Genomic DNA, 72,089 nt, shown 5'->3' on the forward strand with positions numbered 1-72,089 from the left:
TTTTCACATGAAATTGTTTGCTATTGCAGTATGAACTAATTATTCAAGAAATGCTGTATATTATGCTAATATATATGTATATATATATATATATATATACACACATACATATAAACACACACACACATACCATGTAACAAACATAATATACAATTCAGTATTATAATTAGATATTGACTGTAAGTCATGGGTTTTGATCTTTCCCCTCTCAGACAAATAGTGACAGTGGCAACCTAAATTGGTTATTGCAGCTCCATAACTAGTTAGAATGAACTAAAATGCAATGTGCATTTATTATCTACCTAATTTGTTATTTGCTGGTGCAATTCATTTCCAAGCCAATTCACACTCATAATCAGATGGCAATTAGCGAGGCATGAATCAGTGGGGGCAGACTCTCTCTCTGCATTCTCATCCAAACCCTGCTTCTTTTATGACACCTGCACGCTCAGCATCACAACACAGTCTAGAGAAGACATTTTTTTATTCCAAATAAAATCGTATTTAGTTCATTTCAAACAGCATTTCTAATTCCATCAGCACTCTTTGCAAAATGTAATAAAACTTGCTTTTGTTCAATTCAAAAATAGTTTTTTTTTTTTTTTTTTTTTTTTGCAAGGCTTTTTACAGCTCTGTGGTTTTGGAGAGATAATTACATATATCAACACATGGGCCAAACTCCTCAAACAACTTTGGTTTTGGTATAGGGACAAAAGAACTCACTATGAACATTTAAGAATCTTTAATTCACACTAGTAATAAAATTTCATTACATTTCATAAAATAAATGTTCCAGTTTATATATACAGAGAAAACAGACTGTACATACCCTCCAAGGAACCGTTCCCGAAAGGGGAAAAGAAGAAACAAACCCAAAACAAACATCACAAAAACATACAAGCAATACAGTGCTCAGCTAAGCAGGCACAACTGTACATCAAAACTTGTAACTGCTCAGTGTTGGGGTGGGGAGGGGCAAAAAGTAGTACATTTACAATAGAGTCCTTAGGGACTGATAAAGGGGTATTTAAAAAGTATTGCAGGCAAGCAGACAGACGCTCCTCTTTCCAAGTGCAGCAGAACATCCATCGCATCGTGTGTAAGTGCGGTGGGCCGATGGTCCTGGTTGCTGCCACCGGGCCTGGCTATTGAACCTGCGTCTCAAAGCTGCCGTTTAGCTGGCCTTCCTCATAGTCCATCTGACAAAGAATCATGTTGTTCTTTAGGAAAAACTTGTCCCCCACACAAAACCTGTGAGCAAAAAAAAAAAAAAAAAAAAAGGCTAATCATTAATAAAAAGGAGAACAGGGAGAGACAAAGGAGATTAGTAGCTGACAACATGAGAGTTATTTGTGTTGAAGGGATGATAATGATGGCATTGCACTGGGAGAAGAATGTGGTTGATTGAGATCAGCTGTTAAAGGCGAATGCTCTCTTGGATTTGATTGCACCCGTTTGGCACCATCGCTTGTTTGCTTGTGTCCGACACCAATGCCATTGTTTTTTGTGTAATTCAAAGGCCCCTCTGATGGTCACTGTGAAGGTATGCCTTCAAATAGATGTAGATGAAAAACCTATCATTTCAAAGCGTTAGGACATGAGGACTGGCATCCAATGAAAGCACAGCCCCCCCCCCCCCCGCCCCTCACCACCCCAGGCCTGGCAAACAAGAAAAAGCGCCACACCGGTTTCCAAGGAAACCCTGCCACACGGCAAGCTTTCCATACCCCACTTCGGGTTCCAACGTAAACAAAATGTTTCTCTCTAGATTTTGAGTCATTTGAAGAATAAATGCACAACCAAGTAGGCCCACTGATATCCTTTCATATGGTCGCCCTTGTGTACTGATGTGACACATACACACACAGCTCCATGAAAAGAATATGAGTGAAGATAAGAGCAGCAGTGATGGCAGGGCTGCTTATCAGGCTGGGCTACAGTAACATGCTGGGCAGGTTGAGGGCTGGCAGAGGGAACACGGCTGTGGCATCAGTAAGCCAGTAAAATCTGGCCCGTGTGCAGCCTTAGCAGAGCCGGCATTCCCATACCCCAGCCAGGTGCTCACCATGGTTAGTCTCATCCCTGTTGTGGAAGGTTAATGCACGTCTTGTGCTGTATGGAGGAAGAGGGTTACAAAAACCCCATGTTCAGCAGTGGTCTCTGCGCTGCCCAGTGGTAGTTTGGGGATTTTTGTATTGTATTGTGAGGTGAATGTGTGTGCGGATGCCATAGAGCTCAAAAGTGAAAAGCTGTCAGGACCATGGTCAGTATGACTACGTTTTTGGAATATGTGGGTTGCTAACATTCCTGGACTGAGCAGAATTAAGTACCTAATCCCTAAAAAAATAATGATAATGTTTGATTACATTATCAACACTGTAAGCAAACTACATTTTACACTACAACCTAGAAGACACTCATTCAAAGTGACTTGTATAATTTGACAGCCCTCTGGGACAACCACATTAATGTTGAATTCAGCACATTAGCATTAATAAAGAAGTTATAAACCAGATTTAATGCATCTGGAAGCCAGTGGAGTAGGGTGACTTGGGAGAACTTGACCTAGTGAGGTCGGTTCCTATACAACGTAGATTCAAGTGTTCTCTTGAATCTATAGTGTTAAAGTGCTCAGGATGATCATGTGTGCATGAAGATTATTTTCATACACAGTCCTAAAATAGGATGATCTAGAACCCACCCCTTAACCAGATTGTCATTCACCAGTTACAATCATATCATAAAGAGGGTCAAAAGTTCCATCCCACCTAAACAGGCTGAAAACCCAGGCAACAAACAAAATAATTAACATTGCATTGGGTGGATGTTTTTTTTTTTAATATTAAATATAATGTGACAGTTTGATACAAAATCTGAATTTTGAATAATTATACTGGTTTATCTTACATGTCAGCCTCTGTAGTGATATGACAGTTTACTTAAAATATGAAACTGATGATTATATGAAAGTGATTTGCTTTGATAATAGTCAAGTTACTTTTGAAATGGTCCAACATTTAGTCAATTCTGAAAACCATCCAAAGCTACAGGTTCATCGGTAATGCTGAACAATAAGGTATTTTGTTATTTTTAAAGAGTAATTTTCATGTACTACAATACCAATGTCTTTTATTAACTTTTTTATTTTTACATTAAATGCATTATGGAATAATTTTAATAATTTGTCACATTTCTTTCAGGCCAAAAATATGTTTTAATATTATTATTACTTTAAACTGTAACTACTAGCATTTGTTCCACTGCTTCAGAAAAAAATGCTTCCAAGTGAAAACTTCTAGGTGTGGGCTATTAAAGTGCCCATATTATGAAAAAAATCCCTTTTTCAGGGTTTTGGGGTGTTCTTTTGTGTCTCTGGTGCTTCCACACGCATACAAACTTTGGAAAAAAAAACATCCATGCTGTTTTGTGTGAGATATGGATTTCTGAATGTCCTCTGTCTTCAGTCTCTTGGTGAGGTGTTAGAAAACTCAGTCCGAAAAAATTTGAATATTCCCACCCTCCACCCCCTCCCAACAGAGCATACCTAATGTCTCCACCGTCTATAGGCTCCACCCACCAGGTACAGCAGTAACTTCTTCTCTGATATCCTCCATGTTGTTACTGATTCAGAAGCATTCAGAACATTTTAAGTGCAACATGCTTACTTCATAAACAGGCAATTGTCATCACATGCAGTCTAGTGACAAACATACAGTGGGGAGAACATGTTTTTGATACACTGCCGATTTTGCAGGTTTTCCTACTTACAAAGCATGTAGAGGTCTGTAATTTTTATCATAGGTACACTTCAACGGAGAGACGGAATCTAAAACAAAAATCCTGAAAATCACATTGTATGATTTTGAAATAATTAATTTGCATTTTATTGCATGACAGTATTTGATCACCTACCAACCAGTAAGAATTCCGGCTCTCACAGACCTGTTCGTTTTTCTTTAAGAAGCCCTCCTGTCCACACACTCAATCAAACAGACTCCAACCTCTCCACAATGGCCAAGACCAGAGAGCTGTGTAAGGACATCAGGGATAAAATTGTAGACCTGCACAAGGCTGGGATGGGCTATAGGACAATAGGCAAGCAGCTTGGTAAGAAGGCAACAACTGTTGGCGCAATTTTTAGAAAATGGAAGAAGTTCAAGATGACGGTCAATCTCCCTCGGTCTGGGGCTCCATGCAAGCTCTCCTCATGGGGCATCAATGATCATGAAGAAGGTGAGGGGTCAGCCCAGAACTACACGGCAGGACCTGGTCAATGACCTGAAGAGAGCTGGGACAACAGTATCAAATAAAACCATCAGTAACACACTACGCCGTCATGGATTCAAATCCTGCAGCGCACGCAAGGTCCCCCTGCTCAAGCCAGCGCATGTCCAGGCCCGTCTCAAGTTTGCCAATGACTATCTGGATGATCCAGAGGAGGAATGGGAGAAGGTCATGTTGTCTGATGAGACAAAAATATAACTTTTTGGTCTAAACTCCACTCACCGTGTTTGGAGGAAGAAGAAGAAGAACAAGGAACACCATCCCAACTGTGAAGCATGGAGGTGGAAACATCATTCCTTGGGGAGGCTTTTCTGCAAAGGGGACAGGACGACTGCACCGTATTGAGGGGAGGATGGATGGGGTCATGTATCGCGAGATCTTGGCCAACAACCTCCTTCCCTCAGTAAGAGCATTGAAGATGGGTTGTGGCTGGGTCTTCCAGCATGACAACGACCCGAAACACACAGCCAGGGCAACTAAGGAGTGGCTCCGTAAGAAGCATCTCAAGGTCCTGGAGTGGCCTAGCCAGTCTCCAGACCTGAACCCAATAGAAAATCTTTGGAGGGAGCTGAAAGTCCATATTGCCCAGCAACAGCCCCGAAACCTGAAGGATCTGGAGAATCCTGGGTATGGAGTGGGCCAAAATCCCTGCTGCAAATCAATGTGATTTTCTGGATTTTTGCAGACTTCTACATGCTTTGTAAGTGGGAAAACCAAAAATCGGCAGTGTATCAAATACTTGTTCTCCCCACTGTAGCTACTCTTTAAGGCTGCCCCAATTCAACTTGGTTCCCTGTTTGAATGTCATATCTCTGGGTTGCTGCTCATGCGGCGCCACATCCTTTGCCTTTCTCCACAGTAGCCTCTTGGTCTCTTCCCAAAGCAACAGATAGGGAGCAGAACTTGCCAACAGTGTTGTTTAGAGCAAACAGTGTTTCATACTGTTTGATTGACAGAGAGATGAATCCTGGCACCTAAAATTACCCTAATTATTTGCTTTAAAAGATAAAAATCAAGAGAACTATTCATGTCATTCCACCAGACCTTCAAAACATGTAATGACCCTCATCACTAGCTAGCCTAATGGTGTAGCTATCGGCATGCAATGCCTGGTTCTTTGGGGAAAGCGTGTGTCCAGGAAACACAGAAGTGCATCGACTGCTGAAAATAAATGTGAAAAACTAAATGAGAAAAAAATAAGCTGGACAAAGCAATTTGCTTACCCCAATAACATTCCAACTCCCTCTGCACTGTTGGCATGTGCTCACCTGCTTTAACAGCGAGCCTTGAGGCGCTGTAACACTGGAGTGAGAATCCCTCCCTTCTAGACCATTTGCAAGGTGCCTCTGTTATTACATTTAATGACAGTGTTGAATCATTAGAGGCTAAATTTACTTCCAGAACACCCAGAGATAGTGCCTCACAAAAGTATTGAAACCCCTGACCAATTCTGTTCGTTTGAATTACAAACGATACATTAAAATGTCATTCTGTTTAATCTTTAAAAAAAAAGGACATACAAAAATTGTTGGAAAATATCAGTAAAAAAAGAAAATAGCTTTATAATTATTCAATCCAACACATTAATACATGTTAGATGCATCTTTTATTGTAATCACAGCTTCACGTCTTTTAGTATGTACCAGAACAGTGTGATTTTGGCCCTTACTTCTAAGCGGATTTGCTCAAGGTGGTTCAGATTACATACATCTGTCAATACCGGACCGATGTATGTGGAACTGTTGATATAGTTGACTGATTTACCATTACTCCACTCCCAATCTGAAATCTTTAGCACCTTCAAAGTGATTGTTGGCCTGTGTGGCGTCTCACAAGTCTCCTTTTCTTGGCCATGTATGGGTGGTGTGACGCAGTCTCCACTTCCTGATTATTGATCCACCTGTGCTAAATGGGATATCAAAAAGGTTTTGTCAACCTTTCCTAATCAGTGTATTTAACTCTTTGGTCTCCATCATACCACTGATTAACAGTCTGACCAATGATTGTCAGGTTCTATCCAGAAAATGTGACAGCAAATGTAACGTGTAACAGGTGGAGGACAATGGTAAGATAAGAAATTGGTCTACTTGGAGTAGGGTCTTTTAGTATTAAAACAAATAGAATCTGGAAAAATATAACCACATGTTATGATCACTAAACAGCACTGATAAGTGTAATCAAAGTGGAAAAACTGGCACATGGTGGGGCATGCTGAGATTTGTTTTATGTTTTACCTTCTCTACTGCACTCCACTTGGTTTTCAAGGACAAGATCACCATAATAAACTAATTACTTTGTGATCAACCTCCTTTAGTCCTCTCTCCCCATGTCAACAGTCACTCCTGAAAACAGGCTGTCCAAATTCACGTTCACTGCCCTTCCCTATACGCATCTCAAAACTTTATTCCTCAAAGTGTTTTACTTTCGGTTTTATTTTTGCTGGACTGCATAAGCGGACCTGGCCAAGAAGAGCGAATGTCTCTTACTGAGTGCCTGCCTGCCTCTGAACAAACAATTTTTGCAGACTTCTACCTGCTTTGTTAGTAGGAAAGCCTGCAAAATCGGCAGTGTATCAAATACTTGTTCTCCCCACAGTATATGGATAGTTATTGTTTCAATATCCTTCACGAATGAAAAATGAACGTTGTTGTGCCATGAAATGATATAGCTTTGGCAGTGTAAAGTTAATCTTTAGTCTCACTAGCAATTTCTCAATTCATATGACAATTCCAAGTAGTAAGTAGATACTTGTAGGCCTACTACTGGCTAATAAGCTGTTAAAATGGCCAGTGGCAGTAGCCATATAGTTCATAGATGCTATTTGTGGTGGAAGTTAGTAAGAAACGTTAGTTTAACACAATGCTTAATTGTGTCTAGCTAAATATTCAAACTTGGAGTGATGTCAATGCGTGACAAAATTATCTAATGCCGTGACACAATTTTATGACGAGGAAGAATGTCCCAATCGGTCCCTACAATAATCTTTCTAATTTAACAAGTTGAATGTAGTGTATCAACCCTGTTATACCTATTGTTGGTTTGGATGTAAGCTAATGTAGGGAACTAGTTTCAACAAATTGGATGCAGAACACTCTACACACGTATTGCTTTGTGGCGTAGTAATTAAAAACACAGCCTGTCACACAGTAGACCCCAGGTCGAATCCAGTGACAGCAACAACATTCATTACTTCTAATCGTGGCCTGGTTGAACTAGGCTTGCCTGGTTCTTTTTTTACGCTGCTACAGTATGCCAATGACACCCAGATCTATTCCAGCACTAAATCACCTTTGAATCATATTGATTTCTGCCATATTGATACATTAAAAAGCCTGGATGCTACAAAACTTCAAGCTCAACAATGATAAATGCAACTCCTCATAGGCACCAAATCCACCCTCATTAACAACACCACTGTCCCTCCATGCACACTGCCGTCATTCTGGACTCCACCCTATTTTCTTTCAGAACCAGACTGTCAAAACCTCATTAGTTCACTTCCTCACATTGCTTAAGTCAGCTTCTCCCTCTCCCATCCTGATGAGGAATGCCTCAATCATGCATTAATCTCCTCATCTCAATTAACTAACCTAACTCCTAAACCTAAACCTCAAGCTAACTCCTTATGTCCAAGCTTAACCTTAACCTTCTTAACCCCATACCTTACTTACAATAACACTTACCCTAACCTTAAACAGCTCTTTTTATAGAAGGTCTAATTTTCACTGATTTATCATGGTTTACTCTATTTCTGAGGACGCACTCCCTCACAACTGTTCAGTCACAGTTCCATGTTCTGGTTTAGTCATCTGTGGTTTTGTCTTCTCTAATCCTGTTTCTGCCGGACCGCATAAGTGGAGCCAGCCTAGAAGAGTGTGTTACTGACCGACTGACTGACTGACTGACTGACTCTTGTTAAATAGCGTAGTGGTTAGAGACGCAGGCTGCAGAACAAGTCCCACGTTTGCTTCCTGTAACAGTCTAAACACATTATGCCTGAGGTTCAGGACAGAAAAAACTTTAAGTAGCTACGTAATAGGAAGCCGAAAAAAACGGTTCTGGTGGATATTAGGATTTGTTCAGTATAGACAAACACTTCGCAGGCTTCACGATTCTCTCGTCTTTTCACTTGACAGAAAAGTCAGTTATCGTTAGTGATGGCCATTCAATTAGTGATGGGTTAAATCCAGAGGCTATTTGATTTTAGACTAGTTCAGAAGTATGACCAGGTGGACAAGGACAGGGACAGCAACGGGCCCCCCAAACCAGGTAATCTGCTGGTGTGGACCAGGACCTGATCTCCTCCTAAAATTTTAAACTGGAGGAAACTGAGAAAAGCGTACAGCCCAATTGCACAAGTGCGCAACAGAGAGTCAACAACAAGCCAGTGACTCTTCCCCCGAAAGGCATTGGAAAGAGGGCATCACAGTGGCGACGAGATCCCACCTGGCAAGACAGCAAGGGTGGACAGTATCAAGCCTACTGGTCATCTTCACACCCCCGGGCCAGGCTACATCTAATTATAAACCGTGCTGTAGAGATGAGTTTTTAGTAGACACTTGAAAGTTTGCACTGAGTTTGCATTTCTAACCTTAATTGGCAGATCATTCCACAGTAGTGGAGCTCTATGAGAAAAGGCCCTGCCGCCAGCTGTTTGTTTAGAAATTCTAGGTACAATTAAAAGGCCTGCATCTTGCGATCGTAGGTTATGTGTAGGTATGTATGGCTGGAACATTTCAGCAAGGAAAGTAGGAGCAAGTCCATGTATTGATTTATAGGTTAAGAGTAAAACCTTAAAATCAGCCCTAACCCTAACAGGCAGCCAATGTAAGGACGCTAGGACAGGAGTAATGTGTTGAATTTTTTTTGTTCTAGTTAGGATTCTAGCAACCGTGTGCAGCACTAATTGAAGTTAACTTGTCTGGATAACCAGAGAGAAGAGCATTGCAGTAATCTAGTCTAGAAGTAACAAAAGCATGGATAAATTTTTCTGCATCAGTTTTTGATAGAAAGTTTCACATTTTTGCAATGTTTCGAAGATTGAAAATAAGCAACTCTTGAGACATATTTTATATGTTCTTCAAAGGAGAGGTCAGGGTCAAGGGTAACGCCAAGGTTTTTTACAGTTTTTTGGGATACGACCATGCTGCCGTCGAGTTTCACAGTGAGATCTGCTAACAACGCTCTTTGTTTTTTGGGTCATAAAACGAGCATTTCTGTTTTCCTTGAGTTTAAGAGCAAGAAATTCTCTGTCATCCACTTCCTAATATCTGAAACGCATGCTTCCAAAGTAGCTAATTTAGGGGCTTCTCCATGCTTCATTGAAATAGATAACTGTGTGTCATCAGCATAACAATGAATGTTTACGTTGTGATTTCGGATTACATCGCCCAGAGGGAGCATATATAGTGAGAACAATAATGGGCCCAGAACTGAGCCTTGAGGAACACCAAAGCATACCTTTGACTTGTCAGAGGATATGCCATCCACACTAACAAACTGATATCTTTCAGATAAATAAGATTTAAACCAGACTAGAATTCAAGGCTTCATTACCGTTCTTCTGGCTGCATATTATGCTAGCAGTGCTAACTCAAATTTTATTAATTGTTAATATAGTTAACTTGTCTGTACATTTCATGTTTAATGTCAGTTCCAATGTTATTCTTGTCTGTTCTTTTTCACAGACTAGATTGTTAACTATATTCAAACTGGTCTGATGTTAATGAGTGAAAATAATATAATGTGAAGAGGCTATGCAGTTCGGTGGCATAGTGTTTAACGACAATGCCTTTCACGTGGGCGACCTGGGTTTGATTCTTGAGAGGGCAGCCATGATTTAACATGTTTTATTGCGGCCTGACTGAACTAGGCTTGCCTGGTTTCTTGTTTTTATTTAAGTCCCATGTAATATTCTTGAAATTATTCCAATATAGGACCTTTCTATTTAGAAATGTATATCGTATGACATTCAGGTAAATAAGAACATTGTTCCTTCAAGCAAATGTGTTTTGTAAGTGTGCGCTACATGTGTGCTACGTGTGCGCATGCACGTGTTCCTGCATTTTCTTCATTGTAAGAGGTGTCAAAAGTATAACATCCTAGCAAGCATTCCACTGCGCTATCCACTGAAATGTGACATTACTTTGTATAGTTGTGTTATTGAAAACATTAATGTTAAATTGATATTTTCCAATTTTCTGGTTAAAGGCCTCCAACAGTAAAGGTTTATTGGATTAGTGTAATATATATAATTTTGCAACATTGCATCACTCCAGTGGACAATGTTTTCTGAACATATATTACATTTTCAGTTTTTTTAATAAATGGAAAATATATTTCTAACAAATAGACAGCTGTTTTAACAAGATACATATCAGAGAGAAGTTATTACATTGAAAAAAAATTTTTTTACATTTAGTTAAGAACTACATTTTACCATGTCTGCATACATGGAAAAGATACATAACTTCTTAATCATACAGGTGTTTTCCGTTTTATGCAGTTTGTTTTTACATTTTTAGACAAACGTATCTTGGTTTAGTTTTAGTGAATCTGAAACACATCTGTCACACCTCAAGAGGCAGTTTTCCCCCCAAATGGCTAACTACTGTCAGAGCTAATGGCCATTGCAGAATAGCATTATACATTGAAAAATGCAATCTAATGGCACATTTGTGATCTCTCTCTGTCCTTACCTCTGGTTACAAAGCTGACAGGCAAAACAGTCCAAATGGTAAACATTATCTCTGGCTCTCATCACCATTTCAAAGGCTGGGATCAGTTTACTGCATGCAGCGCAGTTCCCCGTGGTACCAAAGAGCCTGAGTGAAAGAGAAAAAGGAAAGAGAGAATACACATATTAACCGATGTCCCTTAGCTTTCATGCAACATAGGAGCAAACAAAGTAAAGACTATACAAGGAAGGATGGAAAGCACTGAAAAGTGAATAAAAATCAGAAAAAAAGTCTAATTTAATACATAAATCTATTTTGGCACACACTTGATATTTTTTGTTAATTAGGGTTACAAACCTAGTTGATAATTCTTTGCTAATGATCTAATTAAAAAGATCACATGGTTCTAATCCCCTTCTTCAAAGACTTCTCCTAGCACATTGCGAAAGCAATGAAAACAGGTCTGAGGCAACCAACTGAACTGTTGAAAGTTTTCTTCTTTTAAAACCCAAGTACCTAATGAGACTTGCTCCAACCAAAGCCAGCTGGATTTTACACAAGAGGCTAAATTCTATAATGTAGTCAAAAGTTCAAAAGATTCTCGTTGCAAGGATACTGTCTCTATCCCCCTCTACTCTAGCTCTCTTATTCAGAGTGCCTTCGAGTACGGCAGTACGTAACCTTGGAGAGGTAACTAGATGTTCGGCACAGCACTGAACAGATGCCCAATTTACCTTTCATTGCATTGTTTGTTTTAGTTTACCCACGGTTTGAATCATTGTTTTAATATAATTCACCAACATTGTGTAACGTGGAATCATGTGAAAAAAGTAAGCACACCCACCTGAAAATTTTACATATTTGGACATATGGATATTTAATCTTCACTTCAACACTAGTGACAGATAAGGTAACCTAATTTAATTTTAGCCACCATTGGCTAAACTTCATGCAGTTATTTCAGTATCTTGTAACTGTATAGCAGTTTCTAACATCAACTGAGAGAAATGTGTGCCCACTCTACAGTTCTTCTTCATCTGTGTCATGTTTGAGGGCATTCTTACATGCTTCAAGTCCTCCTACAGCATAAGATTCAGATTCAGGCTTGACTCGGCCATTCCATAAGCCTCCATTTGGTTTTGAGCCATTCTGTTGTAGCTTTACTTGTGTGTTTTGGATAATTGTCTTATTGCAAGATCACTGTTCTGTTCCGCTTAAACTTTTGACAAAAGTACTCACATTCTCCTCAATAATTCTAGTATCATGTGATTAGTAATGACAGGTTGGCCAGGTCCTCAGGCAGCCTCAAACTATAATGCCACCGACTCCATGCTTCAGGTTTGGCAGTGTTTGTTTTTTTTTGCCAAACATGGCATCTGACACTGTGGACAAAGAAATACTCCTTTCACTCATCTGTCCAGAGCATATTGTTCCAGTAGTTTTGGGGTTTACCCAGATGATGCCTGGCAAACATCAATTATGTCTTAATGCTTTTTTTGAGAACAGAAGCATCTTCCTTCCTGATCTGTAGGCCAGGTTTGTACAGTCCTGTCATAGATTGCACTATGTACAACCCCATTGCTAAAAGTTGGGACAATGTAAAATGTAACTAAAAACAGAATAAAAACTGGAAAGGTTGTTTAATGCTGAAATAGAAACAAGACATGGTGGTACATCTCACAACTAATTAGGTTTATTGGCAACAAGTTAGTAACATGATTGGGTATAAGAGAAGCATCCCAGAGAGGATGAGACTTTCAGAAGTAAAAAAGCGTTCACCACTCTGAAAGACTGAATGGGCAAATAGTGCAACAATTTAAGAATAATGTTTTCAGGGAAGGCCTTGCTTATTTCAGCAGGACAATGGCAAACCACATTCTGCACGTATTACAACAGCATCGCTCTGTTGCAAAAGTGTCCGGGTTCTAAACTGGAAAACATTTGAGGCATTAAGAAATTACAAATACAGCAAAGGAGACCCTAAAATATTGAGCAGCTGCAATCCTGGGTCAAGCAATAATTACACAACATTCCACTTTCAAAATACAGCAATTGGTCTCCACAGTTCCCAAACTCTTACTGAGTGTTGTTAAAAGAGGTGATGCAACACATTAGTAAAGATGTCCCTGCCCCAACTTTTTTGAAACATGTTTCTGACATCAAAATGGGCATGTATTTTCCCCAAAACAATAATGTTGTCTGTACTATTACCAATTAAATATAGGGATTAAATTATTTGCAAATGATTTGGAAACAAGGTCGTATTTTAAATGTAATCTCCACTGCAATCCAGACAGTTTATTTCAGTTTTATGGGGATAACAAATTATAGTCTCAGAAGTATGGATAGGGATGAAGAAAAGCAGAAAAATAAAATGAATTTACATGAACACCACAAAATTGTATCCACCCATAGTCCAGCAAGGTTTCCTATCACACAGCTATCTTGTTCTTTTGGCACACCTCCCAATATTGTCATCTCCAATTCGTTATAATGGTGTCATCTCAGCAACTCCCAGCTGGCTCAGAAAATTTGAAGAACCATTTTGCTTTTCTTCACACTCTCATTCATCCGGAGGCTAGAGTAAAGCTATTTACCAGAAGTGAGCTTGCATGCACCCAACCTGCCACAAGTTGCTAGAGCGCAATGTGGCAGGGCAGCCCTGTCTAATTGATGCCCTTACCCACCAACCCCAAACTTGATTGTACTGATTTAACCCTCAGTGGTACTCATGGGCACGGTTGGCATGCCGCAACCAGGTAATGAACACGTTGCAGCTGCACTGTAATGATATGCTGCACCACCCGGGAGCCCCCTCATTGCAAAATATTTTACGTACAGTTACATTGACAATGACATTAACCTCTTTACTTGGATTCCAATTAGCTCATGCTGAAGGAGCTGCTACTCTGTGATCCACATAAAAAAGCAAAAACATAACTTATACAAAATTATTACATTGATTGACCAGAACAGTCACACATTAAAATGACAAAAGCCTGGTTTGGATTAAGATGGAAGTTAAGAAGTTGATTTGTTTGGGATAACAGAATCAACACATCAACAATCGGGCCCACTCTATATTTTCTAAGAAAGAAATGACTGATATTACATAAATGTTAAATGGGAGACAATAATGCTACCAGGGGTTAAGCAGCAACACCGTCTTGGTCACATAAAATTCCTTTCAGTTCCAGATCTATTTTGACAGGTTTTTTTGTTCAATAACCATGTACATTATCTACAGTATCAGATCCAAAGGGTTCAGCCGTGTATCTACAGAATTAGACCCAAACAGCTCCCTCTCATACTGCAAGGCACCAGCTCTCTCCGCTGTTCTCGACTCTTTTCCTCTTGGGCATTGTGGTCTAATTAGACCCTAGGTCTGGAGCCTGGATAGATGTTTTCTGTGACAAGGGTAGAGCAGCCGACAGAGACTAATATGAATAGGGGATACAAACTTTTGACTGCTCTCTCTGTCTGAGGTTCTGAGCCTACAACTGTGCTTAACATACTGTCAGAGTGGCAATTTGCTGTTGCTTGCCTGATCCCCACTTGCAAAGCTGTAGAGCTGTCCCTTTTTTCTTCCTGCAGAATGTATAAGTCTAATTTGAAGATTTTGAATTACAGATAAACATAGGGGCAGGCGCTTGGAAAATAGAAATGTAAATCTGCCCGGGGGCATGCAGGCAGCGGATGGAGCTTCCTTTGCTTTGAGGAGACAGATCTATACCAGTGTCCTTTGCTCTGCTTGTGACCTTCATTGTTTGTCTCCTATCTTATACCACTGGGCACAGCGCATCATTTCCACGTAGAAATGTAGGCAATATCTGGTTGAGAAGCTGATCAATGAGATTTCAACCTTTATTCCTCCACTCAAAAAGATGGTCAAACGTGCATTGAATTCCCAATTTATTATCCCTGTGCTTTCCACCATATTAAACTAATTCCACAGAGAACCAAGTGTCTCCTGTTTTTTTCTTCCTCCTTTCTATTAAGACACAGGAACTCCACTCACCTGGTTGGCTAATTAATTAGAGCAAGACACAGCCTACTGACCTGTGATCTAAAAGCACAACCACCTTCCAAAGAAACATTTTTTTTTTCCAAAAAGTTGATTTTAAATCTAAATTTCTTATAATTGCATTTTTAACAATTTCAAATTACAACAAATAAGAAAATGAGAAATATACTTGGACAACAACTTAAAGTTGTAAAATGCATGTTTAACGGATCATGTTCTGAACAAATATTATTTCTAATTTCTTTTAAAAAGTAAGATGCAATGGAAAATATTTACATAATTTTAATCTGGCACATTGACTGCTTTGCTTATTACTAATTATTGGCTAATAAGTTAGCATGCATAATCTTTTTTAACCCTCAGGCAGGTCAACCCTAAGGAGATCCAGGAACCAGCAAAGCTAATTGAGTTAATAAGTCAAGCTAACTTCCTGGATGGACGTGCAGTGTTACAAGTTTGCTGGGAATCATGTTAAAATCTTCAAGTCTCTAGAGCCTATTGGGATTTGCATTGATGAGACAAAGTTGGAACTACAATTGCAGGAGACAAGGTTGAATCAAGATCAATTATTAGTTGATCATATACAGGTTACAAAATCTAAATATTCTTTCAACAGCTCCAAAATAATGACCTGTTCATGACTAATGCTTACCTGTCAGGACAGCTCATGAGGTGTCCTCAAGATCTCTAAATGAAACTTGTGAATTTTACTGGGTAAGTATGCTAAGAACCTAATTTAAAGAACCTGGGAGAAATGAATTTTAATGGTCTTGCTCAGGAACAGAACAACAGGATTTTTCACCTCAGCTTGGGGATTAGAACCAGCAACATTTTGGTCACTGTCCTAATGCTCTAATATAGATAGTGCTTTAAGCATAGCTGTTATTCTACCCAATTATGTTGTAGTAAAATGCTTCTATTATCAGTACTTTAGATTAGATTCAACTTTGTCATTGAACAGTACAATGAAATGTAGGGAAGCATCGATACCACTTTTTTTCAGAGTACAAGTACGAGTACTTATATTTGAGTACTTGCTGATACAGAGTACCGATTTTCTGAAAAGAACTAAGGTTTTGTCCCCTATAAACATGTTGTGATTCTCTACGTTAACTTACTTAAGCTCTCATAATTTCTCAGTGTGCTCCACCTTATAATACTATTTACCTTATATAATGTATTATTTAAATAGTAATTTATATTTTAGTTTTTCCTTTGAAAACATAAACAATATACACAACCCATGGCAGGCTTTTATTTTGATGGACAAATATGAAAATGTGAAGTCTTATTGTTGCTGGCGAATGTATATAACATATTATGGCAGTTTTATTTCGAAGGCAAAATACGAAAGCCGGTGGTCTTATTGCTGCTGCTAAATCTCTATTGTTGCCTGCATGACGCCAATCCATTGTAGCTATCGAGTTGTGACAGTTAGCTAGCTTCTTACCTTGGGTTGTCGCTCAGACGATGGCTACCTATATATCAATGTGACAGCCAATTAATTACAGTTCAAAACCGTTCAATTACAGTTGTGCACAGTTACTGTTCTCAGACCTCACTCACTAGTTTGATATTCTGAACGTTGTTGTTCTGTTCTGATGCTCGTGCGATTTTTAAACTGTGGGGGATTCATTGAATCTTTTCATGCTCTGCTCTTGAATTTTTTTCCTGCCCGCTGGCAGTCTTTGGAAATTTTTCCAGTGTTGGCGTTAGCTGTTTTTGTGATTCTGCGCTGCCAGCATTAGCATACTCCTTGAACTCTGTGTCTAACAATGTTTTGTTAAATTAGTGTTTTTCCTCTTGACAATTTAGCAGAGCAGAACTTGCACTCTACCTGTCATTGCTGACAACGTCTTACTGCTCAACTAATCAGAGTTCTATATTCAATACTTATGCGTCCAGAGGCGACCCAACCATCGAGTTTCACGTAATGTTTCCATGACGTGGTATCGGCATATTTTACTTGTGTACGAGTAAAAGTACACGTGCCCAGTATCGGCCCGATAACCCTTTACTGGTATCAGTATCGGTGCATCCCTAATAAAATGCAGTTAGCATCTAACTAGAAGTACAAATAGAAGAGGGCAGGATATTTTCAAATATTAAGTATAGTATACGTAACAAGTGGAACGTATAGACGTAAATACAGTACAAATGGCAATTCTAAAAATTATAATGTGTTCAAGTGGGGAATGAATAGTTGCCACGAGGCAAATGCAAGTGCAAATGGCTGACTGTGCAATCAAGCAAATTGGAGGTGTAAGGTAGCATGTGCAACGGAATTGCCAGGATAGCAGTAATGAAGTTCCCGAGGTAGCCATGTACATGTGACAACTGAAAATGTCCCTATCAGATTTTGCAAGGCAGTGTCAGAGACCAATTTTCTAGTCCTAATGTTTTGTGGATACAGACCCTGGTCTGCCCCTCAGCTGTTACCTGACTGCCCTGTGAATATGGTGGCATCATTATATTCGGTTTCACATGCGTCATGTAAGCATCTTTGTGAAGCAGTTCTGGTCCAATGGGAGGTGTCAGAAATGTGAAGCCATTATGAAGGGTATTTGTGATTCAACTCCCAGCAAGGGACAGCTTCAGACTGACATGGGACACCAGGTAAAACAAAAACAGACTTCTTTTGGCTCTCCATGGCCGGAGTTGTGAAAGCTCTACTTTAAGGGGAGGTTCGGTGGAGTAAGGACTACAGAAACCATAGCAACATCACTAGAATAGCACCGGGCAGAACATGTCGTAGTACTACTACTACATATGAAGTCTGATACTTTTTCTACCTGTTCATTAAATCCCAACCTGCTGTAGTCCCAGGTCTAACCCAGTAAGTTAACACACCTCAAGGTCAAGGTCATTGACAGCCTTAGTTTTTCATAACAATGGTAGACTAATTATGTAGACTACTGAATTCATGCAACAGTTGCGTAGTTGCTCATGCAGTTCCATTTCCGTGGGTATTTTAATGTAAAAAAGTCAACATCACAACTGGCATTAAAATGGTTTAGACCTGAATACAAAAATGTGAGGTTGTACTTTCAAGCGAAATATGGCTGTTGAATCTATGGAATACTTTACGCAACACTATATTGCCCCTCACTAGACACTGCAGCCAATCCTAGTTTGAAGTCATGAGTTTGTAGGCAGGTTATGAAGTATAAAAACAGCCCCGCTTAAAATAGAGGCTTTAGTGGTTAATTTAAGTGGATTAGAGGGTTACAAATACTCATTTGGAAGGTCACCTAGAAATTGTGGGACACAATGGCATGGATTTTGAAGCTGAATAATGTAATATGATAAAGTGAAACCAGCCATTAACATGGTGAGGCCATTTAGGACTTTCTAGTATGGGTTCTGAAGGACTTTCATATTCTCTATTTAGAGCTGTGAATCTGTCGTAGAATATATTTCAATTCATACTGAATGTCAGAGAAACAAAGAAAACGTGTAGATGTATACTGTACACAATGTTTACTTAAATGCTAAATGTAATGTTAAATAAAAATTCTAAATTAATTTTGCTGCAAAAAGTAAGAAAGGCACACCAACTTTTTAAATTTAAAAACAATGTTAATGTTGGGTGCTGAAAACAAATTATTTGGTATTAAAGTAACAGGCTTTCCATTGTTTCAGACCTGTTATTGGGTGATTAACGTGGATATCTAGACAGGTGTTTTTCCTTCAGCTGTTTAAACCTGCTGCTTCACTAACTTCATTCTCTCTGCATGCACACCAGCATCATCTGGCTGTCTCCACTGTTACAGTGTGTTTGGGCTTGAGCTCTTCCTGTCTTCCACGCTGCTCCCTAAGCTTTGAGATTCACCTCTCGGTGTATGTTTTGGCAGATTTCATACAAAGGAGAACTGTTGTATTAATGGATGTAAGGTGTTTTGACCTTTCCTCAACAGTTGTGTCTTTGAAGGCGTAAGCTTCTTTTGGAAATCTTTAAACATTGCCAGGAAATGTGACTACGTGGTGAGGAAAAGTAGTGTTTTATCTTGGGAAGTCTCAGGTAGGGGGAGCATAGCAGCTTGACATACATGAATACATCCACAGAGAAACTGTCATCAAAACATCTGCTATTTTATTTACTTCTATTGCAGCGCTGCTGGTACTGCATTACTTACTATGTCCATTAGCTTGAGAAAAAGTGCTTTTACATTTCAATTAAAATGACTCTACTTTGATAAGTAGATGACTGATATATTCCCCCTAATATATTCAATAGTTAGAAGATTAAACAGTTTCAGGCTTGGGGTCCAGACGATCTAAAGCATGACTGGCTTGTCAACCTTCTTTGGCGAGGTCACCAGATCCTGAGCACCAGACAAAAAAAATGAAAAGCCTAATTAATCTATTGTTCTCTTTGATAATGAAAGAGTGTGGCATAACTGCTAATAAACCAATCCGGGGGTTTGCAAAGGAGAATTTAACATCAAGTGGATTCAGAAATTGTGGACGTCAGTTGTTAGAAGACTGTTGTCGAGCAAGAGTGTGGACAAGGCTGAAGTGGAAGTTTGTGGAGGTGGCCGGGGGGTGGTGGGGGGGGGGGGTCTTAGGATGCTACTAATTCTTGTGATTTCCTGAAGGAGGAACACAGACAGAGCTACGATCATAATTAATGTGCGCATGGCAGGGCTCCAAACCCAGGGAAATAAAGGACATGTGTTTAATCCATCCTGGCTGCGTGTCTCTAATGAACTTCAGATCCATAAGGAAGGATTCCACTTCATTAATGGAGGTGAGTGGAAACGTTCCTCTCTTTGCAGGACAGGGGCACTACGAGGGAATTACAAGGCCGTATGGAGTCTCTATCACCTACTTTAGAACTCAGTGCTCTAAAACTGTCTCTTCTCCCACTACTACAAGAGGGAAAGTTTTTAATTTGTTCCATAATAGAATTCATCTCAAGCATCTCCAGCCATTAAGTGGCATGCATTTGTCTCAGGCTGAAGAGCAGACGAGTGGGCTGGATTTCATTAGGCCATCAGGTCCCAGGCAGAAACACAGAAAGCCCATCTCTCCCTTCCTCTTGCTCTTCTACTATTTCTCGCTCCCTCATTTTCTCCATCTTACTCTCACCCCTCCCCTTCTCACTTCTCTACCATAGTCTTGCTTTAAGCTAGCTTTCTGCAGAGCTGCCTGTCAGACCAGTTGGCCCCTTACGGCCTGCACCAAAGGAACACATTTTAATCAGGGCACTGATGTCTATGATAAGGCCACCACCTTTATGACAGGAGGGGAAATGAATCAGATGTAAGGACGTTGAGGGAAGCTGGCCTTTTGAACAGTATCATATTTAAGCATGTCAAAAGCACCACTCTTGGCTAATAACTTTTGGCTTGTCTCGTAATTTTCTCAGTTTATTATTACTTCATCTGCACCATCTGCCCCTTCTAAGGGCAAGCAGCAGTCTCTCACTACATCTTAACAGCATTAACACTGGGTGGGACCTGATGGATGGTAATATCCTCTCTCGGGTGGGACTCAACCTGCTTGTAGTGAAGGGCAAGGAGGGGAGAGGCCAGGGGCAGCAGAGTCTCTAGGCTGGCCCCAGGGGAAAGTCTCTGGGATAAATGGTAGGATCTCATTGGGAAGCCCCAGGGAATGGGACTTAACGCCCAGGAAATGATCATGTTTAATTTAGCAAGCAGATGGCAAGGTACAGGGGGAAAACACTGAGGTTGCCACCAGCCTGCCTGAAGTCTTCCCATAACACAACACCGCCCAGCTCTGCTGTTACTGAAACCAAGTATGTGCTGCTAGGGTGAGGGAGGCTGCAGTGTTCACGTAAACAAATAACCAAAAAGAAACCGAAATAAAGAACTGAAACAAACAAACAAGGAACTGGAAATGTTCTGCACTGCTTTCCTAGGCTTAAAATCAGAGCCTGGGGAGATTCAGCATATGAAGATAATGGTATTCAGGCTTAATTGACACACATCTAGTCAATACTGATATCTTGTAATGAGGAACAAACAGATGCTTGATCTGCCAAGAGAGCCTGGGAGAAAAGGTATCAAGAAATTCTAAACAAAACAGAAAACAGTTTTTTGTTCAAACAGACTGAGCTCTAGTAATATTCAGAAGTCATGGCACAGCTACGCTAGCAAAAGCAAGCAAGTACCTAATGTCACAATGCCTAAGGTGGGGCGTGGCCTTTTTATTCCCTAGGGAGGCCGATTGACTGTGGCTTCTCTTACCTCAGGTAGTCCCTGCGACAGAGGATGAGGTTGGCTTTCGTGTAGAGGGTGGAGCCCACTTCCCCAAGGCGACAGTCACAGCATGCACATTTCAGACAGTCCTCGTGCCAGTATTTGTCCAGGGCCTTGAGCAGGTAGCGGTCTTTAATCTTGCGATTGCAGCCAGCGCACCCCTTCTGTTTCCCTTTGGGCTGGACGGAGAGCATCGGCACACCTGTAGCGATAAGGAGACAAACAGCCCAATGTGATTTACTGCCCAGGAACACGAGTGACTTTTCATGTTCCCTTTTGATAAGAATGCAGCTGCGTCTGGAGGCGGCGGAGCCATGCGAGAGCGACGAGGGCCAGAGAGCTCTCTGCTTCATACGCATTAACATGAACACTCCTGCAGATAGGCACACAGGTCAAATTGGACCACATTCACTCCACTTACTCCTCCCGTAGGAAGAAACGTGACATTACACCACATACAATGCCAAAGGGACAACAGATCAAGGCAGGCCGTAGAATTGCTTTATTTTAAGCTGTTTGGGTAACAGGCCCAGGCGGCCCTCATTTTCCTTACCATGGTATTCACAGTGTGCTGTATATTGTGTTAGTCACCTAACATTTCATCAGTGTTCATTGCACTGAACTGTCCACAGCTGTGAAAGCTCCTTGTAGGCTTTGTTTGGTATAGATTAACATTAACCTTTTAAAACGCTTCTGACCACAAGAACGCTGCTCACAAACCCCAGTGAGATATGTTATGGCTTAAGTGCCTCTCAGTGCGCACTCACACAGACACACACACCACGCTTGCTCTGTCCACAGGCTGAGCCCCCCACCCCCCCCCCCCCCCCCCCCCCCCCCCCCACAAACACACACACACACACTTGCTGCATTACAGCCTTTCCTCCTTTTACACTTAGCTGTATTCATGTGTCTGCAACGAGCCAGCCTGAGTAACCAAACACGCAAATTGCCCCGCTGTCACGCAGGTCCCCTTTAAGTGCGCCTTTTAGCCTCCTAAAGGACAAATAAAGTCCATTTAATAACTGCACTAAACACTAATAGTCTATGTGTGGTTGACATTTGTGTTTGGACTAAAAGCCCCCCTCAGGCCACTGCTGGTACAGAGACAGAGGCAGGCGGCACCCCTCTGTAGCACTAACAGGTCTGCCACAGCTGAAAGCACAGGACAACAGCTCTTAAGACACTCTCCTCACACACTGGGCTATTGATCCGTCTAATAGAACACACGACGGCCACCGCTCGCCTCTCTGCTTTCAAAACACATTTTTCAACAAAAAAAAAAAAGCAGACATGGGCTGCATCACACAGGGACAGAGGGCGGCTATAGCTTTGTGTATGTTTCTATAAAACCACAAAAGCCCTATGATTTAAAAATATTATACAATGGCTGGGGGTGTAGCATTAATATAGCTTAGCATTTTCCTGATTAACTGTCTTACATTTTTGGGGTGTTCTGTTGTAATAAATTTGGTAGCTATTGTGGGGAATACATGTACAGGATACATGGCTGAGAGAGATGGCATTTGTTACCGGAGAGAACTGCTCTAATGTGTGTTGATGTCCTCCACATTGTATCAGGCTGTGTTTAGATGAAGGCTGTTGGTCAGCTAGGCCTGCAGTTTGACTGGAACAATAGCAGTCCTTTACATAATAACAAAGCCTCCACTGTTACTATGGATAGGCAGTGCATCAGCCAATGCAAACACCCCTGTTTTCCCAGTTTTTTCCTTCAGACAAAAACCTCTAGCACTCAAAGTATGTTTTTCTGAATATCAAAGCACTTTTTCGCATCTTTCTCAATTTCTCTTTGTCCGTTTTTTTATCCCATACCCACACCCCCCTTGTTGGAGACAGATTTCAATTCCTGCCAATCCAAACATCAGTAATACTATGAATATAATTTGCATGTCCCAGTTTAAGGCAGAGGGTGAGCTTACATTTATGGCTTATATGGATTCATTGTGAATAAGTGCTCTGGTGATATTCAACCTTCGTCCTATATCTTTATCACAAGTGGCAAATTGGTCCAGTGCAGGTGAAGGTAGACATCAATTAGTGTTCTGCCTACCCTACAACTCACTCACTTCCTCCTTCCCCAAAACAGGCCCCTTGAAGCTGGCACATTAAAATCACAAAACCTGCTATAAATACCAATGTTCAGTGTAAATCAAGCTAAAATACTTGAAATTGAAGCCACAGTAGCTAAGGGCAGTCTGTTCTACCTGCATTTCATGGCTTGTTAGAGGAGCTCTCTGCAGGTATGCCAACAGTGCTCGCCTGTCAGCCTTTCACAGAACTTAAAACAGTCTTAATGAGGAGAGCAAGGGGCGTGTGTGTGTGTGTGTGTGTGTGGTTTGTGCAAGTGCAGAGCAAAGGAATCGAGTTCCCTTAATTCTTTCAGGGATCACACAAAAATCTTTAATTTGCCTTTTATGACAGCTAATTAGTTATTCTACTCAAAATCTTTGTGTATAATTAGTTATCTTATTTAAAGCAAAGGTTCCCCCCTACCTCCAGAGAACCACTGGTAATTGGCTTAGACCACCACTCCCCACACATACCATTTACCCACCGTTACACAGAATGAGCAGGTTTTACATCAAATGCAGAAATAGGCTGTTTAACATGCTTTATTGAATGACTTGAGCACATCCCCTGTTCTGGCCTCTTCAGAGCCATCTCTATGTTGTGAGAGAGACAGACATCCTAAACCTTGTGAAGGTGACAAGGCTATTCTCTCTAACCCAGATTTGAAACTGCAGTGAGTTTGACACTTTTCCCACCACCCTGTACACAGTAATCTTTGGGCCTGAGAGCTGCCTGAACAGAGGAAATGTCTCAGATACACAAGGAAGCATGCTAACTGCACTGATCCTGCTGTTTCAGTAAAGAAACACGCTTGATGTCATCTACCAAAACAGCCTTTGGACATTTTTCTTAAAGAAATCTCTCATAGCAGCATCACTGCATGCAGCACTTTCTCTCAGAGAACAGAAGGAAATGACAGCATCAAAAAGGCAGCCTCCACTTTATCCAATCTGTATAACAAATACAAGTGCCACCGACCTTCCGGTGTCATTTGGTGTGACGAAAAGCATGCATTGTTGCACCATGAGATATATCATTTGTTTTATAGCCCTTATGCTGGCTTTCAATTTTTAATAATTATTATGTCAAATACAGTGGATATCAAAAATGTACATCTTCATTAAAAATGCAGCTTTTGTAGGCTGAAAGAATTTCAATAAAATCTTGCCATCAAAATGAAAAACAAATGGATAATTGTCCTGAAAAATAATAAATAAAGAATAACTTTTGGCTTAGATCCAAAACATATGTTTGGCGCAAAGCCAACACCGCTGTTCACCCAAAGCACACAGTACCCACTGTCTTATATTGTGGTGGCAACATCAAGCTATGGGGCTTATTCTCATCAGTGAAAATAGAGGGTACACAGTGCACCATGCCACCCTCTCCCAGAAAGCTGAACTTTCAACACAACAGGAATGGCTTGCAAAAATGAAAAAATATATAAAATCTGTGGACTGACCAGAGGGCTGTGCACAAGAGATCCCCTCACAATTTGAGCTAAAACTCTTCTGCATTGAAAAGTGATATAAACTTGCATAATTCAGGTGTGCAATGTTGATAAAGAACTATCCAATCACAAGCCAAATGTGATTCCATTAAGTATGAGTTACAGGGAGTGCAAAACAAAGGTACTTTTTTTTCAGATAAATTATTCATTTGTCATTAGGTGAAAAAGGTTCAATTAGGTTAAGTAGACTGTTGAACTTAACTGTGCTTATTCAAGGACACCCCCTCCCCCAACAATACAATACTGTATGTTTATCATTTATTTACGTGACCCTCCTAGACTGCTCAGTCAGACCAAGTGGATTTTAAGGATATTGAGATGAAAATATAAACGTATACAGCTTTGACATTGTCGAAATTCCTGAGTGTAAACTCAACATAGTGTGGATGTTTAATCAGGAAAACAATCTAAATATTTTTTCAGTAATTTTATTAATTAATTGCTGGTGTAAGGGCTGACAGGGCAAGAAATGATCTATTAAGGATAAAGTTATTTACATTTTTTCATTGAAACTGTCAGACCATGTGCATTCCAATAGATATAAATCTGTATGACATTTAATTTTACATAAATCTGATTAATGTAGGAAAACTTCCTTTATATTTAAGGTTTGAAAAGACTAAGTGGTTCAGGGTATCAGAATGAGAAGGCCAGTATTTTCCAAGATTAGAAGGCTAGAAAGATTAGGGGATGATTTGCAATGTTTCTCTTTCTTGGCACCAAATATCCAGTTAAACACAAATGCCTTAAATGAACGCACGTCAAAAATGTGCTGCGTATCATACTTGACCCCACTACACGAGGGTCACTCTCTTGAATGAAATACATTTCATCAGTTGGGTGGACTGACACCTTGATGTGACTCAGGCTCTAGGTTTCAGGGGTGGGAAGGGGAATAATGAAAATTCCCCAGGCGGCGTCTTGCCTCTGGGGGAAGACTGGGCTGAGTGGACCTCATCTCTGGGGCCCGTATAATTACTGCTCTTAGCTCACAGCAGTAAATAAGAGACTGGTTACCACAATGACAGACGCTGAGCGATGCCCCGAGAAATTACATGCTATATTACAAACAACTGCATTCAACTGAAACAACTGTGTTCATCATCACCTCTGTGACTCACAGCAGAAGGAATCAGACAGACCGACATTAGTCATTAATTTATACACTGATTCCTGTTTAAGCTGTGTACCAAGCTAGGAGAGGTTCAAAACCCTCTTCAAGAGATGAAAGTTTTAAAGGACAATAAACTAAACAACTTTGGGTAGCATTTAAATTAAGTAGGCAAAATAAAATACACATGTAGTGCTAGTATTGCTTATTAATTTCAATGATATAAAGAAATTCCCTATACTCCAGGGGTCTAAACATTATTTGCAGACACACTGCTGTAGCCATTTGATCTCATTAACCAGAGGTGGCATTGCTATAGTTTAACTTGCTGTGAATTTGGTAGTGACCTGAAGTGGCTGGAGCTGTAAACCTAGGCTTTTGTGTTCTCTAACTGTAAACGCTGTGGCCATGGCGATCCACAATAGAATGTTGTCCCAGACAGGGCTGATTGAGGCGAGGCGAGGCAGCCGCCGTGGAGGTTAATGGGAATCTCAGGCAGATGTCCTGCCATTGTCTGCATGAATCAGACCCTTTCAATCAGCTCACATCATTACTGTAATTGAGCCTGTAGACACTGATTCTCTTCTATTGCCAAGACAAAACACAAGACATCTGGTAATAATATCAGTTGGAATATGCGCCAGCTGAAAGCAGACAAATTAGTGCATTGAAAATAAGCATAATGAAGACTGCCCCGATTCTTTTTATGATAAATATTACCCTTCACTCTTGGAGTATATCAGTCAAAGACAAAAAGACAACACACATGAGGTAGTCGTTCAAAGGCTGGAGCATATTGTATATTCAGCACATTTTGTGCTAGTCTAGTGGGTTGTCTTTATAGGACCTTTACAGTAGAACAGTATACTACAACCACATTTTCAACAATTTCTGTTTAGAATACTTGGGTCTGGGGGACGTTTTGGTTGGGCTTGCATGCTCTGATTATGACATAATTAACACCCCTAGTAAGTGGGGAGAGCAGGGCCTGGTGCCGATGAGGAGGAGACTGTTCATTAACGAGTTGCACTCTCGCAAACTTTGCAGCTTGCTGTGGCTAATAAGCCCCGGTGAAACGGAGCCCAGCCGTCCCTTGCATTGACCCTGGCACTGCCCAGGATAAGGGAGGGTTTTGTCTCCTGAAATAATTGCTCTTTTCACATGTTACAAGTGTCTTGACCCCCGCGGTCGGCAGCCACTTTCCCCACCATAATTACTCCTGATCCGCTCCAAATGAGGCGGCCACATTAGGGCTGCAATAACACTGGCCTGGCTTCAAGCGCGGTGTGGGAAGTCTCAACAGAGCAGACTGGAACAGGGCTGCCTTTTCTCCAGGCCGCCGGTCATTTCCATCACGTCAGAGGTGCATTTCTTACACTTGAAGTCAGCACGAAGGCCCTGGGCCATTTTCTGAGGAGGCAGGGAAGCTTACAGAACACATTGTTAACTCCTGTTGCCCGTTACTCACTGGGGTTTGGCTGCAGAAGCGATCCCAATTAACAGATAACTTCATTAGGGTGTTTTTTTCCACACTTTCACCCCCCCCCTATTATTTTTAATTTATTCACATGGGGTTAATTAAAAGAAATGTATCACAAAGATATGCAACAGCGTTCTAATTAAATTCATGACTGCTTATTTTGAGACAAGAAATTGGCAGGGTTTCCAAGTTATTACAGAAGGCAACTTGTTCCAACACTTGGTTGTTCACAAGCATGGTGAGATTACAGCTTTGGAAGGTGAGCTGTCGACAGCCCTGCCTCAAAAGAGAGAAAAAAGAAGAGAGAAATGTCCATCGCTCCTAACCCTCGTTATGCAGGGTTAGCGCCAAGACCTCAGAAAACTTCAGAAGAAGAAAGATCAGGGGAACAAGCTCAGGGTTGATGGAGAGAGATAAGAGGGGGAGGTGCTTCGCCTTAAATCCAGCCAATCAAATGTGAGGCTGGTTCTGGTGAGGGCCTGCAGTGTCAATAGTTTTTTAGAGCTGAGTTAGGTTAGCAGTTGTAAACTGTTGCTAAATCAACTCCTTTCCTTATTTAGCATATTAATTCATCCTCTGTTATGCTTCTTCTGTGTACTGGCAAACTCGATGCTCTTCACACAAGGCTAAATTAGCCTGCATCAGGCTAGTTTCCTGAGCAAGCTACCTCACCAGTTCCATAACGGTGCCTGCCAGGGAGGCTGTCAATAACCTGGACGATGAATGCATCTTCATACGTCTGAATTCAATTCATTTTTTTTACAGATTGCATTAGCATTTCAATAAGGCAATAAATCCATCTATTCTCCAACCAGATCTTTTCAGGGTTTGATAAAGGGGACAATCTTATCTGCCACTTCATGATTCCTGGCAAAATGTAACCATTAGCACTGTCACAGCCGCTTTTCGCCATGCAGCACAGAATAATGCCCAAAAACATTTTAGCCCACATTAAAAATACATTCAGGAGGCATAAATGTAGCCCTCTAAAGTTTGTGTTACTCCCAAGGTTAGGAAGTGATGTATGAAATCCCCACTCCCCTGCAATTACAACACACTTATTATTTCAAAGGATATGGCAGTAGACAGGTGTGCCATTCAGGGTCCGCTGTGAGTTGAAAATGGAGGGAAAAAAGAAACCCCACACTGTGGAGCATTTAAGGTTGAATAATGCAAATTCACCACAGGGGGCTGTTGTTTGGGGGGAATAGGCCTTGGACAATATTTAAAGAAGCTCTCTCTCCTATTTGGTCTATATCCTTGTGGTGTAAATAATGAGCCAGGTTGAATTTACGGTAGGACAGCAGGGCCTCGAAGGCCTCTGAATCTAGGGTTTTATGGTGAACCAAGTGAAGTGACTATCAACATGGGTCATACACAGAGGGTAGTACTTGCAGTATGTGGGGCATTTGACCTACTGTGGAAGTGGTGTATATACTGGCTAGTGTCTGTACTCTGAGTTATTTATTGATGATATTATGGTTAAAATTCTCATGTGGCATAATCAGATTTCAAAATGGCACCCTGTTACTCAAAAATGAAGCAGTGTTGAAAATCTAAATTCTCAGAATAAGTATACAACATGTAATATTTATTGAAGTAGGCCAATAGACATCTGGAGATTTCCACCACACAAAAACTGAAATATGCTAATCCAAAAGGGTATTAGGGAAATTTGAAATAGCCAATTTCCTAAATACACAGCTCCAAAAAAAATTAAGGGAACACAGTAATCATCACAGTATAACACCAAGCCAATTAAACTTCAGGGATATCAATCTGTCCAGTTAGGAAGCATAAGACATTTTTAATCAATGTTACCAGTTTTGGTGCAAATGAAAAAGTGACAACAGGTGCACTGGAGATGCAACAGCAAGACAACCCCCTAAAAGGGAAAGGTTTTGCAGGTGGTGGCCACAGACAACTGCTCTCCCCTTATCCTTCTTGACTGACTCTTCTTTAGTTTTGCATTTTGCTAGTGTCCTTGTCAATACTGCAGTAGCATGAGGCGGTACCTGCAGCCCATTCAGGTTGCACAGGTAGTCCAGCTCCTCCAGGATGGTACATCCATACGTGCCGTCGCAAGACTGTGTCTCCTAGTACAGTCTCAAGAGCATGGAGGAGGTACCAGAAAACGGGCTGTTACACGAGAAGAGCTGGACAAGGCCGTAGAAGGGCATCAACCCAGCAGCAGGACCAGTATCTGCTCCTTTGTACAAGGAGGAACAAAAGAGCACTGCCAGAGCCCTACAAAATTACCTCCAGCGGAATTCTGGTGTGCATGTTTTTGACCAAACTCCATGAGGGTGGCATGAGGGCCCGCCATCCTCTAGTGGGACCTGTGCTTACAGCCCAGTACCATGCGGCTCGATTGGCATTTGCCAGAGAACACCAGAATTGGCAGCTCCACCATCGGTGCCTCGCTCTCTTCACAGATGAGAGCATGTTCACACTGAGCACGTGAAAGACGTGAAAGTCTGGAGACGCTGTGTTAAACATTATGCTGACTTCAACATCATCCAGCAAGACCAGTTTGGCGGTGGGTCAGTGATGGTCTGTAGAGGCATATCCTTCGAGGGTTATACAGACCTCCACGTGCTAGCCAACGGTACCCTGACTGCTGTTAGGTACCGGGATGAAACCCTCAGACAAATCGTCAGGCCTTACGCTGGTGCAGTGGGCCCATGGTTCCTCCTGGTGCAGGACAATGCTTGGCCTCATGTGGTCAGAGTAGGCAGTTCCTGGATGACGAAGGCATCGATGCCATTGACTGGCCCTCACGTTCCCCAGACCTGAATCTATGTGAGAACCTCTGGAACATTATGTATTGTGCATCCAATGCCGCCAATTAGCGCCACAGACAATCTAGGAGCTCACTGATGCCCTGATCCAGGTCTGAGAGGAGATCCCCCAAGACACCATCCGCCGTCTCATCAGGAGCATGCCCGGATGTTGTCGGGAGAGCACACAGGCACGTGGGAGCCATACACATTACTGAGTCACATTGAGTTGCCATGATGAAATTCACACAAGTTGGAACAGGCTGTGATTTCAATTGTTAACTTTGATACTTGGAGTCTGAATCCAGCCCTCAATGGGTTGGTGATTTTGGTTTCCATTGACTGTTGTTATGTCATTTTGTTCTTAGCGAATTACACAATGTACAGTAAAGTTTATGATCTTTATTTAGTTAATTGAGTCCCGATGTGTGATTAAAGTGTTCTCTTAATTTTTGAGTAGTGTAGTCCGTAATTGTTGGGCTATCCATGCTCAGTAGATTCTGCATCTCCCCAATGATATTCTCTAGTTTATTTAGTCATTGTGTCCCAAAACTGTAATTTAGGCATCTCTTTCAAATGATGGAGTAATACACAAGGAGATATGGACCTGAAAAGCAAGCTGTTGGCCATTTCTCCTCGACAGGTAAGCCACATCCTATGAGTAGCAAACCAGCAATAGTTAGTAAGATATCCATCGGTCTCTCAGTCCGGCAAACACTAGGTTTGTTATTCCACAGCACTGTAGGGTATAAAAATGAGAATTCCGAAAAACTTTTGTAACTTTAGCAATTATCCATCCATCGGCCGTTGAATGGTGTAATTGACACGCGTTGCTCGAGTCAGGCCCATCCATGGATCGACTTCCGGGGTCAGGACTGCTTGAGACGAGGATGGCTTAAGGTTATGTAGACATAAATACCCTTTTCTGCTATTCCCCTTGTGGGCGTTAGAGGGCTTACCTTGCAAATGTCTCCTTCAACCAATAGATTAGCTGGCTCCCATTTAAATCGGCAGCACACGGCTAAACCATTTGGCTGTGGTATTGTTTTATATAGACAATGGCCATTTGCATTTTATGTGTTATGGATCAACATGTTGACTGAAAAAATATAAAGCTGTATGACTGAAATGCATGATTCATGTGACTTACTCTTTTTGACAACAGTCACTTAAAAGAGTTTACATCTAAAGTGATAAGTATCATAGCCATTATTTGGGAATATTTTAATGTGAAAAATCTTGTGTTGCCTGAATAAACCAAAAGTATATTCTTTCTGAATCTGAAGTAGCCTACTTCTGCTGGAAATGGTTGGTGTAAGAGCTGAGGTGATAAACCATTCCAATCACTTACCACAACTATTTTGCTGATATAGCTCATTAGTATAAGTAGCCCATAGAAATGTGAAGTTCGTTATAACTGGGCATTATTAAGAAACACTTGCTGGCTGTAATAATTAATAATAATAGCACAGAATAATAAATAAATAACTCATGCACATTGCTGATCTATTCATCATTGTCAGATTAGTTCAGGATCTATCGCAGTTTGGTTTGTATCCATATTGCTCAGCTGTAGTTGTTCTTGTTGTTCAGCATCCTCTGCTCACTGCAGTCTCTTCATCCTTTGGAATTTACACAAAAGATGTGAGGCAGCCAAAAGTGCTCCACACCTTTCATTTAAAAAAATGGTATCAGAACATTAACTCCTCATGTAGTTCCTGTTTACAGTGTCACTACACCTCCCTCAAAGTCCAACAAGTGTTGGCAAATAGGCAGCCTGCAAGTTAAAACCATCCAGAAAATCACCAGGAATCTATCAAAATTATTATCCCAAGTATTCCCACGTCTATATTTCAGTGTCTATATTTGGAAATAAGTATTCCCAAATATAGATATTGTGATTGTGTCTAAATGCAATTAGACACAATCACATTTACACTATTGTTATTTTCAGCTAAACTCTCCTTTGTAGTTGGTTGTGTTCATTTTGCAATGTACAATTTTTTATTTTTTTTAATTTAATTTTATATATAGTTGTTTTGGCCCCCCTGACCATGAAATCCAACAAATTGCTTTGTGGCAAAATCCAGTTGCCTACAGTTGCCCTACAACATCCACTGCCTTCCATTTACAGCAAGTAAGCAATATTCACAAATACGTATCAGGGGACCATTTCAGGAGGGAATTAACAAGGTCTTCCAGTTAATAGGCATAATAGCAGATCAATTTGTTTCAAAATGGAAACATGCATGCATAAACAGACACTGGTCCAATTATGTTGCTGTATTCAATTTCCACATAAATGATTCATTACAGCAATCACTAGCCTATAAAAATTCCTCAAAAAAAATAAGAAATAACCCAGCCTTTTTGTATGTCTACATATCTTTCATATCCTATTTTGGCCATTTTCACATTTGCAAGTAAATGTAACATAAAACCGATATATTGGTTACACAGGTAAATTCCAGGTTAAAGAACACAAATTATGTATACAAATTACATTGAAAGCAGGTGCATCCAAATGTTTGTAAATTAACCTCATCATGCTTATGGTAATGTATAAAAATGTTGGAAAGGCCCATTTATTTTGGCTACCATGACTAGAACGAGATCTCGGTGACATTGAAAGAGGGGTGATTGTCAGGAATGATTGCTAGGAGCTTTAGTGACAAAGACAGTTTGACTTGCGTAAGTTTAATAATACTGCACGGCGGTCTCACTCACCAGATCAATGCAATGGACAGCTATAAGATATTCTGGAGTGGCACCTGAAACAGGTTATTACAGCAACAAAAACACACAACTGATATTTTTGTAAGAATGCTGTAAGAATTGCATCCCCCCAACAGGGTTCCAGACATTACTAATGCCGAGGCTGAAGAGGCTCCAGCAGCTCAAGACATTATCTTGGCGTTTCCTCTCGTCTCGTATAACAAGCTTTAAACTTTCAAACGCTTCTAGAGACAAATTTGAAGACAAACCTCATAAAACAAGATTATACCGGTGTTGTCTTTTTAAAGTTAAATAGGGCTTGAAATGAACACCGCAGAATGACCAAGTGATGTGATATGAGAGAGAGAGAGAGAGAGAGAGAGAGCTGTAATGAAATGGAGAAGTGTGTGGTAACCTTAATTAACATGGCATGTAGATGGTGTGCCTATGTATATATGACAGCAGGTGATCTGCAAAGCAGGTTTTCTCAGGTTTGCAGAAAATTTGAAATCTCCTGCTGCTCATTGCCTAAAAGATTCAACCATGGCTTGCTGGGGAAAACCACCTTTGGCAGGGAAGGGTTGTGAAAAAGCAGCTTGGATCTGTGATCTACTATGGCCACTTCAGACTGTTAGTGCTCCATTGGCTCAGGGGATGTATTGTATCAATTGATCTGTGGCCATACTAAACATACAATTATTTAGCCTTTTGTACATAAGAGGCGATAACATGGTGCGCGCGTGCGTGCGTGCGTGGGTGTGTGTGAGTATGTTTCCATGCCTTTGGGAATGTGTAAGCAGTCCACCTCAGATGAGGCAATTCCACCTTTCAGTGAAAAGTGTCACGGAGTCCTGCTACGACAACAAGAGTCAGGGGAATTGTATATACTTCTATGTCCAGAGGAAAGTAAATTAAAACCCACCTACTGTAAAATCATCAATATGGAATTGTATAGTGCATCTCAGCAGAGCATACAGTATGTACCAACAACAGGAGTAAATCCACAGGACAGGGACATCCCTTCTGCTGCCTGGCTACTTGAGACACCATTACAGAGATCTGAAGAGACCAGAATGTGACGCAGAGTAACGTTACTTCTGTATGAGTCAAAGGTCAGTAGGGTTGTGAGTCAGGGTGGTGTAAGTCAGAGACTGCAATTCTGTATGTGTGACTGGTGCATTACCCCTGTCGGAACACTAACCGTGTCTGCATTCATCTTAGGACCCAAGGTGAGCGATAAGGTTGTTCTGAGAAGTTTTAAAAGGTGGTCTAAAATGACGATTCATCTCAGCTTGTCAGCATGTTGGAGGATCTTGTAAAAGGTTTTCTGTGTAACGTTGGAGTGATGGAGTAGGCGTCCTTGGAGCTTTAGAGAATTTTGTGTTTACTGACATTTTGAACCCCCCAACCCTACCTCACACTATTTTGTCCCTTTATAAAACAGAGGTGAGTGCAGGTCAGGATTAATTTCTAAGGACAACAGAAACAGAAATCGTCTGTTGTTCTTCCAGGACACATAATTAAAATGGATCTTAGTTGGGCGAAGTTGCATCAATGTGTAGAGCGTGTGGATACAAAAGGAGTCTTCAACAGCTCGGGAGTGCATAATTGAGTTAGTTTGCCACCGTGATGAGAGCAGCCATTTGCACCATAGGAAGGAGGTGCTAGTATCATGCTTACGTGTCTCCCTGTCTGCATTCTTTCCACTGAAATCACAGGAAATTATATACATATTGTGCACTCAGAATATGTATATTTATTCTGATGTGAAACACTCATGTCTGATTGGAATATTGCACCAGATGTCATGCAAAAGCTGGCATATGAAAATATAATATATTTCACCGTAAAGAGTTATTACATTTCCTGTGATTTATACTCATCCAGTAGTCTTGGCCTGTTATAAGCTAGGATAACATTTGTCGCATCTCATTCAATGGAACATCGTTCCTAAACAGAATTTTTCAATTTTGAAGGAGACAGAATTGAAAAGGAGACATTTAATTGACAACATTTTCATTAACTCTGCAGAATATATTCCTCACATTTTGTGACTATGATGGGCTCATATTCCTATAACAAGCTACAACTTTCATCTCTATTCCGATTTGGACAATACGCATCTTATTTGAGTCAATAAGATTCATGTAACGTAACATAGGCCTACAGTTGAATTGAACAGCTTGACAGGTTTTGCATTTAAGCGTGTGGCCTGTATGGAATAGTGTATGCACCGGGTCAGACTAACATAGCTAGTAGGAAGAGTAAAATCTTAACATTAGGTCCTATTCAAGTTTGTCTTCCAAAAACCTGTTGTCGGTCATGTTTCTGTGTACAGCCAAAGTTTAACATTCTATAATCACCTCCAAAGAAAACAATCAACGTTCCGATTGCTGTTTCCTTTAGAAACTGCTACAGCCTAATTCAAATACAACAAATAAGGATGTCTGTCACTATTTTTCAGGTACAGATTGCGCGTTCACATGCAATTACGTAGTGGACCTATAATCAGAAGAGGGCAACATTTTGGGCGCGGGGGCCATGTCAGGATTTTGAAATTAAATGGAGGGCCACATGTTTGTAATTTGTTAATTATAAATGATTTGGGGGCCTGAAAAGGGCAATAATTAAAACATTTATACAGTAGGTCCATGTCTAAATATTTGTTTTCAAATTCAGATGTATAAGAATGGGCTGGTGAGTTTTTTTACTTTCCCTCAAAATGATTGTATTATTGGGGTGCACCAAGATCATAAATCTCAACATTATTGTGCATGTTCATTGCGCAGACTAGTTCAGAAATGGTGCACACATTTAGTATGAAGTGTACGTAACAGTTATAAATGAGCACCCAGGAGGTTTGGAATGGCAGACAAATTTAGGTCAGGTAAGAAATGTGTGCATGTAAGATCATTGCAGATCAGACGGAATCAAGCACTTACTGTTCAAAATTGTGAAATGGATTTACTGACATAAAATTCAGTTTGTTGGGTGTGAATATTTTTGTTGAAGTGCTGTGTGGCATATTAAACCGAGAGAACTGTTATGGTAGGACCATATGCTTGGAATGAAATGAGAATTCATTTTGGGTTTATGATTTACATGCCTAAATCTCATTGGAGTTCATACTGTACATTAGAACAGTTTTATACCTGAATTATATTATGCCTGCAAACAAAAATGACTTCCCATGATGTCAGGAGGATGTGTCAGTCTGTTGGGATATCCCCTTTTACACTGTACAGACCCTATTTGAGCCACTGCACAATGTGTCTTCTGTTAGTGAAAACAGTGAATGATTCAAGTTCACAATAGTAGCATGATAGGACATTATTTGAACATACAAGGTTTATCAGACAGTTGTCCACTTATACGTCAGTGATACCCCACGTTACAGGAAAAGTATTCAAGAGAAAACAAAGAGATGTTGCAATAAGGAAAGCAGGAGGCATGATAAAGAATCATAATAACTGAATGTGACCACACAATATGATGTATTTAAATAACTTGTAGCAGTGTTTACGGCCTAGGGCAAAGGAACCAGATACGATTTCAATATTGGAAATTGGCAAGTTTAATTTATAGTAAGAACAGTCCAATAAGATGAGAAAATAGCAAATACAAAGAAAATTACATTCCTGAGGAAAAAAAGTGAAATGACTTAAGAAATGTATAAAAGTAATCTCAAACTGGAAATTAGAAATCAACCCGCAGAAAGGGAAAACCAAAAAGAAATATTACTGTCCACTTTCTAAATCAATATACCATCGCTACAAGACAGAATTACCATGGCAACTCTGGTAAAGAATGAAGCAATTCTTATTATTTCAAAATAAAAATCGGAGCCTGAAGCCCAAGTTTTATTAGAGCAGTAGACAGATCACGGCCCTGTATTCATTTGAAACATTGCTTTTCAATCACATGCTTTATGAATGTACAAATTTCATTGGACAGGCTGCTTGCGGGATCGTAAATTAAAGTGCAAAGGTAACCAAGAATTTATCATCAGGTTTGAGGATTGGAGGTTTTCTCTTCAGCCCAGGTTCTTAGAAAGCCCAGTGGTGCGAATGATCAGCCAAAGACATGTCTACAATGAGGACCCAATTATTTCTGCTGCAGCTGATAGTCTCTAATACCTTGAAGGAAAGAAAATGGCTGAATTGCTTTTTCCACTAGAATTAGAAGTCAATTGGAAACATAATATTAGAGGGGGAAAAAATTTTAATTTCACCTGGAATATTTGGGGCAGGTGTTGCCATTTCTTTCCACAGACATCCGTATTATGTCATTTCAGGATGTGGTGCTTCCACACTACACACCTTCAGAATAGCAGATTTTATTCAGGCTGGGTTAATCTGTCAATACAGATTTTGTTGGGTTAGTTGTTGGCAAGGAACTGGCTGTTTGAAATGGACAGACACCTTAGTTAGTGAGTGTGATATGAGCAAGTGGTTCCATCATTGTTTTCACATTGCCAACACTCAAAACACAGTTCATACATAGGGAAATGGTAAAGACCTTTGCCCCATTAGTGCTGTTACATCTCTGTTATAAACCAGTTATAACACGAGAGCTGAAAGTCCATGTGAATTTGAACCTCATTAGATCCAAAGATTAATAGAAAATGTGCAGGTGTCCAAATATAGGTGACGAGTGTATTGACTGGTATCCTACTTTCTCAGTTGAGATTTGTAAAGTGGGAAACAAAATTAGCTTTGCTCTATGAGCGATAGCTGCCTCTTTTTCCCCCCTAGATCGTTGCAAGGCATCAGACTGCAAATGTTTCAATAAAACTCAGGCAATCGTAGTCATCTGTTTTTTGTTTTGTTCTGTTTTTTTTTTGTTTTTTTTTTACAAACAAAGAAATTACCCTCATGAAAACAGGCTGAAAAAAACATGTTGCAGTACATTTGCTTTGCCTGCTGGGGGATCAACTACACACCATCTGTTGACCATTGTGCACAGTTTTGGGTAGTTTTTAATAAATAACGATTTGCGTGTAATATCATTACCTCTTCAAAAGCATAGCCAAAACTTCAATGATTTGATTATTCATACCGAACGAATTGCACACATTTAGCTATATCACTAGAGTTACAGAGCACAACTGCATGATTTTCATGATAGGAAAATAAATTGGGCTCACATAAGGGATTCCACAACATACGAAGATTTTAGCTGTGGTGATATTATGCATTTATGATTAGTGTATTTAAAAATTTTCTCTCGAAGCTGTAAAACAATTTGTATATTGATGCCCTGTGCATCGATTTCAACCGGTGTTGGGAATTAGTGTTTCTACTGTCAGTGCTGGTTGTAAAGAGTTACTACAGCATGAGCCTTTAGGTTTATTTTGACCAATCACAGAACAGATACAAGTCAAGTCATATGTTGCTGAACATACCAAGCACTATCATGTGGTTGCTACAGTTTAACAGATCCTGTGACTTGTATTTGTTTTGTGATTGGATGGTACAGGCATTGTTGTGTATCACTTGCTCACACAAAAATCAACCCAGAAGCATTGCTGGTTTGTTTTCTATCAAATCTACAGTCTTGTACCTATTATTTCTAATCATTTTAAATACATTGGAAAAGTATGGCAGAACAAATAAAAAATGACACATAAAATCAATGTTTATTGCTGGATTTTGGGCATTTGTGTTTTTATTTCAGGGAGTGGGGTGTATCTAATGTAAAACAGCGGGTGCTGGTGGAAAAAACCCTGCTCTTGTCACTTGATATATTTGAGAGTCATACCCATATTACGTTAAATTATTTAATAGGTTAAATATAATGACAATTTTTTTTATTTCTATGGCACTCAGTCACACCAAAGATTGTAAGGCAGTGGTGGAAAGCCAAGTTGCTCAGCTTTAAGCATGACTTCCTGTTTCTGTAGGTAAGTTACCATATTCATATACTAAACTTAATTAAAATGGGGTCCCCAGATATGGGAACCTTATGTTTAAGGGGCTCCTATTGTCCATCAATCATGTATGCAGCCTATCATCTGTCATTTGCAAACAAGTTAGAAACTTAAAAACAATGTTAAAAAAGCGATATTGGGCTCCTTGGTTGGAGAGAAACATTGTCACACTTACCACTACGTTGAACGAACTGTTGAGATTTTCTAGCTACTGGTGGTTTTAAAAGTAAACATTAACAGTAACATTCTAATGGGCAAATGCACCCTTCTACCCACAAACCACTCATACATTTCTGGTAAATTACACTTATTTTATATCACTGATGTCATATTAATTGTGGCGATTACTGGCATATGGTGAAGCGACGCTGAAATGACATGATCGACTGTTTTACTAAATGCACGAATATACACACATGTGTAATTATGAGATCCACCTCAAAGAAGTGATTATATTAACCAAATATATTACACATTTATTACCCTTTCATAGGTTTACTCTGTTTACCCAAAATATTGCTTTTCAAAAGGACAGTGTGAAAATTGCAATTAAACAAAGCAAAACGTCGGTGTTAACACCTCATTTCAGAATTTAAGGTTGTCTTTTTTCCATTCATGAGTCTTTTAGATTAGATATATGATTTAGATTTATCAGATTCAATTCAAAGCAGATTTAATAGGATAAGACAAACTTGTTGGAAAATAATTGTGCTGTCTGTGTAAACACAGCCTATGAGATTTTAAATTGGCATGTTGGCTTGTTCGTCTCCAGGAATCTATAGCTAGCTATAAGCTGTAGATACTGTAGCTGCTTAAAGGTCAATAACTGGTTAATTTGAAATAATAAATATGATCCAACTCTTCTGTTCAACAAAATTCCTGTAGCTGGCCATTTCCGTTGATCATGCTTTGTGACACACCGGGTTTTATACAGTTTTAGTCCACAAAACATGTTGCCCTGTCACTAATGCCCCTTTTATACTAATCCTAAAACCAAACATGACCATGCCATGAATTATTTGCCAACTTTTTTTATATCTGAAAACCACGTTGGCAACAAAGGTCTACCAGGACCATGAAGGTCCTAGCTGTTAGTGTATCTCTGTCCTCCGATTCTTGTTGGAAGACCTCCAGTTTATCAGGTCTCAGGATCCCAATGACTGTTATGATGATTTATTTAAGTTAATTACAGTTTGCGACCATCTGCTGTCTACCTGATGAATCACAATTAGTCTTACAGAGCTAGACCTCTAACTGTAGCATTCAAAAACTGCATAAGTAAGCTGCCTGGTGCCATAGAGGAGAGTAGACCCAGAAGATCTGAGCATACAACTGTGAACCCCAGGATTGTCAATTTACTTTGTGTTGTTAATATTATATATCCTGGCAATTTCATTGGTGCAGTTCCTCCTCATAGCATATAGGCAACCCAATCTAAGCACTAGTGTGAAGAGACATGCACCCATAGCTGCTGCTACCAGAGTAGTAAGTTACAGAACGGCATGTTTTGAACAATATCTGTAACTAAAAAACCTACACAGAATGAAAAATACTTTTGAGCATTATAAACAGAATTCATTGTTTATATACTTTTTTAACAAGTGGGGCGCCAGATTAAACTCCCTAATGGGCGAGCCAAAACCAAAGTATGCGTGCGCACACACAGATTATTGCTTTATGTACAGCAGGCTAAATAGCTGGATGTTTAGTATGGCCAAAGTGAAATGCATACAATATCCTCAGAGCCAATGGAGCCCTAACAGCCTGCAGTAGCATAACAGAGCACAGATCCAAGCAGCTTTTTCTCTCCCCATCCCTGCCAAAATGCCAGCGCAGTTGGTTTGCCCCAGCAAGCAAAGGGTGAAGCTTTTAGGCAATGAGCAGCAGGTGATCTCAGCTTTTCTGCAAGTCCTAATGCTCCTAAAAGCCACTCTCCCTGGTTCTGTAATTGGGCATCAGTAGTTAATGTAGTATTGACTGCATTACATGCTCCTGTGCATCCTTTCTCTCTAATGCCATTTGCATCACCTTGTACATTTACCATATTGCTTAGCCAATAGCTGTTAAAAGCAATCTGAATCATGAATCATATAGGGAACTTTTAGCAAGACAGACATCTAAAGGAGACGATTTACAGTTGAGTTAATCTGGGTACATTAGCACAACATGGATTCAGCCAGACAGACCAATTTATGTTTCTACGGCAATCCCTTTATTGGTTTTTAGATGGGTAAGTGAAAGGATGCTCAGCTAAGAGATATTAAATATCCATTTTCAAACATAAATAATGGGTCGCAAATGCAAGCCATTACTTTCAGGGGGAAGGCCTCTGGCTAAAACCAAATGTGTGATGACAATATTCTCTGAGAGATTACAAAAAAGAATAGCCTATTTTAGGTCACTGAGGGCTGTGAGGGAAGGTAGAGCCTAAACCATACACCAGTTATACATCAGTGACAAAAGTAGTTTTGATAGTAGGCCTACTTTTATAAAAACTGAAAAGGGATCCAGCTTCACAAACAGTTACTCTACATTGTAAATTATATCTAGATAGATAGATACACACATACATACACACACACACACACACACACAAACATACACACCAAATGAGATATATTATATGGTTGCATTGTGTGAACTGTGCAACACTACATTTACATACAACATTGGACGCCAGGACAGGCAGCTTTGGATTACCTCACTCATTAACCTAACATACTTCCAAATAGACCAAATAACTACTGAATTAGGAAAGGAAACGGCAACCCCTATTGCCTTATACTATCCATAATTTGCAATCAATTTAAAAGCACTCGATGTCATCTCGTAGCCTGCGCAGATGTCAAAGGGCTGATTCTGTAACTTCAGAGAATGCGAGGGTAAGTGTTAACGTGGGAACATGTTTGCAGCGCGTTGTGTTGCTACGGTTGCAATAGCCTACCCACAATGTGAAGTAATTTATTATAAACATTAAACTACAAATTTCTCTCAACATGTAGCCTAATCCGTGCTTTAAATAGGCAACCTTGAGTATATGCGTGCCGAAAACTTCGAATGGATGGTGTTGGAAGTAGTGAGCAAAATCCTCCACGACCCAAAATACGCGAATAATGATAACCACCGGTTATCTATCCAAACACAAGTCTACTAGACGTAGTCTGTCCTCGTCGGACGGGGCATCTGGGTTATATCCTAACGTAGGCTATTCAGGGTTACCCAATAAAAATAAAAAAAAGCATTGTTAAATGTGACACCCAGAAAAAATACCACATTGTCGGGGATGTTGCTCACCCTCTTCCTTGTCCAACACCATCGTCCTGAGGAACGAGGAGTCCGGCTCCAGGCGATCCGTTCTCGGCTCCAGCAGGCTTCAACTGTCGGTGTGCTCAAGGCTTCTCCTGGAAATGGGCTTTGAAAAAGCGACTGAATCTTCCTTATGCGTTTAACAAACCTAAATTGCAAGAACGCTTGGCTTGTATCTGGTTTAGTAACGGAAATCTTTGTAAAATGTACGCAGGGTTGAATGTTATTCTACTGATAATTTCTCGATGAAAGAAAGAGCGGTGCCCGTGCTCAGTTTGCTTTCGCTAAACATAGAAAATTGCCTCTCCGGACTAAACTGCAACTGCAATTTACACCGGTAAAACAATGTTGGTTGGTCTTCGTAATTTCCATACGAAAACAAGAAGGAATGAAAAGCAATAACATCTACTGAATGTGTAACTGTACTCGGATCAAAAGCTTAGACTAGACGACAGAGCTCTCCGCGCTGTAAAATTCTCTTCCCGTTCTCATTTGCTCCGAAACTGTAACTATATTCAAGAAATCCAATTCCAGACTTGACAACTGCTAAAAGCATACTCACACTGTCTTTCTCTCCCAATTTATGTGCTGCACTCGCTCCTGCTACTGAATAAATGCGCACAGTTCCCAGAGACCCTCGGATTCCCCTGTTAATTAAATCAATTCATTATGCTTAGATCTGATTAGCAGCCCTTCCCCCCTCTTTGAATCAATTATTCAATACACAAACATAATTGCTTGTGCCAGAGAGGTGTCTAAGTATTAGCTTATTTAACTCCAAGGACACTAATTACCCCTAGGGCAAGGGAACTTTTCTCATTAATTCTGACAAAACACAAAAGCACAGCTAAGGGAAAGTGTGCGTGCGTGTGTGTCCCGGTGTGTGTGGTGTGTGCGCGCGGGTGTGATTGGTCTGCCAGTGAGTGCGTGTTCGTGGGCCAGTGTGCATGCGTGTAAAAGTAAGAGAGCGGTACCGGTGTGCGTGCATTTGTGCGTGTCTGCGCTTGCGTGTGTGTTCGAGATAGGACGAGAGACCTGAGACACATATAGTTTTGGTATTTTGTGTAAGTGTTGCGCACTACACGTGCGTATTATTTCTCACTCCTCCATTTTCAGGATATAATAGAATTCGCATATAATTGCATATATCTGTATTTCTGGGAATATAACAGTGCGGTGATTACTCTGTCCAGAGCAGACCCACTTATCATACATAGATAAACATTCATTTTAGAAGAGACAGCACAACAGATGGGCTGCGTTTTGATTAATGGTTAGATAGGAGGTTCAGTTTCGAATCGAGTAATATAATTACTGGGCTTGCGAAGCAAGTGTCCCCTGTTTAAATCTTAAAATTATTTCTTCTTCTTTATTATTATTATTATTATTAATAATAATTAATATAATGACAATAATTAGCTTGATAGCACGAGGCCCCAGGTTCAATTTTCAACATATTTCATATGAGGGTTGTTATTTGAACCACTACTCTTTCACCTTTTACACTAGAAACACTGTTAAACCTTTAAGACACACAGAATGGTGTGCTTCCTATTTAAAATGTTGCTATATTTTATACATAAAATGTTTAGCTTGTATTACACGTTTAACACTTCATTAACTTTAGTAAAACATTTCAAAAGGAGTTCTTCGTTGACCTTAATGGGACACCACTAACAGTATCTCTTGAACCATTCAAGATACAGAGACCAAACAAAGGTTGTTTCATATGTTAAGGCTATCCCAACTTACAGGTCTTAAAAACCTTTTTCACTGATAAATATTGACATTTCCATACACTTTCATAATTGGCATTAGTTAACCTTTTAAAAGTATCTCATGAACTGTTCATACTAGAGAAATCACTTTAATGGAATGCTAACAGTATCTCTTTTTCTTGAACCATTCAAGCTTGATAGACCAAACCAACTTTGTTTCATAGGTTTAAGCTTTCCCAGCTTAAAATGCTTAAACATGTATCGACTAAGATTATTGCAACATTTGCATAATTACCATTAATGAATCCTGAAACAGTATTTCTTGAACCTATCAATCTAGAGAGACCAAACCACCTTTATTTCACATTTTAGGCCATCGCAACTCCTACATCTTAAACCTGACTGTTCATTTATAAAGTTAAAATGGAGATGTTTGTTGTTATTTCAAAGTTGAAATGGTTGTTTCATGGTAGAATCTTGGATAGCAGTACTTTCAGTGGCTCTGCAAAGTAAGGCAGTGATCCTACCAAGATTAGCCGTTCAGAGTGGAGTATGCAACAATGCTGGATTTTCAGAGAAGTTTTATCTGCAGTTAGGCTTTTTTACAATGTAATTATTTATCAATGGACAATAATATAGTAACCACAACCTAATATATATTGACCACTTATAGTAGCCTATCTGTTCTGATCTGATTTTTGTAGCCTGCTTTCTATATGATATAGGTGACATTTAAATTATAGAGTAAAAGGGAAATGTGTACAACACTTTGAATATGATAACATTGTAGATGGCTTATGTTGTGTAACTTTATTGGAAGCCCATAGCTATATTTAAATTACATTGTGTGGAAATGATCCTGTAATGTGTGTGTCTGAGATTGATTGTGTTTCATCAACAGCACTCACATAATCATGTATTACAGATATTACATGGCTTCTGTAAATTCTACCATAATTTCCCTCCTCAAAGCGTTAGATTGTAGTGAACATGGGGAGATATTGCATTGCCACCGAAATCAATGACCTGATCCCTCTTTCACTGGCTCCTTGGTTGACATGCTTGGCTTTTCATCTCTGCAGTCATATAGATTGATGACTTATGACCGAGAATGTATGTTTGTTGACCTCTAACAAAAGTGAATGACACATAATTAATCCAATCACACAGAAAAAGGGAAAGAACAGGAAAAACACGGTTCAATGTCATCACCGGTTGACTTCAAATAACCATTTGACATTTGAATGTGGAAACACATCACTATAAAACGAACATTCAGAAGGACGGAAAAAGAAAAATGTTATTTGTCCTACTGTGTGTGTGTGTGGAAGAGTGTGGAATGGAGAATGATTAAAAGATTTACCATGTCACTGTAATTCTGACTTTATACATTGAAGGTCAGTATAATTGTTTTAATGTTAACATATTATTACCGTGTAATGACACAAAGGCATGCTGCTGCTGAAAATGACCACTGGCCATGGTGGATGTGCCAGCTGCTGAGATCATTTTTCATCATAAATGGTACCCCATTAGCTATATGCACTCCTTTTGGACCAAGATAGTTGGGCACTATGTAAGCAATGCAGTGCCATTTGCAGGTGGTTTCTGCTTCCACTTTGGCGTTAATCAAGGGATGGAAAAGAAGCATGAAGGACACCCGGCCCATATGCTATGGCTCTGCCCTGATTAAACTACAAATGCTTTGGTTAGTGTTATGACACAAATCATGTTCTCCTCTGTAGAGATGGCCAACTGACAATGGAGGACTCTATTGGATGATACCTTTCAAATCAATACATTAAATATTGTGGGGTATCTCAGATTGTTCTGACAATATTCACAAAGAAAATGATCAAGAGGCGAAATGTTTCACATGTTTCACAAATCATGGTAAATGTGTCAATTTTCAGAATTTCTTAGACCCATTCATGCATTTTTTATATATTTTTTTTATTTATTTAGCAGCCACTCTTATTCAGATAAACTAACAAAAGCAATTAGTGTTGCTTAAGGGCAAAACAAATCGGATCTAGCAACATTTCAGTTACTGGCCCAACGTTCCAACCACTAGGCTATTTAGGTCCTACATGTCTCCTGTAAAACCATATGATCGGTGAAGTGTACATGGTAAAGGCAATGCCTTAGTGTAATTATACTGCTCATAATTCACTCTTCATAGGGACTATGTCTGGATCCTAAACAAAACAATGAAAAGTGGTACTTTTGGAGATGTGAGCCATGTGGTACATAGAAACTTATATTTTATATGAACAACCAATCACCAAGCCCTTTGGGAATGTACATTTAGTTTATTAACCACCATTGGTGGTATGAACTAGTATGAAATAAGTTTAGCCCAAACTGAATATTTTACTTTTTTGTGACTATTGTCATAATTAGTCATCTTTGATTAATAAATATGAAAAAAAAAACACACAGTCCTTATTTTAGAGCCCACTATAATAATTATAATGAACATGTTGCCTGCATCATAGACAATTCTCTGATTCTAGGGTCATAAAGGAAGCATGCAAAGGTCTGAAAACTACTGAAGTGTCTACTTCAATATGAAATTCTTGAACATTGTTGGGATTATGTCTATTCGAAATATCCAGATGATGGTTATTTGAGAAAAAAATTACCAAAACAATCAGAAATACAAATAAAATATCGTGTTTCTCTGCTTACGTGGAATCGTCGTATTGTTTCCTGTGTCTGGGCAGCTATAACAGAGCTAAGGGTGCAGACCCTTCCTACTCCAGAGCCAACAGCAGGGTCAGTGAATGCTGGGAACAAGCTCCTGAGTGGCTTCTCTGATACAGAGTTAATTAAAATTCATTTCTGAATGTGAATTAGCCAGGCCCCATCTACTTACCCGCGGCTCGCATACAGCCACTACAAAACATTGCTCTGTAATTAACCCCACCTAATCAGATAGTGAAGCTGCGTTATGTTCCTGTTCGTCCTCAGGCACACCACCATTGGGTGGAGGTTTCAGAGAGAGGATGAGCCATTCTGTAGTTCAGTATGGTTAAGCAGATTAAAACCTCATATCAAACATGGTATTTAGTTTACAGTGTGGACTCAATGGAGAACACTCTCCTTTTATGTGTGCTTGTCTATAGTTTCAGGGGTGGGGTTTAAAATGGTTGATTTCATATTTGTAGGTGAAATGAATGGTGGATTTTAAACACTTATTTGTCTCCAGTCCAATAGTGAATTAAAGAGGTTAGCTATTTCTCTTGTTTAAGATTGGGAGACTTATACACAGGCCTGCTACATTTTGCATCTCTCTTCATCCACGTATCATCTCCATCTGAGTTGGGTCCTGATGTGTTCCAAAGAGTGTATGCTTGATAAACTCAGGGAAAGACACTTAGGTAAACAATTCAAAAGCCATAAGCTGTAAATAGTTGTTGCCTTAATGGGTTCTCCAAGGGAATGCTGTGTCTACTCCAGCAGGTGTTTGTAAATTAGTTATTATTCTTATACATTTTAACTGAGTTGTTCACTGTCACTGTATGCTGCAGTTGATATACTTTATATAATCCAAGAAATGTACTTCATTCAAATAAATGTGTTTCAGAACCATAATAACCCAAATTTAAGTCTCTGAAGAGAGCAAAGATGCAGCCCCTCCTAGTGGCAGAACATTGTAAATACTCAGTTAGATGTTTACACACAAACTTGTTTTTTTAGGATGTTTGAATGCACTCTGCAGTTTATTGAGACTAATTAATGCCACCTTCTATTTGGCCAGTGAGTTCTAACACTGGGAGGAGATATTCAGGGCTGGAACACAGTATGGACTTATTGAGTGGTTATGTGACTGTCACACTGACAGTATCAGCAGTGAAACAGTGTGTCTAAACCCTCTGTACACCTACTCATTTAGAATTGAGCAACAAATCTAAAATAGACAAGGTGCCATTTGGGGAGTGGGGGGTAGGGGAGAGAGAATCCCTTTCCCAAACATTTAATCCAACTTTAATCCCAGTCATTAGGAATTAGACATGCCGAGCTGTCCGGCCGTGCCTCTAAATTACAATCAAACGGTTACCAATTACACAAATTATTGACGGTAGATTCTCTTTTCAACTGCAAATTAAGGCTATTAAGAAAGGCTCCTTTTTAATGCAAAAGTGACTAATTAACCAATGGATGGGAAATCTGCAGCCCAGATATCAAAAAAGTGCTCCGTGCACATTGCAGAAACACAAGGGAACCAATTAGTTTAATTATCAAAACAGCTAATTAAAATTGCACAGTTCCTAATTAGTTCTTTGCTTTTGCCTCTAATTGACAGCATGGAGATAAATGGGCTGCCGATGAAAAAGGGGAGAGGAGAAAAACAGGAGAAACTTCGGCTGAATATTTATGCTGACTTTATCTTCGTCTGTGTGGCAGCCCTTGAAAGTGGAAAATTAATGACCTTAATTCCCAAACTGTTTTCCCTCTAACGGTACTCCCCTATGCACTCCTGGTGCCCGCTCCTTTGTATGGGCCTGCCACCCTGCCAAATGCTGGAATGGGAGAAAAGGGGGACTTGGGGGTGGGAAGGAGCCACGATTCTCCTCCTAATGTGACAGCTCCCGCCTAACAATAGAGAGATGAAAGAATGGAGCAGATGTAACCACTGGGAGCGTTGCATCATGGGACTGCAACTCTGTTGCACTTTTAAAAGGGCTTCTGTCATCTTTTGGAGGACTAATTTGTCCCATGGTAAAAAGTCTGCTGGGACGAAGATAAAATATATTTGATGGACTTGAAATACTTTAAAGATTTTTATTTGGACCCCAGACTGAATTCCAAAATGGCTCTGGCGAGTAATTGATCTGCAAACTTTATGCATTCAATTTTCTTGAAGAAATGTACCATGTAATCTCAGGCCTAAAAACAAAATGGAGGCAGTGAGGCAGACTTAGTTATACCACATAGATTTATTGTTTGGGTTTCCCTCTTAGTGGTATGATCTGTATGAATGTCCTTGAAACTATATAAGAACGATGGATCCTGTTAGACAGAATTGCTTCTCTAGCAAACCTGAATGACAGCCATTTACTTCTGTAGATGTTGTTTAAAGTGTGTCTGGACTGGAGGGAAGGCTATCTGTGTTGTATATCCTCATGGACAGGCCAGGCCAGGCAGCTGGTACAAGGCTGGATTTGCATGGGGGCTGTGGGGATGGGGCTGATTCCTGGGCCGGGAGGCTCTGCTTGTGTCCCTGGGAGGCCAACCTTGTCATGTATAATCCTGTCTCTTCGCATGCATGCATGTGACATGTGGGTCCACTCAGAACATTAACGGATAACTATCTACTAATGAGTTTACTTTGGGACCTGTGTTAAAATGTAAATTGCATTAATGCTCAAATTATGCATCAAGCTACACAGATAGGGCCAGGCCATAGGCTGCATAATACTAGGATCATTCAGTTAGTGCCTTCATGATAATGCACTTTGATTTCCCCTGCTCTGGTCCAAATCAGGTGTGATATGTCAGTTGATGTCTGAAAAGCTGGAGGAGCCTTGTATGAATTGAAAGAGAAGGGCTTTTTGCAAAGCTCCACTAAAAGGCAGTGATGATTGCCTGACTGTTTCTTTTGTCTACCATTTTCTCATGGAAAAGGAATTTCAACTCTTCATTAATATTTTGCTTTCCTCTTGGATTGAAATTGCATAGGTATTAATTTACTTGTAATCCTTGCAAGTGAAAGCGGATTGCCTGAAGAGCTTTGAGTAACATCATTCAAAATTTGATTTATCTGAACTCTCTCTGCCCTTTTCAAAATTGTGCCCTAAAGAGACCATCACGCAGCAAAGCTTTTGCCTGAAGGAACTTGCTGTCCATGACTAACAAACACAAGTCTATGCACTAATTGATTATCTTCTGTTTTATTCATGGTATGCCAGTAATTAGTGGACAGCATAATGTAACCCATTCATTAGCACCTGGCTACCACTATGGATTACTGCTTTGTTTTAGATGCACACATCATTAGGAAGAAACAAAGATGGGAATTTATTAGCGTGGGTTCGTGTAAATAGTCAGTGTGCCTTTAAGGAAGAACACAAGGCTGTAAAACTTTTGTCAGCATTTGCTCACTGATTCCATTTGCTGAAGAATATGTTAAGGAAGAGCGGTATAAATTTAATTTTAATTGTTTTGTACACACGCCAGTGAAAAGGAACTGATTGGATACAGTTCACAGACAGTATATTAATATGTTATTTTCATATGTTAATTGGTTTGCATAATCTCTCCCTGTGCATGGTTTCAAAGTACCTGGCATTGAGAAGGGGAGTAGAGTGAAAGGAAGACTCCAATTTACATTAAACCAGCTTCTCTGAACATTAAATAATAATGCATCGGCAAGCTGAAGGTGTGTTCAGTTAGCAGAAAGCACATTTTTATAATTTATACTCCAGCTGTTTCAGTGCTTTCGAGTCCATTTTGCTCTCTTCCTGCATTTAATGAAATCTTGTTACTGCAGAATTGACTGGGGTGAATTGAGATTTTAATCCCACTGACGTTCCAGCATGGAAATGCACACTGGTGGGAACTTTTAATGGAGGGCTCTGTAATCAGAAGACACTTGTATTCAGCTCCCAACAATAATGAATCTCATCAAATGTTAAAGCTCGGGCCGTGTGTGAGGGGCTTGAATTTCAAGGTTTTTGACCATCCCCATTTGAGGCATTCCTCAGGGAGTGTGTGATTACTCAAGTTTAGCAGTTTATTGCCTCATCTTTCAACAGCCACTGAAGCACAAAATTCTCATCTAGGTTGCTCTTTTTTTCTCTAGTTGAAGAACAGGCTGATATAGAGTGCAGCACCGCTGCTGAGATCTTAAGGAACTGTTGCCTGACTACTCAAACTGAAATCTTCCGCTGCACTATTGTTCACAACATATTTCAGTTTGAGACTGTCACTGCTGCAGTTGGTCAGGTAAGATTGTAAGGGGTAGGGTTATAGAATTGATTTAATAACCGCTAAACAATCACAATATCCAAGCCAATGACACCTTTTACAAAATATTTCTTTACCCCTGTGTTCTGGCTCTAATTGGTCCCAGAAACTGACTTCAGCGACCAATGAGGCCAAACCCTTTGAGTTCCAAGAACAATCAAAATGTTTTAACATGTTTGCAACTTGGAAATGGTCGTGGAGGTACTCAGATCCAGACTTCTTGCAAGAAGAAACGACCATCCATGGCCCTATTGTAGTGTGGCTACATTAGGAGTTTGAGTAGCCAGGCAGGAGGAAATGCTTTAACAGTCATAGACTTATCTACTTCCTTGTCCCCTCTCCCTCTACACTTCTTAACCCCTGACCTGGGACCACTGTCCAGGAGACAGGTCGTGTATAGTAGAGAGTCATCTTGGGCACACTGGTTCAATACCAGCCATTTACTTGGCTAACAATCCCCCTGCTTTAAACAATGCAGAGAAAATCCAACAGCAGTGGACTAATTCATTTTTGTTTGAAGAGTGAAAGAGCATCCACTATGGTTTGTCGACGTCATTCCAACCTGATACTCCCTGTTGAATACTCTGAAAAACATTTTTTGAAATTAAGTATAGGTACATTTGTTGTTGCCCCATTGTCAAAAAACAAAGAATAGACATGAGAATAGACTGAAGTCAAGCCTCAGATGTGATGAAACCTAACACAATGTTTCCTTCCTCTCAAGCACGGCACTCCTGAAGGACATGTTTTGTGGTACAGGTCAGGTATTTCCTCTACTAAGCTTATATCACTTTAGCTGTTCCACTATAGTACAGTGACCTAACCTAAAACTACAGGCCTGCGAAATCTCCCAAGGTCACGGGGGTCACTGTGATGTAATGCAGTTTTATATTTGAATGACCAAACGTGACCTTTGAGATTAGAAGAGGAGCCCTTTCTCTAGGGGCCAGAATGTGTCCCCGCTGCTATGAAGCCCATGTCCCTTTGATCCCTCTGTAATGAAACTAACTCCACACGTTGTGGTCACTGAACACTGTGACACTCCACTGGAGAGCCGGAGCTGTGTGCGTGCGTATGTGCGCACGTGCGAGCGGGGCGCTCGTTCTTGCGTGTTTGCGTGCATGTGCCTTCAGATACAGTGGCCGTAGACATACATCCACAAGGACAAGTATGGCAAGATCTATGATACTCCAAGACCCCCCAGACGTTCACAGTGATTCTCAGAAAAACCCCCATTTTAGGTTCTAGGAGTACTAATCAGAGTGTGGGCATCCTAGGCATCAGTAGAGACATGTTGTGCTGCTCTGTACTGTTATTTGGTTGATGGTGTGCTTCTCCGGACCCATGGTGGGCGGTTAGAGGGAGGGCAAGCTGCAGTGTAGGCCAGCTCTCCGAGACGTACGCAGAGGTCCGCTGAAGATCAATCACGGCCGGGGCCGTCCCCACGAGACTCTCAGTAACATCCACTGATTGCTTTCTGCGGTACAGGCCGTTAAGTGGAGCCTGGCGATGGGCTCCCGGACAACACTTAACAATCAATCAGGGGGGCACGGCCACTTCCCACTGCATGCTGGGGCCCCTGCTCCTGTCCTCCGCATTACACACAAACAATAATTCAGGTGGACACAAGTGACACTCAAGAATCACAGAGGGAATGTGGCCATGAGTTCAAATGTGGTAGGGGAGAGATGACTAAAAAGTGTGTTGTGTGATTTACATACAGTATGCTTGGTTGTGTTTTTATGCCCAGTTCATTAGGGGCGTAGTCACACTTTCAGTGGTTAAGTCCTAATCTTGCTTTATCTTTTTTAGGACATCTTATCGTTTAGAACCAGCAGTTGGTATCACCCATCAGAGAGAGAACCTTCTGTGTTTTTCTATCATTGTTTCTCGACATCTTGTTCTGGATGAAGATAATGATATGATTGGTTGCCTCAACACTTCATATGTGCTGAGCTAAGAGGGCTAAGAGGGCATTTTAAGAGGGCATTTGACCAGGATTAGTAATCTTTCCTACCCTTGACCACACCAGATTTGCCTTGGACCCCAGGAAGAGTAGGCGGAACCTAGGCAGTATAGTTGAAATGGGGGACATTTTGACATACTGTAAGCTCCACCCTAATCATTGAGTCAACCTACCACATAATGTATGCCTTTAGGGAACATCTGCTTCCAGAACAAGATTTTAAAAAAAGGCTTAGCTGCTTCTGTATCACTTTCTTTCAACAATAGTTAAATATGTTTTACTACAAGATGAGTCAATCTAGCAGATCCAGACTGAAACCAGAGAGAATCACAAATCAGAACCTATTGTCGTCCTAGGAATGTGCATTGGGCATTCTGGTCAAATAAAGTAATAACTTTTAAGCATGTGAGACAGATACAGAGAGTTTTCCTGTTCGGTTGTGATGTGAAGTAGAACGTCAGCCCAGCCCTATCTAAGAGGGTTACTTGAAGTTTACCTATTGATTAAGGATTCCATTGACTTAATGAACCCTCAGCCTTCCATCAGACAAGTAGCCAATATATGTTCTAATCTGTAAAACGGATGTCTGGCCCTGGCTCTCTTTAAATGAATTGATCTACTCATCCTCCCACAAATGGGAAAATGGGCAAGTATTGATATGATTCTTATGCTGATGATGGATATGTGTGGCGTTAAAACACGAGCCATGGTCCAGAGAAAGTAAGGGACAATCACAGGAAACTGCATTACCAGAGCTCTTCAGACAGAAGACTGTGATTAGTAAAAAAGAAGTTATGAGGGCGATTGATCAGCCCAGCATTTTTATTTTACATTTACTTTGAATTAGGTAACTCTTCAGTGTCCTTGGAAAAGTATTTTCCTTGATTTTCAGTATTTTCCCTTATTTTTATTACTGAATGTTATCAGATCATCAACTAAAAACGTATTAGATGGACGAAACCCTTAAAACAACTAATCGTCAGGTTACTCACTCGGCCTGATGTTTAGAAAACCTTTAATTTAGAAAGACAAACAGCACCAACACAGCAAACGACAGAAAACTAATAATCTGTGAGTTGCAGGAAGTGAACAGCAGAATATATACACAAATAAACAGTGATTGGAAACAGGTGCGTCCTCAGGATGCATTGCTGCCATCACTCTCCTGCCGGTGTTTAGTACACTGGCGAGGTGCAGTGCCGTAGAGGAAGGGGTGCAGTTGTCCCACGCGGAGCAGACTTTACAGTTCTCGCCCCAGGCGAGGCTGCTGATGCCGCCACCCACCGGCGACCCGGATGACCCCTAAGGCAAGGAGCAAGCCAGTCCGGACGGCAAGCATGGAATTCCGATGTCAGGGAGGGGCCGCAGATGTCCACTGCCCAGACCCAACTGTGCTCCTCAGGGCTGTAACCTGCCCAGTCCACCAGGTACTGGACCTGGCCCCGCCGCAGCTGGGAGTCCAGGATCAAGTCCACTCGATACACCAGACCCCCAGCCACCTCTACTGGATGCGCTCCTGCAGGACCAGATCTCCCCAGCGGACTAGGAACCACCGACCTAAGCAGAGAGACATGGAAAGTGGGTGAGATGTTGGCATACAGTGGAGTGAGCTTGAGGGTGTACGAGACATTGTTCACCTTGTGGAGGACATGGAACAGCCCCATATACCAGGGCCCAAGCTAACGTCAAGGCAGACCGAGGGGAAGGTCCCTCGTGGACAGCCATACCTTGTCTGCTGGGCGGTACTCTGGAGCGTCACTCCGGTGCCTGTTTGCCTGCTCCTTCTGATGCCGTACTGCCTCCTCCAGGCGGCATGGCCAGCGGAGCAGACCTCATCTGACTTCTTAGCCACTCCTCCACAGCCTGAATGGTACCAGAACTCCCCATCCAGGGGCACACCTGGAAGGGGGACAGACCTGTGGAGGTATGGCACAGGGAGTTTTGAGCATACTCTGCCCAGGGGGGAAAGCATGACCACTCACCTGGACTGTCCATACAATAGGACCGGAGGAACCTTCCCAGTTCTTGGCTGGTGCGCTCCGCCTGCCCATTTGCCAGCGGGTGATACCCGAATGTGAGGCTGACCGCCACCCTCATTCTGGACTGTACCTGATTGCAATGTTTTAGTACTCACCCATTTCCTGCACCACGTCTGGGCCAAGGAACACCCCTTCTGGAAATGCCCCTTTTCCCCACAGAACAGGCACAGCCCCTGACGACTCCGGCATTCTCTCGCCTCCACGGGGAGCCTGGTGATCCACAACTGCATGGGAAGCTCCGGCTCCATCTGAGAGCGATGGAAACGGCGGGCCATGCGGTCACAGTGTCGGAGCTGCCCATCGTTGGCAATCGCCCGGGCGATGAAGGTGCCCAGCGACATGGAACTGCTTACGCACACCAGCTCCATCTGGACCTCCATCCATCTGGACGCTGCCACCATTCGGAATGACAGGACATACTCTGATGCCATGCTGTTGCCCTGCCTCAGACGCAAAAGCCATTTGCCCCCGTCCCGACCCTCGACAGGGTGGTCAAAAACGGTTCGGAACTGCACCATGAACATGGTGCGAATGTAGCGACTGCGTAAAAGTGAGGCAAAAAGGGAAAAGAAACTAAATAAGCGATGTCAGTTCTAATTATTATATCCGTTTTTCTTTAGTAAGGCAAAACAGCACCAACACGGCAATCGACAGAAAACCAACAATCTGTGAGGTGCAGGAAGTGAACAACAGAATATACACACAGCTAAATAGTGATTGGAAACAGGTGCATCCTTGGGATTTTTTTTTTTTAAAGGGGGTAGAAAGGGGGTGATTTGGCCCCTTACAATGTTGAATTAGCATTGTGAAAAAGCATTGCTTCTGACATGTTTTTGTCACGGTATTGGTTCTCTAAATTCAACGTCCAGGTATGTAACCGTCTTAAAATTTGTGCATTCTCATTTAGGATCATTACAGTTTAAAAACCCTAGTAAAGTCTAATTGTATCTGTCCAATGTCTTGCCAATAAAAAGATAATGTTTGCACTTTTTATTGGGATAGCTTTCTCAACAAGTGGGGCACACCTCTTCCAAATTCTTAAGGGGGTAGTATTTCTTCTTGGTGATGTCATTAGCTTGCTAGCTCAGATATGTAATTTGCTAATTTAGTAGCTGGAAAGTAGGGCACATTTATCTCTCTGTTGGACGTCACTGGGAAAGGTTTTACGAGTACACACCACCAGTTTCTGCCAGTGTCCAGCCTCTATTTGGAACCCAGCCTCAATGTAATGATGACGAAGATGTTATTAAAGTCCCTCCCACAAGGACAACGTCTAATGGAAGAAGTTGCAGAATATGCGATGTGCGCAATGGCCTGTTCAAAGAATAAATTACAGCAAAATAACATTGGATTGGGTAGTAGTAGATATATAGCTTTTGAAATAGGTGAAATTGGATTGATTTATATACCATGTAGAAGTAGAATAAGCTGCACAGAAAACTCAAGCTTGAATGCCTTGAATGAGTCTTTCAGAATAATTAAAAGCATTATTGGAATTTTCACATAAGGGCAAATGTGATGCCTTTGATGTATTATTGTGTGCTTGCTTGTTAAAATATTTTAGTGTGTGCTGTTTTTTGATGATTTTGTTTTGGAAAAGTGTTTCATGCCGGGCACAGAGAACATGTTCGCAATGTGTTTTACCCAACTAAATTAAGCTAATTTACTGCCCAGGCGACCGTAAGATAGTAAGGCAATAACTATTGATCTAGTGGACTTTGTTTCATGAAAATCCTTTTTAGATATAAATTAGGCAGAATAACAGACTGGCCCAGGTAGCCTGGTGGTTAAGAGCATTGGGTCAGTAGCTGAAACTTTGTTGGTTCCATTTGCCAAGACTTAAAGGTGATCTGTCAATATGCACTTTACAAGGCACTTTTTTATAATTGCTAGAAGGTCTTGGTAAATAAAGGCCATACAATCTGAGGGTGCGTCAGGTGAGATATAAAAGCAGAATACATCAAGTAGTGACTAAGTATGAATACCTGTAGCATTAACAGATTATTAATTTACAGCACTAAATAAACCTTAAAGGACAACTCCAGACCCCAAAACACCTACAAATCGTTGTGTAGATGTTTCCAACATGTCAAACTTTGTTACCCTCAGTGACGTATTTCAGGGTAATTATGTGTTTTTAAAACAATCATTAGGATAGAGTGAAGTTGAGTTCCTGAACTCATAGCTAATGTTCTTTTTGACTTGGACATCAGATAGCTGGTCGGTACAATTTGATGACGTCACATAGAACAGATAAATAGTATGAACTTAGCTATTTAATAATGTAAGCATTGTGTCACATTTGACATTATCTAGCCAAGCTAAAATTACCTTGCCAAAACGTGGTTCCTTTAGTTGTAGGCAGAATATTTTTGTCCTCATTACTCTTTGGGGCTTCAGAAGTCATTACCGTGTTGATAAATTGCCCCCCATCAGCTTGGTCTGCATACCCCACTTGTAGTCCTCCGGTGTGAAATGCTGGATACACGTACGGACATTCTGTTTTAAGGGCCGTTCACATGATAAGCGCAAAAATGTCATTCCGCTGGAGAAATACGTAACTTTCAATGTAGGACGCACCAGCGCTTTCCTAATCGCCAACGCCCATAAATATCGTCCAGTCGCTACTCAAAGTAGTATTGGCCATTCGAGGCTTCATTAACGTACTTCTAGCAGCAGGATATTATGCTAACAGTGCTAACTCAGATTTTGAGCTAGTTTATTTATATCCATGGTCGTGTAATGCATTACCTAGCATGGCCAGGAATATAAAGTATAGTCACCAACTAATGTCAACAGATACAGCATTTCTTCTCCAATTTTGTATTAGCGCTCTTTTTTTGTCCCAAACTCAAATGCATGTTTACTATACATTTTGCTCCGATTATTACTAGCATTCATTATTAAAGAAAGTTATCGAATACCCAAAACCCCTGTGTGAAAAGTAACCCCCTTAGATTCTGAGTTGACTGGTTATGCATTTAGGCATAGCTAAATGCAGCCAAACATTTTTGGGTTTAGGTCTGGAATAGGCCATTGCACAGGTTGTTTCATGTTTCTCAACTATTCTAATGTAAATCAACTTGTGGGTTTCATGTCCTTGCCTTGCAGCATGACCCAGCTGTGCTTCAGATTCAGCTTGTGGAAAAATGGCTTGACTTACAAAAATTCTCTACAGAAATTATCTGATGCAGAGCAGAATTCATGGTTCCTTCACTGACAACAGGAAATGCAGCAAAACATCCCAGAAGCATGACACCACCACCATCATGTTTTTGAAACAACAGGCACCAAAACTGCCAAAATGCAGAGATCAAACAGAAGTGAAATACCCTGTGCATCCACAATAGACACTGTACATCCAAGTGTAACACTAGGAATTACAAAGCTTATTTATTTAGATCAATGTTTCTTGAATTAACCATTGAGATCGTAATTGATTTCCATTATGTAGCAGCATGACCTAAAGTATAAAATATAACTTTTTTCAGGGATATTTAGAATATATGTGTATTTTCATCACTCAGTGTCTGCAAGGGCTATGGTAGAAACTGTGTTTATGACTTGAGGTAGACTTATCAATTAACTAGATAAATGCTAGCTGGCGTAGTAATCTAGCTAACTTTGTACAATGTGTGTTTTGGATTGTTATAGCTTGTCATGACATTAGTGTATATGCTAATGTTAAAAGGTTTGGGGTCACTTACAAACTTTACAAAAAAATTACATTAAATATGTTTAAAAAGAAAATATAGCAAAATTAATAAGAAATATAGTAAAAGGTCAGAAATTTAGATTTTTTTATTGAAGTAATAATTGTGTCCTTCAAACTTTGCTTTCATCAAAGAATCCTTTTTTGCAGCAATTACAGCCTTGCAGAGAAGTTAATAGCGATGGTAGCATAATTTACCTAACTAGATTGGTTCGGTAGAATCTGACAGAAACAGCTTTTTTTAAAGATTTTTGTTTAACTACAAAAAAAAGAAGTGTAAGGTATCGGAAAGGAGTCTGTAGATCAAGCATGTTTCTTGATAATACCTCCCTTTGAGTAAGAGCAGGAGGAAGCTGCTTCCTGAAAACTCCTGTTAGTGTGAACAGGCCAAGAGGGGTTGCTTTGCTATCCAAATTATCTTGTGTCCTTTCTGTTATCCTGTGAACCCTATTCTTTGCTACTGGCATCTCTGAAGAAATTTGTAACACATTATGTAAAGCTTAGGTCTTAATACAGTAGGGGATGTGACAGGGAATGTCACAAACCACATCGTGATTCTAATGTAAATCTTCCCTGAAATCTATCCCATTCACTGAGGTAGGAAACTACATTGTGTCTACTGTACTGTATATGAAGAGAAGGTTTGAAGTTGCTAGTGAAGAAAGGATGAAAGCTGAGATCATTCTGGCCTTTTGATGCAGGCCATCACAGTGAGTCCCAGATGATGGAAGGATATAATTACAGACTACTGTCTTATTGGAAATTCAGATTCTTGGCAAATATTTGTCTTAGATTGCAGTCGTTGGAAGAGGAGATGCCTGCATCCCTCTAGACCTCTGTTGTTTCACTGGCTGGGGGATACATGGGCTGATTGTTTTGGGGAGCTAAGAACCTCTAAAAAGTGTTCAGCTCCCACAACAACCAGACATTGTCGGATCTGTATGAAATTACAAGCGTGATAGCAATGAATATTCACAAATGTGGACCAGCTGTTGCGAGAACCACAGAGACATTCACATTTAGAGCACTTGGATGCCATCACACAACTTTTGTCTTCCTTCGCCTCTTAAATCTCCCGGCAAAGATTGTTAGATATCCTCTATTTTCAATTTTCTTATTAGAAAAAGCAGTGATCCCTGCCCCCTCCCCATTTGGTTGTCAGAAATGTTAATCTTTTCTCCAGCCTGAATGAGACAGCTTTATTGGTCAAAGGCCATAATAATTTGAGCCTTTATTTTTTTAAACTCATTTCTTCCGACTGACATTGTGATAGACGCAGGAATAATAAATCACAAACACGTTCCTGAAGATTGCATTGTAAATGTCAAACTAGACAGGAAATTGTAATTAAAGAAAGGAAATTGCTTCAAAGAAGCACTTGAATTTTAAAATGAGCTAAGCATGGAATTTTGTAAGAATTTAATTATGGCCCAATTTGTAGAGTCTCTCTCTCTCTCTCTCGCTGTCCCTGTCTCTCTTGTCCTGCCTCTCAGTCGTATAGTAATTCTCTCCTCTACACAACTGCTATTGAAAGCCGGCTGCTGAGAATTCTGAGAGGATCAGTGCAGAGCTTAATTCTCATCTCTCTTGTTCAAAACCAAGGTTATTATTTAATAATATTTCTTCCTGACATTGTCTCCTTGCACTCCAAACTGAAGGGCCTCAATTGGGGCAGAGAGAGAGAACGAAGATATCTGGATAACAACCCCCCTGCTTTTCTATCAGAGAGATAGAGTCTTAACTCTAAATAGATAATTGTCTATCACATTTTGAATGGGAGCGCTTGAGAGAAGTGCTGCTTTCTACCATGACAACATCAGTGAAATCACATGACATATCTAATAAAATAATATAGCAGTGTGAAAAGGTTTTGAATGGACTGCCATTGGATGCCTTTGATTGGGTTTAAGGTATGTTCTTTAAGCTAAGGTCCTATCCAACCTGTCCTTATTTACTACTTGCTTACTTACTTACTACTAACAGAAAGAGGATTTATTTACCCGTCTGACAAAGTAACATTGGTAGAGGTGTGGAGATCCATTGCATTTGACCTCCTTGTCAATCACAGACCTCAGGTCTGTCTATAACCCTGCTAAAAGAACAGAGTTCTAGGAAAATGAATGAAGTGTCTATATGGGGGGCTGCAGGAGGGGTGTTCATAGTGATCTCACGCAGTCTCTCCACAGACTGGTTGAGTAAGAGGAACAACAGAATTTCGACTGAAGAGATCAATTATAGATAGAAGGAAATGAATGGGAAGAGTAATTTAATAAATAATTTAGTTGATGTCTTATATCATGTACGAAAGCAAATGAAAAATTTGATTGTGCATTTGGATGTAGCTGGATTTTAAAGAGCTTCAAAATTATATTTAATTAGAAAAAATAAATAAATGTCCGTGATTGGTTTCACTGGGGAGGGTAAATTAATGAGGGCAATTGGAGCGATAGCAAATGATCTGCCAGCATGGAGTGTGACTGTCTGGACAGACAAGGAGGGGAGAGGGTTGGGGACGGAGTTTTAACAGGCGACAGTAGAGTGTCGCTCTCACTCTGCTTTGTCTTCTCCCCTCTCACAGATGGGCAGATTGGAAGGAACAATTTTTTTCCCTCTTTTTGGACCCCGTTCTACTTCAGTCTACATGGTCACCAACACAACAATGCAACCAGTCTGCTGAATAAAATGCACAGGAGCAGATCTGAGACATGTATCAGGGAAATTTGGTTTCGAGGGTGCCTCAGCAAAAGTTCAGAGAAGATACCACGCACACATTCAGCAGACTCAAATCATCACTGCATATTTAAGACTAGATGCAGCTCTGTGAAAATTTGTAAGTGCCGGCTCATATTAACTTTATTGAAAATGAACTCTCCAATGCTCAATTAAACGTACATGTTTCAAGACTTTAAAAGATGATTGCGTGGCTCACACTTCAAGCCTCAGGAAAAGTAAATACTGATAATAATTAGACAAGGAAAGTTAAAAGTTGAGTCTGAGCTTCTCCTCCTCATGAACTGTGATGTGATGAAGCCATGGGACAAATGAGGAGAGAGAGAGAGAAAGGAGAGCGGCAGAAGGGAGCGAAGGGGGGTGAGAGAGTAATTTATGTGTGTGTTTCCATTGCCATCTCTGGGACGTAGCATCCCCTCAGAAGGCGCCTGGCGCAGGGCGTCTGGAGATGCAGAATGCAAATAGATAGGTAAGGTTGGGCACAGTCACAGCCTGTGTTGGGACCCAATCATTGAGTCGCTAAACAAGTGTTCTTTGTGATGCTGGGCCACTGGGACTGAATGAAACGACTCCCATCATCTGCTATGCTGGGTAAAAAAAAAGAAGAAAAACAGTGTACAAAAAGAAATTACTTAAGTCTGCAGACACTATTTATAAGATGAAAGACTCTCTTCGGGGAATGTCAGAATTATACTTTTTTTTCCAATTAATTTGTGAGGTAGTTTCCTGGACCCCAGGCTCCCCAGTGAGTTGGTATTTGTGTGTTTGCTCAATAGTCATTGTGTCAAACCTCCAGGAAAGGGGGACTTTTTGTTGGAGTTTTTGCGTTGCTTATAGAAATCTCAATATCACAATTTCATTAAAATAACATAAAATGTTAATAATTTTTTTTGATTTACATTAGTGTTAGAGTGACTCTCACTGTGCTGACTCAAATCTGGCCATACGTTTTGTTCATCTAGATAAAACTATCATAGTGTAAAAACCCTCATAGTGTGGATAAGCCACCTTCACAGATCTATTTGATTAACTAGAAATAAGAAATGGATATAGAGAGAAGCATTGTGAAAAAGCGAAGCAGGGAAATAAAATGTCTTATGTTCCAACCTTGAAATTAAATATCAATTTCTCTCTTTCTTCCTATCATGCATGTCATGTTGTCTATACTTACTGCACACGTACACACACAGAATAGAGAAGCCATTTAGCATATGAAAATACCACTATGATGAATTGGCAGTATCAGTAAAAGTTGAATTATAATTGAATTTGAAGCTTAATTTAAGTACTGATTTATAAAAAGTTTACTGAAGTGCTTTCTAACTCCTATGATGTACTTTTAAAATGGAGATGACAAACTCGTGTGGGGGAATTATGAAGTCAGCTACTATCTAATTCACCAATGCAGAGGGTAGACTTTTTCTTATCATGATTTTGAGGCAGATCTGTCCTGAAGGCGGCTAAAATAAAGGATATAATTAGGATTATATGGGTTGGGGTTTAGGGTAGAGACAGGAAAGAAACCCTGGTCAAACGTCCTCTCAGAGCACTGTTTGATATGTAAGCTCCACCCTTAACATTAATTCAACCAATGACAACATTTCTGCCTTTGGGACAGATTTGCCTCCAGAGCAAGATTCATGATGAAAAACGCCAACCTGCCAAAAAATGCACTCTTTTAATGTGGACTACAAATCCATGTTGTGCCATAGGCCTAGTGCAGCACTGCATCTAGTCCCCTGATTATGGCTTTGTGATTGTAGCCTGCAGTCTTAGTTGAGGAGAAAGAGAGCCTCTTTCTCCATGTCTTCAGGCATTGCTGCAGTAATGGAACAGAAAATGTGCTAATATAAAACGCGTGACTCCACTAATGAATCTGTTTCAATATTCTGCAATTCTAAGCACTAAATTATCATAAGACATCCGCTCTTGTGCCCATTCAAATGAGCAACACTTTGCTTGGAATAAACTGTTCGACTTAATGAGTTGAGAAAAGAGCATGATTACCTCCTCCACTTCCATCAACACATTCTAAAGGCAGCCATGGAGAATGTTATTGGAGATTTGAATAGACTGCATTTCATTTGACATTGAATGAAGTCTCTACAGTTCAATTGTTGTCCACCATATGTCGATCTACCACTTCTGATCGACTAGAATATGAATGAGGTACATTTATCTGGGCAAATCTTTTTATATGAAATGTCTTTGAAAATCAGGGACTTGATTAGTAGTTACATTTGAGACTAAAGAGTGAGGGATGTGAAACGTGATAATTGGTTGGGATGTCTGAAAAACTTTTTTTCTGAAGAATTGCATGTCACAAAAGACTGTCTATATGGCAATATGAGATATGTTCATTAGCCAAACTATTTGGACACTGAAAAGTAAATGACCCCATGGGGTTATTGGTCATATATACTATAGGTGCTCTGTCTTTGGCATGCCATTTCTGTTCCCCTCTTTGTTGCACTTCTTTTTTTCTATGCCAGCTCTTTGCACCATTGTAATTGAATAAGTTATAGAAAGTCAGCTCATCTCAGTTTTTTCTCTCTTATGCAGTGTGTTAAAAGTGCTCCTGTAACTACCTGGGAGTGCAACCCATCAACAGCTGTTAGAGCTGACTTGAAGGTTAAATATTAGGAAGGAATCCAATTTCTCTTGTCTATTCAGCTCAGCGGTGTGTTAGATTGCAGCTGGAGTGTGCTTACGGAGTGTGGGATATGAAGTGGGCTAATCAATCCCCTTTGCTTCATTCTCAAATTCCTCTCATATCAGGTCCCTGCCCCCCGGGCAGGCCTTCTGCTTTCCGAAAGCCAATTCCACACGAAATAAGAACTGTGACCTGCAGCTAGAGGGTGAAGTTGAGTTTTCCCTTCATGATTAATCTCTTCTTGGGTGGCTTTCAGAAAAAAAAAAAGGAGAGGGGGAGGAGAGAGAGAGGGTGAAAAAAATAAGAAAACATGCAAGTCGCTGCCTTGTGACGGGCACTTTTTTTTCCCTTCTCTGAATGAGCCCGGTGCAGTGGAGCCTGCTTATCTGTCCAGAGAAAGAGGGAATTCATTTTTGACAGGGCTTCATGTTGACATTGACAAAATGAACTACTACCCGATGCTACGATTAAACCTGGGCTGCCATAATTGTCATCTGAACTGCGGCAATGATGAAACTTAAAGTATGTTTTGAATGGCCCCTCGTTTCAAGGACTTTATAGGGCCGAGGCGATGGAGTGGGGCTTTCCGTGTTTGGCAACTAATAAACATATGGGTGTATCTCTCAATGATAGGGGGGTGTACTAGACAATGCTTTATTCTGAGAGAAAATAACCTTGATCTTTGTAACCTTCCATTTGAATAAAAGTGTGACCCTTGAAGACAATCTGGCCGAATATAAAAGCTTGTATGTAGCTACACACTATCAATTGTCTTTGTCTTTACTCCCTATCACTTGTGCAGAGGATAGTCAGCGATTGTCTTTTCTTTGGGAGGACATGGAGCTGTGCAGAGATTGCCTGTTAGACCCAAAACAAAGAGGCCAGCATTATTATATAGCAAGCAGATGGGCTGAACACTACCAGACCAGAGGGGTAAGGTGATCTAACCTTAAAGTGCCAGTATCACATTTTGCAGGTTATAATGACATCTGTCACTGAGATTGGACCTGTCAAACGCTCCCTCCGTCCACTTGGATTGCTCTTAATGGATGTCTGTGATAGTCCAGACACACTGTTAGACCTGGGTCGATGCCTGTCCACCAGGCGTTGCTGCAGAAAGCCAAAGGAGATGAGGCCCCCCTTGGGTTAGTTAGAATCAGTGGAATTTGTCAGCTTTAGGGGCCAACTGGTAAATTATTTTGAACAGAAAGGTGTCCATTTATTTTGTTTGAAAACCTCCTGTAGTTAGTAGGATTAGGACAATATTTCGAGTTACTAAATACAGCAGGTGATGTACAAGGACTCTAAATATCTTCAGGAACTGTGTGCATTTTTTATGTCTTATTAATGATCCCAAACTGAATGTGCAAGCACTGCACACATATCTACTACATTTTTAAGTGTCTAAAGCACTCCTTAGGAAAGAACTGCCTGTTTGCCCGTTACCCCCCACCAAACAAATTGGTTGAGAACAACAAAGTTCAATCTATCTGTATATTTCTTTGTTTGTTTCTTTCTCATCTCCAGCAGAGCACTTATGAAAGTGCTCTTTTGCATCACAAATAAGGTGGGTTGGTGCACGAGGGAGCCAGTGAGAGTGGGTCGGAGTGTTGGGGCAGAGCCCTGTCTCCAACCGCTAGAAGCACCTCAGAGCCAGTCTAAACAGTAGGCACGGGTCTCTACACACGGCCTAATGGAAGAGTGGAGTAATAAACACCAAAGGAACAGCAGTCTGAGTGAGGAACCGGGTTGAGGTAAACATGTGCCTCATCACTGACTGGTCTGACTGACTGGGGTCCTGAAACTCAGTCATAAATGATAGAAAGGGACATCGCTTTTTACATGCATGATAATTCTCTTACTGTGCATTGGCTTGTTTTAAAGTCTGATGGATGATGTTTTTAAAGAGGGCCTTTGTCGTTTTTCAAATGGGGTCCAGCTTGACCTCCATGTTGTACCGTTGCTTAATCCTGCTGGTGGTCTGCTGGATGAGTCAAACCAGGTACTGTAGTCAGTCACCTCCATTATTTTAATGCTACGGAGCCGTTCTCTTAAGTAGCTGTAATTGCTTTGTGTGTATAGGACTTACATATAGTGACTTTTACATGGGCTGGATGTTATTGACTGTACAGTATTCCCCCAGTGCTTCCTCTGTCCAGTCTCCAGTAGCATATAGTACTTCACTCTTAGAGCCACTCTCTGACAACTCTGACTCAGAGCTTCATCATAGTGATGAATAAAATAGTACCTTTTTCCAATTCAATTTTCCAGTGTTGGCAAGAAAATGCACATGCTGTGGGGAAATGTGTCTGGACCCTCGGTGGTTTGTGAGAGCAGCATAAAAGCAGGCTGACACTTTGTCTGGGCCAGGGTCCAGGGTCGGGGTATCGTGGCCGACTCCTCCTCAGCTCGCAGCTGTCGTCTCCTCTCCTTCGGATGGAGGGTGGAGCAGAGATGCCCCCTTGCTGCACCAACTCCAACTGTCATCTCAACCTCGACGGAGCTGTGGTGCACTTAGGCTCCATTTGCTTTTAAGGATGTCTGACAGGACGGCGGCCACGTATGATCAAACTTTACTTTCGCCGTGCACTTGTGACAGTTCATTCAGAGGGCCCTAATGCGCTGTCACCAGCGCTCTCCACTCAGCTGCCTTGATTTACCTTCCCCATCTGTCTCAGTCAAGCAGAACCAGGATGGGGGGGGGGGGGGGGGGGGGCTAGACACTGTAGGGCCCACACCCTTTTTTTTGAATGTGTGGCTCCCAGCCCCCCATACCTCCCCTGTACTCATCACCTTTATCATCTGCAGTGCAGCACTAAACAACAAAGTGTAGTGTACATATCACCTTCAGTGGCCACTGAACGTTTTAAGATGTTGGTCATGTTTTGTCTTGACTGGTGCTTCACTAGTCTCCTCCATTAACCCCTGTTTGTAGTCCCAATGGGGATGGTGGAATAGAGGGTAGAGAGCACTATCATAGATAACCAGGTGTCGGTAACAAGCGCTACATCCATACACTGGGTCATGGCGGCACACACACATATACACCTACATATTTTTGGTTTTACTGTCCTTGTGGGAACTATAACAATTGTTCTTATTCAAATTCCCTGTTTTCCCTAACCTCTAACCCTAAACCTTAACCTAACACTAAATGTCAAACACTTAATCTTAACCCTTAACCTTAAACCTAACCCTAATCCCATGCCCAAAATATGCCTTTTCCCTCATGGAGACCAGTGAAAAGTCACTATGTGGCTGAATCTTTCTTGTTTTCATTTCCTTACCGAGATTTGTGGTTCTCCCAACAACAGCAAAACAAGGACATACACAGACACACAGCCTAGTGTGTATCATTTTAAAGCTTTTAAAAAAACATGATATGCGGCCAAATAATTTACATGCTTTAAATTTTGACTCGTATTGAGATGGTTCTTTGGCTTATCAGTGCTTAAAAATGCATCTTTTGAAATGCCGCAGGGATCTGACACAACCCAGGAATTGAATGATTTTATAAATCAGAATCTGTTTTCAGTGTGGTTTTGGTGGGTGGGGAACTGATGAGGGACCGGGGTTAGTGCCTGTTTAGAGACTTCAAGGTCTCTCACTGCCAGTGTCTTGGGAGAGCATTCATTGGAAGTTAATGTGTTGGAACATTTTATTTTAAGGTCTCCATTATGCTTTGTGTGAGTTAAGCCGCACTGTTTCATGATGTAGTACAAGCCTTTTACATTACTAATAAATATGGAATTGCATGAGGATTTCTCCTGTCTCTTTCTTTTTTTCTCCCTCCCTTTTCTCTTGCTCTCTTTCGCTCTCTCTATCTCTTTCAATCTTCCTCTCTTTCACTCCCTCTCTCTCCCTTTCTTTCTCTTTGCTCTTTGATCAGGCAATCCCATGACAGATCCATCAGCAACTCTTCATCTCCTGAAGGAATGGGTTGTGCTTAATTGGTGCTACCAGGAATAAATCAAAGCAGGAAACAGGATGCTTTCCAAACAGACCAAACAAAGCAGAAGCCACATCTATATCACCCATGACTGGTCACTGAATGAGCCTACATGCTACCAAATGCAGTATTTTACTAATGTTGCTCTGAGGCCTATGTTCATTGCTACAATGTAACTACAAAGCAACGTTATATGAACCGTCCTAGCTGTGTGGTACCTGTCCTGCTCTCCTGGTCCATATTCTAATCTTATTTAACAGTCTCTGCCTGGCGCTGAATTCAATGCAGGCCCCCATATTGGAGAGTTTCCAAACAATCCCGAGCTCACCCAAGCTTGGAATTGGTTTTCTGTGGAACATCTCCCTCCTCCCTTTGGGCACTTTACCAATTTGACCAAATTTGTTCCATCACTGGTTCTAAGTACCAGAAGTGTTTTCTGGCCACACTTGGACTCGTTTCTGCAATTTGCACATTCTTTGCAGAACATTAACAGCTTTGTCAGGGGCTCAGCCATCGGCGGGCGCCCGTGATGTGGTGTGGCGGGCCCTCTTTGTCTGTGAAGATTCAGTGTTGAATATGGTCAGGACAGATTCCCAGCCCCTCCAACGTCCACAAACCAAACTGCTGCTTTAGCTCCACTTAGGAAGAGGTTTGGAAACATGCTGCTTCAATGTTTATCTTTGTTTTACAAATCTACCTGAAACAGGGGTCTCTAACCAGCCTATACATTCCCAAGCATTTTATATGTGATTTTATTCCACCTCAGTGAGATACGTGTTTAAATGCTAACACCTCATTCCAGGCAGGTACTCCCACTCAGCACAGCAGTGTGGCCATCTCCCTCAGACTTTGACAATGGCTCATTGCAATTGCATTACAAGCAAGGATGTACTCCAGTGCTCCTGGTGCCACTCTATTAAAAACTCAATATGCCATCTTCATAATCACCTAGGGATAAAGCAATGCATTTTCCTGAACTTTTGTTTCTTTGCCAGCCAATGCGAGACCAATACTCTATATGGTGGAGCTACCTGTCCACTTGATGTATTATGGGAGTAGAATGGGCCACTAAAAGTTGATACACTGTAATTGTTGGAGATAATTAGAGTTATAAAGCCCTCCGTAAATGGCCCATTGGGATCGGGAGTATTAGATTGTGTCCATGGAAATGCACGCCCACTGCTTTTTTTAATTTAAGGGATGAGTGTTAGTGGAAATATAATTTAGCCCAGCGATCACATTGGAGTTGTACATACAGATAAAGACCTAAATGCTTCATAAACCATTACTTTAGAGTTGGGAAAGGAGTGCATGAATTAGTGGGCCGCTAATGCAGGCAAATGTAAACTTTGCAGTAGTTTAGCAGTGCTGAGACACGAGCCACTGCAGTGAACTGCTTCAGGCACCAAAAGCAATTAACAAAAACTTAAAATAATTTGAACTAATTCTTCTCTTGCTATCTGCAGAAAATGATGCATTACTGTATATGTTGATTATGAATGGAAAGAGCTTCTTTATCTGCAAAGGGAATACCTTATGCTGAGACTGCTTCTTTAAACAGGCTGCTTTAGGGGCTATTTGAAATTGAATTTTTCTCTCCCATTTTCAGTTTCACCATATGTTGTCTTTTCTTTCAGTCTTTCATTCCATTACTTTACCTTTACATTGAGGGATACAATTCATTAAACACAGTGTCATCACGCATTAGCCTTGACCTGTCTGAACCTGCCATTTCTCCCGTCCTCCGCTTTCAGAGACAATTCTCGTGTGTGGAGGAGAAACATAACAAAGAGTAGTGGATCAAAGTGAAAGCATGGTGTAACCAGGAGCTACACACTGCCACGCTTCATGTAGCCTCGCTTGAAAAGTAATTTTATGCTCACATACATCCGCACATACATGGGCACACCGTCTCATAGGGTAGTCCTGACTAGAGGATTGTTGGTAATCTTAGGTGGCTTCTTCATGTCTGCCACCATGCTATCCTGCCTGCCCGCATCCTCCCTCCAAAGTTTTGTACGCTGGAGCCAAGCCAGGGAATCCATTGCTGGTTGCCTTCAGATGTGTAGAAATCTTTGGTAAAACTTTTAAAAAATCCTATTGAAATGTCAAGCTTTGTTACTGTTTGCCTTTAATAACCTGGATAGAAATGTTTCTTTTTCATTTCCAGCAGAATAATTTGTCCATGTATGCAGAGGCTTTGTTGATGTTTAATTTAATTTTACAATCACAAAAATATTACTTTGGTAGCAGTTTATTTGTTTGATTCTAGAGAGGAGAGGTTGTGGTGTTCACTAGCTAGGCCTGATCTGAACCCTACAAGACCTGTTCTCAATGCCCAGGCACACACACTGTCTTTGCTGTTTCTCTGAGAACAGAAAGCAGTCAGACAGGGAGAAGCTGCCATCCTGCCTGCCCTCATTTAATGTCCTTTGATGGGCCTGGCCTGTTCATTATCTCCCTCTGTATCATACTGTTCTGAGTGGCTCTAATATGATAATAGACTAATCTGGATCGTTTGTTTTTGCTTTTAGACAATTCAAAAAGCCCATTTAATAGGTTTATTTCAGTAAGTGCAGGTAGGAGATGTTTTGTATATATCCATAGATGTTCCAACATGAAATAGTTGTATAACATACTCAATTCAGAGACACATACCTGGCAGGACAGACTGTGTTCATGTACTATTGCTCTGTGCAAAGCAAATGGAGGGGGAGAAACTGCTGAGGACATTGGGATCTATGGTGGTTTTCCTTGTGTTTGGTTTTGGTATCACTTGATCCATTGCTCCATTATGGAGAACAAGCCAACTAATCTTATTTTCTTCATATGTAGAAATACTGAAATGTCTCCCATGGCTTTGTTGGTGTGTGAAAGCAACCCTGAAATGCACAGCGACTGCACCCACCTCATGTCATGCATTTGGTGTAATTATTTAGAAATAATCAATTGACTAATGATGGCATAATTTACGGGACTCATTAATCTGGTGACTGGATGTGTTAATCAGTTCAGCTCTGTAGTTGGGGTGGTGAATTTTCAATGAGCATGCTAGCTACCTGTAGCAGAGTAGTGGAGACACAAGCTTAGACAGTGGGCGTTGGTGGTGCATACTGAAACAGAAACCAGCAGTGAACCTGATTCTTTTTGGAAAGTCCTCACTATTTCATTCTATGCAATATCCAGGATAATCACCTGGGCATTTATGTCCCATACAGTAAATTATATGATGGGGGTTTTAATGTGGTTACTTGATGGATGCTATAGATAGAATGTAGACTAGATCTAGACGTCAAAGGTCATCTATCCTCCAGCACGTCTAATGCTGAACTCATTATGTACAACTGACGCCATATTAGGCACCATGTAGGCTACTAATCCAAGAGAACTCCTGAAAGACAACTTAGTCACATTCAGGGTTCACAACATTCAGAGTTCACCACATTCAGAGTTCATCACATTCAGGGTTCACCACATTCAGGGTTCACCACATTCAGAGTTCACCACATTCAGAGTTCACCACATTCAGGGTTCACCACATTCAGGGTTCACCACATTCAGGGTTCACCACATTCAGAGTTCACCACATTCAGAGTTCACCACATTCAGAGTCCACTTCTTTTTTTAGATTTCAGTCATTAATCTTTGTCTGATTTCCAAATCACTGTACATACAGTATTTATGTAATTTCCACAAAAAGTTTCAACTCTGTATCCAGAAAATTAACAAAGGAAAGCTTATTCTGCAGAGATAAATTCAAAGGCTGAATTAGGGAGTTTTGTTATTGACGGTCCCCTGCTCTAACAAATATTATCAATCTGTTGATGATAGAAGGTAAGCTTTGTTGCTTATTGAGATCATTTCCTAGAATTCATTATAGTAGATGAGCCAAACTGAAAATCAGGGGTAGGCAACTAGATTCAACTACAGGAACATAATACAAAAGCACAAATGTTCCACTGAATTTGGACCACAACTAAAGCCAAAACAGACTTCCTACATGAAATACATATTTACTGAATTCCTGGTGACTTTCCACTTTCCACTGACCTTTTTGGGGTAGGATTTTAAAAGGTGGGAGGGGGTGTAGAAAAACACTGCCTGTTGCTGATCTCTGATCTCAATAGTTATATTTGTAATCATTCATCCATAGAGCTGCTGAAAAAATTCAAATTGTCACCCATGTAATTCATAGCAGGAAAAAAAATGGAAAGTGTTT

The 72,089-nt window shown here is 40.6% G+C and overlaps 2 protein-coding genes across 3 annotated transcripts; both read right to left on the bottom strand.

Moving 5' to 3' along the window:
• Positions 1–727: 727 nt before the first annotated feature.
• lmo1 (LIM domain only 1) lies at positions 728–42,993 on the bottom strand. The gene is made up of 4 exons (XM_020052123.3): positions 42,120–42,993; positions 21,198–21,411; positions 10,983–11,108; positions 728–1,251 (listed from the first exon to the last, which is right to left on the bottom strand). Exons 1-4 carry the CDS (start codon positions 42,139–42,141, stop codon positions 1,146–1,148), a joined length of 468 nt encoding a protein of 155 aa, XP_019907682.1. The 5' UTR covers positions 42,142–42,993; the 3' UTR covers positions 728–1,145.
• A 10,836-nt stretch (positions 42,994–53,829) lies between these two features.
• On the bottom strand, positions 53,830–57,329 carry LOC117593300. 2 transcript variants are annotated; one of them, XM_034287889.1, is made up of 4 exons: positions 57,158–57,329; positions 54,922–55,366; positions 54,515–54,703; positions 53,830–54,344 (listed from the first exon to the last, which is right to left on the bottom strand). In XM_034287889.1, exons 2-4 carry the CDS (start codon positions 55,125–55,127, stop codon positions 53,963–53,965), a joined length of 777 nt encoding a protein of 258 aa, XP_034143780.1. In that variant the 5' UTR covers positions 55,128–55,366; positions 57,158–57,329; the 3' UTR covers positions 53,830–53,962. The 2 variants fall into 2 exon arrangements, with proteins under 2 accessions (XP_034143780.1, XP_034143781.1); XM_034287890.1 differs by lacking the exon at positions 57,158–57,329 and adding an exon at positions 56,004–56,089.
• Positions 57,330–72,089: the final 14,760 nt, after the last annotated feature.

Source organism: Esox lucius, chromosome 2, assembly GCF_011004845.1.
Source record: "Esox lucius isolate fEsoLuc1 chromosome 2, fEsoLuc1.pri, whole genome shotgun sequence".
Classification (NCBI taxonomy): domain Eukaryota; kingdom Metazoa; phylum Chordata; class Actinopteri; order Esociformes; family Esocidae; genus Esox; species Esox lucius.

Coding starts and splice junctions, on each gene's coding strand:
- lmo1 (XM_020052123.3), bottom strand. CDS start 42,141: ATGGTGTTGGACAAGGAAGAGG. Junction 21,412..42,119: donor GGTGTTGGACAAGGAAGAGG/GTGAGCAACATC, acceptor TTATCGCTACAG/GTGTGCCGATGCTCTCCGTC. Junction 11,109..21,197: donor TGTCGCAGGGACTACCTGAG/GTAAGAGAAGCC, acceptor TCTTTCACTCAG/GCTCTTTGGTACCACGGGGA.
- LOC117593300 (XM_034287889.1), bottom strand. CDS start 55,127: ATGGGCAGCTCCGACACTGTGACCGCATGGCCCGCCGTTTCCATCGCT. Junction 54,704..54,921: donor AGACGTGGTGCAGGAAATGG/GTGAGTACTAAA, acceptor ATACCTCCACAG/GTCTGTCCCCCTTCCAGGTG. Junction 54,345..54,514: donor AGTACCGCCCAGCAGACAAG/GTATGGCTGTCC, acceptor CTCTCTGCTTAG/GTCGGTGGTTCCTAGTCCGC.